Source organism: Pristiophorus japonicus, chromosome 1 (assembly GCF_044704955.1).
Source record: "Pristiophorus japonicus isolate sPriJap1 chromosome 1, sPriJap1.hap1, whole genome shotgun sequence".
Classification (NCBI taxonomy): Eukaryota; Metazoa; Chordata; class Chondrichthyes; family Pristiophoridae; genus Pristiophorus; species Pristiophorus japonicus.
Genome location: NC_091977.1, coordinates 7002350 through 7070659, shown reverse-complemented (window position 1 = coordinate 7070659; position 68310 = coordinate 7002350). Strand labels below are relative to the sequence as shown.

General features: G+C 48.9%; 2 protein-coding genes and 1 pseudogene across 5 annotated transcripts in view; all 3 read right to left on the bottom strand.

Annotated features, from left to right (window-relative positions):
- Positions 1-9049, bottom strand: part of ttc33 (tetratricopeptide repeat domain 33) — a 117423-nt gene extending 108374 nt beyond the window's left edge. The window contains exon 1 of one of the 3 annotated variants that reach the window (XM_070877223.1): positions 8953-9049. The gene's annotated coding sequence lies outside the window, so the exon portion shown is untranslated. Of the gene's footprint in view, positions 1-6826; positions 7239-8919 lie in introns of those variants that run through there. The other 2 variants (XM_070877229.1, XM_070877219.1) reach the window with 2 other exon arrangements.
- Positions 9050-26760: 17711 nt separating this feature from the next.
- LOC139279902 (U2 spliceosomal RNA) lies at positions 26761-26991 on the bottom strand (annotated as a pseudogene).
- A 20151-nt stretch (positions 26992-47142) lies between these two features.
- Positions 47143-67395, bottom strand: LOC139262041 (5'-AMP-activated protein kinase catalytic subunit alpha-1-like). Of its 2 annotated transcripts, none has more exons than XM_070877206.1 (6): positions 67255-67395; positions 61959-62046; positions 56926-57150; positions 51803-52307; positions 50248-50374; positions 47143-49813 (listed from the first exon to the last, which is right to left on the bottom strand). In XM_070877206.1, the coding sequence occupies exons 1-6, from the start codon at positions 67328-67330 to the stop codon at positions 49557-49559; spliced, it is 1278 nt and encodes a 425-aa protein (XP_070733307.1). In that variant the 5' UTR covers positions 67331-67395; the 3' UTR covers positions 47143-49556. The 2 variants fall into 2 exon arrangements, with proteins under 2 accessions (XP_070733307.1, XP_070733311.1); XM_070877210.1 differs by having other exon boundaries at positions 47143-49810.
- Positions 67396-68310: the final 915 nt, after the last annotated feature.

The following is a 68310-nucleotide window of genomic DNA, read 5'->3' as shown; positions in this document are numbered from 1 at the left end:
GCACAGCTTTCCCCAACACTGTCCCACTGTACAGCACGGGTTAGATACAGAGTAAAGTTCCCTCGACACTTTCCCATCAAACACTCCCAGGGCAGGTACAGCACGGGTTAGATACAGAGTAAAGCTCCCTCTACACTGTCCCATCAAACACTCCCAGCGCAGGTACAGCACGGGTTGGATACAGAGTAAAGCTCCCTCTACACTGTCCCATCAAACATTCCCAGCGCAGGTACAGCACGGGTTAGATACAGAGTAAAGCTCCCTTTACACTGTCCCATCAAACACTCCCAGGGCAGGTACAGCACGGGGTTAGATACAGAGTAAAGTTCCCTCTACACTGTCCCATCAAACACTCCCAGGGCAGGTACAGCACGGGGTTAGATACAGAGTAAAGTTCCCTCTACACTGTCCCATCAAACACTCCCAGCGCAGGTACAGCACGGGGTTAGATACAGAGTAAAGTTCCCTCTACACTGTCCCATCAAACACTCCCAGCGTGGGTACAGCACGAGCTAGATACTCCCCGCCGACCTCTGGCCCCCGCCGACCTCTGGTCCCCCCCCCGCCGACCTAGGCCCAGGCGTTTCCAGACTCGGGATGTCGGAAAGATGTTTTGAAGTCCGGAAATACACAGAATCTGGAGCGGCCTCGGTCCCAAGGTTCCGGATTTGAGACGCTGTACCTGTTTTATTTTATACATTAAATATATAATTCAGCACAAATTATATATAAAAGACCATTAAAGAAAAAGACTTGCATTTGTATAGAGCCTTTTACAACCTCAGGATGTCCCAAAGCGCTTTACAACCAATGCAGTACTTTTGGAGTGTAGTCACTGTTGCAATGTATGAAATGCAGCAGCTAATTTGGGCACAGCAAGCTCCCACACATAGCAATGTGGTAATGACCAGATAATCTGTTTTTAGTGATGTTAATTGAGGGATCTATTTCCATATCCTTTGATTCCCTTAGTATCCAAAAATCTATCTATCTCTGACTTGAATACACTCAAAGACTGAACCTCCACAGCCCTATGGGCTGGTGAATTCCAAAGATTCACCACCCTCTGAGCTAAGAAATTTCTCCTCATCTCTGTCCTAAATGGCCACCCCGGGGAAACATCCTCCCTGCATCTACCCTGTCAAGCCCTGGAAGAATTTTGTAAGTTTAAAATGAGATCACCTCCCATTCTTCTAAACTCTGAAGAATATAGGCCTAGTCTGCGCAATCTCTCCTCATAGGACAATCCCCCCATCCCATGAATCAGTCTGGTGAACCTTCGTTGGACTCCCTCTTTGGCAAGTATATCCTTCCTTAGGTAAGGAGACCAAAACTATACACAATACTCCAGGTGTGGTCTCACCAGGGCCCTATATAACTACAGTAAGACATCTTTACTCTTACACTCAAATCCTCTTGTAATAAAGGCCAACATACCATTTGCTTTCTTAACTGCTTGCAGTACCTGCCTGTTAACTTTCAGTAATTGGTGAACAAGGACACCCAGGTCCCTCTGAACACCAACATTTCACAATCTCTCACCATTTAAAAAATACTTTGCTTTTCTATTTTTCCTACCGAAGTGGATAACTTCACCTTTCTCCACATTATATACCCTTTGCCATGTTCTTGCCCACTCACTCAGCCTGTCTATATCCCCTTGAAGTCTCTTTGCATCCTCCTCACAACTTACATTCCCACCTAGCTTTGTATCATCAGCAAACTTGGATACATTACATTTGGTCCCCTCATCCAAATCATTGTTATAGATTGTGAATAGCTGGGGCCCCAGCACTGATCTTTGCGGTACCCCACCAGTTACAACCTGAAAATGACTCGTTTATTCCTATTCTGTTTGTTAACCAATCCTCAATCCATGCTCGTATATTACCCCCAATCTTTTTTGATAACCTCTTGTGGCACCTTATCGAATGCTTTCTGAAAATCCAAATACACCACACATCCACTGGTTCCCCCTTATCTATTCTGCTAGTTACAAACTCAAGAAGCTAACAGATTTGTCAAACATGATTTCCCTTTCATAAATCCATGTTGACGCTCCTCAATCCAATTATTATTTTCTCAGTGCCCTGTTACCACATCGTTAAAGTAGATTCTAGCATTTTCCCTACGAGCATTCTTCACATGTGCGCTGCCAGCTTGTCGTGGGAGCAGGATCGTTAAATAAAATATTTAAAGCCAGGAAGGGAGCGAGCTGGTGAGAAAAATCCCGGAAGGGAGTGGGCTCGTTAGTAAAAAGCAGAATGATCACGCTTCCGGTTGTTGGGAGTGCGCAGTACGCTTCTGCACAGCTTCCAGTTCGTTGGCAGCAGTCACTCTGTATTAAACATTATATAGTAATGTCATTAAGCGGGTTCTATAATTGCTGGATATTAATTATTTAGATATTACTGATTTAAAGATGTTAACGATAAAGATATTATTATTGATTTAGATAGAATTGATTAGAAAGAAACAGACAGTCTGCATGAATTTCTATGAATTTGTTAAGGGAAGGTTGTGTCTGACTAACTTGATTGAACTTTTCGAGGAGGGTCGATGTGGGCAGTGTGCATATGATGTAGTGTATATAGATTTTAGCAAGGCTTTTGATAAGGTCCCACATGGCAGACAGGTCACGAAGGTAAAAGCCCCTGGGATCCAGGGCAAAGTGGCAAGTTGGATCCAAAATTGGCTCAGAGGCAGGAAGCAAAGGGTAATGGTTGATGGGTGTTTTTGTGACTGGAAGGATGTTTCCAGTGGGGTTCCACAGGGCTTGCTTTTTGTGGTATATATCGATGATCTAGACTTGATATAGGGTATGATTAAGAAGTTTGCAGATGATACAAAAATTGGCTGTGTGGTTGATAATGAAGTAGACTGCAGGAAGATATCGATCTACTGGTCAGGTGGGCAGAACAGTGGCAAATGGAATTTAATCCGGAAAAATGTGAGGTAATGCATTTGGGGAGGGCTGACAAGGCAAGGGAATACACATTAAATGGTAGGATACTGAAAAGTGTGGAGGAACAAAGGGACCTTGGAGTGCAGGTCCACAGATCCCTGAAGGTAGCAGGCCAGGTAGATAAAGTGGTTAAGAAGGCCTTTATTAGCTGAGGCATAGAATACAAGAGCGGGGAGGAGGGGGTTATGCTTGAACTGTATAAAATACTAGTTAGGTCACAGCTGGAGTACTGTGTGCAGTTCTGGTCACATTAAAGAAAATTTGTGATTGCACTGGAGAGGGTAGAGAGGAGATTTACGGGGATGTTGCCTGGACTGGAGAATTTAGCTATGAGCAAAGATTGGATAGGCTGGGTTTGTTTTCTTTGAAACAGTGTAGGCTGAGGGGAGACCTTATTGAGGTATATAAAATGATGAGGGGCCTGGATAGAGTGGATAGGAAGGACCTATTTCCCTTAGAAGACGGGTCAACAACCAGGGGGCAGAAATTTAAAGTAATTGGCAGGAGGTTTAGAGGGGAATTATTTTCACCCAGAGGGTGGTGGGGGTCTGGAACTCACTGTCTGAAAGGGCGGTAAATGCAGAAACCCTCACCACATTTAAAAAGTACTTGGATGTGCACCTGAAGTGCTGTAACCTGCAGGGCTACGGACCCAGAGCTGGAAAGTGGGATTAGGCTGGATAGCACTTTGTCAGCCGGCGTGGACACGCTGGGCTGAAATGGCCTCCTTCCGTGCTGTAAATTTCTATAATTTAGATATTGCTTTACAGATAGTATTATTGATGTAGATATTATCGATGTAGATATTATCAATTCAGACATTTTTGATGTAGACATTACTGGTTTAAGATATTATTGATGGAGATATTATTAATGGAGATATGATTTACAGATATTACTGATGGAGATATGATTGATTTACAGATATTACTGATTTACAGATATTATTGATGGAGATATTATTGATTTACAGATATTACTGATGGAGATATGATTGATGGAGATATGATTGATGGAGATATGATTGATTTACGGAGATATGATTGATTTACAGATATTACTGATGGAGATATTATTGATTTAGATATTATTGATTTACAGATATTATTGATGGAGATATTATTGATGGAGATATTATTGATGGAGATATTATTGATGGAGATATGATTGATTTACGGAGATATGATTGATTAACAGATATTACTGATGGAGATATGATTGATTTACAGATATTACTGATGGAGATATGATTGATTTACAGATATTACTGATGGAGATATGATTTACGGAGATATGATTGATTTACAGATATTACTGATGGAGATATGATTGATTTACAGATATTACTGATGGAGATATGATTGATGGAGATATGATTGATGGAGATATGATTGATGGAGATATGATTGATGGAGATATGATTGATGGAGATATGATTGATTTACAGATATTACTGATGGAGATATGATTGATTTACAGATATTACTGATGGAGGTATTATTGATTTACAGATATTACTGAAGGAGGTATTATTGATGGAGATATGATTGATTTACAGATATTACTGATGGAGATATTATTGATTTACGGAGATATGATTGATTTACAGATATCACTGATGGAGATATTATTGATTTACGGAGATATGATTGATTTACAGATATTACTGATGGAGATATGATTGATGGAGATATGATTGATTTACGGATATTATTGATCGAGATATGATTGATGGAGATATGATTGATGGAGATATGATTGATGGAGATATGATTGATGGAGATATGATTGATTTACAGATATTATTTACGGATATGATTGATTTACGGATATTATTGATGGAGATATGATTGATGGAGATATGATTGATGGAGATATGATTGATATACAGATATTATTGATATACAGATATGATTGATTTACAGATATGATTGATTTACAGATATGATTGATTTACAGATATGATTGATTTACAGATATGATTGATGGAGATATGATTGATGGAGATATGATTGATTTACGGAGATATGATTGATTTACAGATATTACTGATGGAGATATTATTGATTTACAGATATGATTGATGGAGATATGATTGATTTACGGAAATATGATTGATTTACAGATATTACTGATGGAGATATGATTGATTTACAGATATTACTGATTTACAGATATTACTGATGGAGATATTATTGATTTACGGAGATATGATTGATTTACAGATATTACTGATGGAGATATGATTGATTGACGGAGATATGATTGATTTACGGATATTACTGATGGAGATATTATTGATTGACGGAGATATGATTGATTTACAGATATTACTGAAGGAGATAGGATTGATTTACAGATATTACTGACGGAGATATGATTGATTTACAGATATTACTGACGGAGATATTATTGATTGACGGAGATATGATTGATTTACAGATATTACTGATGGAGATATGATTGATTGACGGAGATATGATTGATTTACAGATATTACTGATGGAGATATTATTGATTAACGGAGATATGATTGATTTACAGATATTACTGATGGAGATATTATTGATTTACGGAGATATGATTGATTTACAGATATTACTGATGGAGATATGATTGATTTATGGAGATATGATTGATTTACAGATATTACTGATGGAGATATTATTGATTTACGGAGATATGATTGATTTACAGATATTACTGAAGGAGATATGATTGATTTATTGATATTACTGAAGGAGATATGATTGATTTACAGATATTACTGATGGAGATATTATTGATTGACGGAGATATGATTGATTTACAGATATTACTGATGGAGATATGATTGATTTACGGAGATATGATTGATTTACAGATATTACTGATGGAGATATGATTGATTTACAGATATTACTGATGGAGATATGATTGATTTACAGATATTACTAAAGGAGATATGATTGATTTACGGAGATATGATTGATTTACAGATATTACTGAAGGAGATATGATTGATTTACGGAGATATGATTGATTTGCAGATATTACTGATGGAGATATTATTGATTGACGGAGATATGATTGATTTACAGATATTACTGAAGGAGATATGAATGATTTATTGATATTACTGATGGAGATATGATTGATTTACAGATATTACTGAAGGAGATATGAATGATTTATTGATATTACTGATGGAGATATTATTGATTGACGGAGATATGATTGATTTACAGATATTACTGATGGAGATATGATTGATTTATTGATATTACTGATGGAGATATGATTGATTTACAGATATTACTGAAGGAGATATGAATGATTTATTGATATTACTGATGGAGATATTATTGATTGACGGAGATATGATTGATTTACAGATATTACTGATGGAGATATGATTGATTTATTGATATTACTGATGGAGATATGATTGATTTACAGATATTACTGATGGAGATATTATTGATTTATTGATATTACTGATGGAGATATGATTGATTTACAGATATTACTGATGGAGATATTATTGATTGACGGAGATATGATTGATTTACAGATATTACTGAAGGAGATATGATTGATTTACAGATATTACTGATGGAGATATTATTGATTGACGGAGATATGATTGATTTACAGATATTACTGAAGGAGATATGATTGATTTACAGATATTACTGATGGAGATATTATTGATTGACGGAGATATGATTGATTTACAGATATTACTGATGGAGATATTATTGATTGATGGAGATATGATTGATTTACAGATATTACTGATGGAGATATGATTGATTTACAGATATTACTGATGCAGCAATCACCGGTTCGGATATTGAGCCGCTCGGGCTGCGCCATTACCTGCTCGCTGTCCCCGCTCGCTCAGGAGCTCAGTGTCCGCACCGCCTCACCGACAGTCCCCGGCCCGGCCCGGCCCGGCCTACCACCGACAGTCCCCGGCCCGGCCCGGCCTACCACCGACAGTCCCCGGCCCGGCCCGGCCTACCACCGACAGTCCCCGGCCCGGCCCGGCCTACCACCGACAGTCCCCGGCCCGGCCCGGCCTACCACCGACAGTCCCCGGCCCGGCCCGGCCTACCACCGACAGTCCCCGGCCCGGCCCGGCCTACCACCGACAGTCCCCGGCCCGGCCCGGCCTACCACCGACAGTCCCCGGCCCGGCCCGGCCTACCACCGACAGTCCCCGGCCCGGCCTACCACCGACAGTCCCCGGCCCGGCCCGGCCCGGCCTACCACCGACAGTCCCCGGCCCGGCCTACCACCGACAGTCCCCGGCCCGACCCGGCCCGGCCTACCACCGACAGTCCCCGGCCCGGCCTACCACCGACAGTCCCCGGCCCGGCCTACCACCGACAGTCCCCGGCCCGGCCCGGCCCGGCCTACCACCGACAGTCCCCGGCCCGGCCTACCACCGACAGTCCCCGGCCCGGCCTACCACCGACAGTCCCCGGCCCGGCCCGGCCCGGCCCGGCCCGGCCTCTCCCCGCGGTTCGCAGGCCCTGGATCCCGGCCTCCCCTCCCGCCTCACGCACCCCAGGCCGGATTGCCGGATTGCCAGGCCGCGCTGCGCTGCCCGGGCCGGGTTGCCATGGCTCCCACTACCCCCGCCCCCCCCGAGCTGCCCATCACAGCGGGCGGGGCCAGCTCACTTCCCCTATACTTGCATTTATATAGCGCCTATCGCCACCTTTCGGCTGTCCCAAAGCGCTTTGTAGCCAATGAAGTATTTCTTGAGTGCAGTCACTGTTGTAGTGTGGGAAATACGACAGCCAATTTGTGCACAGCAAGATCCCACACACAGCAATGTGATAATGACCGGGTAATCTGTTTTGTTATGTTGATTGAGGGATAAATATTGGCCCCAGGACACCGGGTTAACTCGCCTGCTCTTCTTCGAAATAGTGCCGTGGGATTCTTTACATCCACTTGAGAGAGCAGACAAGCCTTGGGTTTAACGTCTCATCAGAAAGATTACCCCTCCAACAGTGCAGCACTCTCTCACTACTGCCCCTCCGACAGTGCAGCACTCCCTCAGTACTGTCCCTCTGACAGTGCAGCACTCCCTCAGTACTGCCCCTCCGACAGTACAGAGCTCCCTCAGTACTGCCCCTCCGACAGTGCAGAGCTCCCTCGGTACTGCCCCTCCGACAGTGCAGCACTCCCTCAGTACTGCCCCTCTGACAGTGCAGCACTCCCTCGGTACTGCCCCTCCGACAGTGCAGCACTCCCTCAGTACTGCCCCTCCGACAGTGCGGCGCTCCCTCACTACTGCCCCTCCGACAGTGCGGCGCTCCCTCAGTACTGCCCCTCCGACAGTGCGGCACTCCCTCAGTACTGCCCCTCCGACAGTGCAGCACTCCCTCAGTACTGCCCCTCCGACAGTGCGGCACTCCCTCAGTACTGCCCCTCCGACAGTGCGGCGCTCCCTCAACCCTGCACTGGGTGTGTCAGTCTGGATTTATGTGCTCAAGTCCCTGGAGTGGGATTCGAACCCACAACCTTCTGACTCAGAGCCGCGGGTGCTGCCCACTGAGCCACAGCTGACACTTTTTGTCATTTTTTATGGTCAATTTTTGGGGGATGGGGAGCCAACCTACAAATGCCCAGATTTTATTCATTGTGCAATCTGACACAATGGCATTCAAACAGACAACCTCGCTGGTTTGGTGGACAATTGCCATGATTTAGCGTATAATAAAAACAGAAAACGCTGGAAATACTCAGCAGGTAAGACAGCATCTGTGAAAAGATCTCAGATGCTGCCTGATCCTGCTGAGCATTTCCAGTATTTTCTATTTCTATTTCTGATTTCCAGTATCCGCAATAATTTGCTTTTGCTATATTATAGCAACAGGAGTGGGTTAGTCAGCCTCCCTGAGCCTGCTCCACCATTCAATCAGATCATGGCTGATCTGCACCGTATCTCCATTTACCTGTCTCTGATCCATATCCTTTGACACCCTTACCTAACAAAAATCTAGCGATCTCGGTCTTATCATTTCAATTGGCCCCCCAGCATCCATGCAGGGTTGCCATCTCTGGTTGGAGGTGTTTCTGGATGTTTGATCACATGATGTCTGCTCACATGACATCTCTCCCCATCACTGATCATGTGATGTCTGAGGACATAATGACATCTGCAAATATTGTTGCAAATACCTTGTAAAGGTGGGGTGCCCTATAATTGAATATCTGACTTCCTGCTTTGGTGCCAGCATTTATTATTCAGGAAAGTGAGCAGAAATCAGAGACAGGAGCAGGATTTACAGCGGGTACACCAGAGGTGGAAGGAACTTTGATTCCACCAGCAACTAATAGTAATTCCCTGAAATTGCACCGCTAACAGACTGATTTATCTCTTAACAAATAGAATGTACGGCACAGAAACAGGCCATTCAGCCCAACCAGTCCATGCCGGCAGTCCGAACCTCCTCGCGTCTTTCCTCATCTAACTCTATCAGCATAACCTTCTATTCCCTTCTCCCCCATATGCTGGTCCAGCCTCCCCTTAAATGCATCGATATTATTCACTTCAACCACTCCCTGTGGCAGCGAGTTCCACATTCTCACCACTCTCTGGGTAAAGAAGTTTCTTCTGAATTCCCTGTTGGATTTCTTGGTGACTATCTCATGTTGATGGCCTCTAGTTTGGCTCTTATGTTACGTGGATAGACTGGAGAAGCTGGGGTTGTTCTCCTTGGAGCAGGGAAGGTTGAGGAGATTCGATAGAGGTGTTCAAAATCATGAGAGATCTGTGTCATGTATGTAACCACAATGTAACACCACTGTATTACTGTATACACTCAACCTAGATGCACACCTTGACCACAAGGGGTGAACTTGTGGGAGACACCCCTTACCTGATCACACAGGTATAAAAAGGGAGGTCCCATGCAGGGTCATCGTCTTTGGAGTCCTGTGAATAAAGAATTACGGTCACAGAGTGACCTTGTCCCCAGAATGTACCTCGTGTGGTTTCATGCTGTAGAGTAAGGACTTTACATTGGCGACGAGAAACGGGAATTCACGACCCACGAGAATGGCCACCGATAGCACAGAGGAACGGTACTGTGTTGGGGAAGACTGGGATGATTTTGTCGAGAGGCTTCAGCAAAGCTTTGTTATGAAAGAATGGCTGGGGGATGCAACGGCCGACAAGCGAAGGACTCATCTTTTGACCAGCTGCGGACCAAAGACTTACGCGCTCATGAAGAACTTACTAGCACCCGAAAAACCAGCGGACAAAACCTTTGAGGAACTTAGCAAATTGATCGGGAAGCACCTCAAACCGGCTAGTAGCATACACTTGGCCCGACACAGATTCTACACCCACCGACATCGTGAAGGACAAAGCATACCGGACTTCGTAGCGGACCTCCGGCGTTTGGTCAGCCTCTGTAAGTTCACAGACGCCTGCAGGGGGGAGATGCTAAGGGACTTCTTTATCGAGGGCATCGGTCATGCAGGAATTTTCCGCAAATTAATTGAGACCAAGGATTTGACCTTGGAAGCGGCGGCGTTGATAGCTCATGGCGGGGGAGGAAGAGACGAAAATAATATACGCGCGCAATTCTGCCTCTAACGCGGCGATGGATCAGGGAGTCAACATCATCAATGCGACTCACAGCCCCACAGGCAGGCAGGGGCAGTCCGACACTCCCCAGGCAGCAATAGACCCCAGAGTAGGACTTCAACAGAGACAATGGCAGGCTGAATGGACATTCACGCCATCACAGCGGACAATGCGGCCCGGGCTGGGACCATTGACACCCACTAATAGGGTACTTAAGAGCAGTCAAAGGGACAGTCAGCGCGGAATGCCTGGCCATAGTCCCTTTGTTCCCAACAATGGAAACTTTAACTCATGCTGGAGTTGTGGGGGAAAACACTCCGCTAGAGCTTGCAGATTTCAACAGTTTGTCTGCAGGAACTGCAATCTCAGTGGCCATTTAGCTCGAATGTGCAGGAAGTCTGCAACCAGATTAATATATGAGGTGGATGGACCAGAAGAGGGTTCTTTGAGGCAGGATGACTTTTGGGGCAAATCGATGGACAGCGGGTCCATGTGGCGAATATTCACAGTTCATACACGAAAACGGCACCAATGATGATGAGGATTTTATTAAACGGTATCCCAGTATGCATGGAGCTGGACACTGGGGCCAGCAAGTCACTCATGGGAGTTCAGCAATTTGAGAAGCTATGGCCACTTAAAGCCAGTAGACCCAAATTAGCACGTATTGAGACACAATTACGGACTTACACTAAAGAAATCATTCCGGTGCTAGGCAGTGCAATGTTGGCTGTCACACACAATGGGTTAGTGAATCGGCTGCCGCTCTGGATTGTCCCGGGCAATGGTCCCACACTGTTGGGGAGGAGCTGGTTAGCCAAGATTAACTGGAAATGGGGGATGTTCACGCAATGTCATCTGCGGAATGAAGTTCGTGCTCACAAGTCCTACAACAATTCGATTCACTATTCCAACCTGGCGTCGGGACTTTCAAAGGCACTAAAGTAGTGATACATATCATCCCAGACGCCAGGCCAGTGCACCACAAAGCCAGAGCGGTGCCGTATGTGATGTGGGAAAAGATCGAGAGCGAATTGGACCGGCTGTTGAGAGAGGCCATCATCTCGCCTGTTGAATTCAGCGACTGGGCGAGCCCCATCGTTCCCGTCCTAAAAGCAGATGGCTCTGTCAGGATCTGTGGCGATTAAACGGCCACCATCAATCGGATGTCCCTTCAAGATCAATACCCACTCCCGAGAGCGGAGGACCCCTTCGCCACGCTGGCAGGCGGCAAGCTGTTCACCAAGTTGGACCTCACTTCAGCCTATATGACCCAGGAACTGGCCGACGAATCTAAACTATTGATCACCATCACCATGCACAAGGGACTGTTCGTTTATAACAGGTGCCCGTTTGGCATTCGATCAGCGGCCGCGATTTTTCAATGAAACATGGAAAGCCTGCTTAAATCCGTTCCTGGAATGATCGTATTCCAGGACGACATCCTCATCACGGGTCGAGACACCAAGGAACACCTCCACAACCTGGAGGAGGTGCTATGCCGACTGGACCGGGTAGGCCTGCGACTCAAGAAGTCTAAATGTGTGTTCTTAGCTCCTGAGGTTGAGTTTCTGGGCAGGAGGGTTGCTGCAGATGGGATTCGGCCCACCGAATCCAAAACAGAGGCGATTCGACGAGCACCCAGGCCCTGCAACACATCGGAGTTGCGTTCATTCCTGGGACTGTTGAACTATTTCGGGAATTTTCTGCCGAACTTGAGCACGTTGTTGGAGCCACTACATGTGCTCCTGTGTAAGGTTTGTGATTGGTTTTGGGGGGACTGTCAGGAACGGGCTTTTGATCGGGCGCGGAACCTACTTTGTTCAAACAAGTTGTTGACCCTGTACGACCCCTGTAAAAAATTGGTTCTGACATGTGATGCATCGTCCTATGGGGTTGGGTGCGTGTTGCAACAGGGTAATGCTGAGGGTCAACTACAACCTGTGGCTTATGCCTCCAGGTCGCTCTCTCAAGCAGAACGGGGATATGGGATGGTCGAGAAGGAAGCGCTTGCATGTGTCTATGGTGTAAAAAAAAATGCATCAGTACCTCTTTGGTAGGAAGTTTGAATTAGAGATGTCCCACAAGCCATTAACATCCCTGTTGTCAGACAGCAAGGCTATCAACGCGTCAGCCCGCATACAGCGATGGGCTCTCACGCTGGCTGCTTATGACTACTCCATCCGGCACCGGCCCGGCACTGAAAATTGCGCTGACGCGCTCAGCAGGCTTCCACTGGTCACCACTGAGGGGGCAGCGGAGCAAAGCGCTGAGATGGTCATGGCTGTCGATGCCTTTGACAGTGCAGGCTCCCCCATCACACCCCGCCAGATCAAAATCTGGACAAACAGAGATCCCCTCCTATCTCTGATTAAGAAATGTGACCTGACTGGGGATTGGACGGCCGCACACGGAGCATGCCCTGAGGAGGTCAGACCGTTCCACAGACGGATGGATGAGCTCTCCATCCAAGCCGACTGCCTACTATGGGGCAGCCGGATAGTCATGCCCCAGAAGGGCAGGGAGGCATTCATCAGGTAACTCCACAGCGAGTACCCAGGCATTGTGCTGATGAAGGCCATTGCCCAGTCACACATTTGGTGACCTGGAATTGATTCAGACCTGGAACACTGTGTTCGCAGGTGCATGATGTGTGTCCAGCTGGGTAATGCCCCCAGGGAGGCCCCGCTCAGCCCGTGGCCCTGGCCTACCAGGCCATGGTCATGCATTCATGTTGACTACGCAGGCCCGTTCATGGGAAAGATGTTCCTTATTGTGGTAGATGCATACTCGAGTGCATCATTCTGAATTCATGCATGTCATCCACCACCGTGGAAAGCCTACGTGCGATCTTTGCAACCCATGGCTTGCCGGACATCCTGGTTAGTGATAATGGCCCATGTTTCACAAGCTACGAATTCCGAGAGTTTATGTCGGGCAATGGCATCAACCACGTCAGGACTGCGCTGTTCAAGAAGGCCTCCAATGGCCAGGCGGAACGTGCGGTCCAAATCATTAAGCAAGGTATGCTCAGGATTCAAAGACCCTCCCTACAATGCTGCCTATCGCGTCTCATGCTGGCCTATAGATCCCGCCCGCACTCGCTCACGGGGGTCCCGCCCGTAGAGCTACTAATGAAACGGACACTCAAAACTCGGTTGTCCCTCATTCACCCAGTCCTGACCGACATAGTTGAGGGCAAGCGCAAGTCACAAAACGAGTACCATGACCGTAATTCGAGGGGGAGATATATAGAAATAAATGATCCTGTATTCGTCCTCAATCACGCCATGGGGCCCAAATGGCTCGAGGGCACTGTAATTGACAATAGGATCATCGTGGTAAAACTAAACAATGGCCAGATATGCCGTAAGCATCTGGACCAAGTAAAAAAAAGGTTCAGCATCGACACGGAGGAACCTGAAGAAGACCATGTGATGGAGCTCACAAAACCACCAGTGAATGAGCAACAAGAGCAATCAGAGGAATGCACAGTCCCTGCGGTCAGCCCGGACAGGCCGGAATCACCACAGGTGACAGACACTCACATCAGTGTCCAACAACCAGAGCCCCAACTGCGGCGCTCCACGAGGGAGTGTAGACCACCTGAAAGACTAAACCTATGATCCCAATAAGACTTTGTGGGGGGGGGGTGGGGGAGGTGATGTCATGTATGTAACCACAATGTAAGACCACTGTATTACTGTATACACTCAACCTAGATGCACACCTTGACCACAAGGGCTGAACTTGTGGGAGACACTCCTTACCTGATCACACAGAGATAAAAAGGGAGGTCCCACGCAGGGTCATGACTTGGAGTCCTGTGAATAAAGAGTTAAGATCACAGAGTGACCTTGTCCCCAGAATGTGGTTTCATACTGTAGAGTAAGGACTTTACAGGCTGGACAGAGTCGATAGAGAGAAACTGTTCCCATTGGCAGAAGGGTCGAGAACCAGAGGAAAGAAAGACTTGTATTTGTATAGCGTCTTTCAATGACCACCTGACATCTCAAAGCACTTTACAGCCAATGAAGTACTTTGGGAGTGTAGTCACTGTTGTAATGTACGAAACGCAGCAGCCAATTTGAATAGATTTAAAGTAATTGGTAGAAGGATTAGAGGGGAGTTAAGAATTATTTTCACTCAGAGGGTGGTGGGGTTCTGGAACTCACGGCCTGAAAGGGTGATAAATGCAGAAACCCTCACCACATTTAAAAAGTACTTGGATGTGCACCTGAAGTGCTGTAACCTGCAGGGCTACGGACCGAGAACTGGAAGGTGGGATTAGACTGGATAGTTCTTTGTCGGCCGGCGCGGACACGATGGGCCGAATGGCCTCCCATGCTGTAAATTTCTCTGATTCTGTAACTATTGTTTCTCATTCCAAGCATCATCCTGGTGAATCCGCAGCATGCTTTCCATGGCTTTAATGTCCTTTCTATACTGGGGTGCCCAAACAACACACTGTCCTCCAACTGTGGCCTATTCAAAGTTTTGTATAAATCCATCATTAATTGCTATGGCCAACTTAAGCACCAACACCCAGGCCAACACTCCAGTGCACTACTGAGGGAGCACCGACCGCACTGTCGGAGGGGCAGTACTGAGGGAGCGCCGCACTGTCGGAGGGGCAGTACTGAGGGAGCGCCGCACTGTCGGAGGGGCAGTACTGAGGGAGTGCTGCACTGTCGGAGGGGCACTACTGAGGGAGCACCGACCGCACTGTCGGAGGGGCAGTACTGAGGGAGCGCCGCACTGTCGGAGGGGCAGTACTGAGGGAGCGCCGCACTGTCGGAGGGGCAGTACTGAGGGAGTGCTGCACTGTCGGAGGGGCAGTACTGAGGGAGCGCCGCACTGTCGGAGGGGCAGTACTGAGGGAGCGCCGCACTGTCGGAGGGGCAGTACTGAGGGAGCGCCGCACTGTCGGAGGGGCAGTACTGAGGGAGCACCGACCGCACTGTCGGAGGGGCAGTACTGAGGGAGCGCCGCACTGTCGGAGGGGCAGTACTGAGGGAGCACCGACCGCACTGTCGGAGGGGCAGTACTGAGGGAGCGCCGCACTGTCGGAGGGGCAGTACTGAGGGAGCGCCGCACTGTCGGAGGGGCAGTACTGAGGGAGTGCTGCACTGTCGGAGGGGCAGTACTGAGGGAGCGCCGCACTGTCGGAGGGGCAGTACTGAGGGAGTGCTGCACTGTCGGAGGGGCAGTACTGAGGGAGCACCGACCGCACTGTCGGAGGGGCAGTACTGAGGGAGCGCCGCACTGTCGGAGGGGCAGTACTGAGGGAGCGCCGCACTGTCGGAGGGGCAGTACTGAGGGAGCGCCGCACTGTCGGAGGGGCAGTACTGAGGGAGCGCTGCACTGTCGGAGGTGCTGTCTTTTTCTGAGACGTTAAACCGAGGCCCCGTCTGCTCTCTCAGGTGAACGTAAAAGATCCCAATGCAATATTTTGAAGAAGAGCTGGGGGAGTTCTCCCCGGTGTCCTGGCCAATATTTATCCCTCAAACCAACATCTCTAAAAAAAAAACACAGATGATCTGGTCGTTACTTAATTGCTGTTTGTGGGAGCTTGCTATGCGCAGATTGGCTGTGGCGTTTCCCACATTACAACAGTGACTACACTTCAAAAAGTACTTCAGTGGCTGTAAAGGGCTTTGGGACGTCCTGAGGTTGTGAAAGGCGCTATTTAAATGCATGTTCTTTCAAGTCATTCTTTATTGCTTTACTCTTGTTCTCTTTGCCATTGTCCTTTTTTGGCGTCTTTCTCTGTCTGCGCTCATTATTGAAATGTTATTGTTCAGTTCAGTTTGGCTCTTGGGGGTAAATTTACTGAACAGCAGGGCTGGGAGAGAGCTGCAGGAGAGCCAAACAAAGCAGTAACAGCAATGGTGCTCTTGCATACAGTGTTTAGTGTTTCAACATCAGAGAATGGAAGTAGTTTCGACATTACTGTGGCCTTAACAAGTCAATGTTGCAATGATGTGTTCACTGGGTCTCAGCTCAAGGCATTTGGTTTAACTGGCTGCTCTATTGGCCAATCTCTGGACAGGAAGAGGGTCAGAGGTCAAGCAGCTGGCAGTCTTGTCTGGCTGTCTGTCCAGCTAGCAAATAATAGGTCAGTGGAACATATCTTTTAGACTGGTTGCAGCAAGGAAGGAGGCCATTCGGCCCATCAAGCCCGTGCCGGCTCTCTGCAAGAGCACTTCAGCCAGTCCCACTCCTCCGCCCTTTCCCCGTACACCTGCAACTTTCTTTTCCTTCAGCTACTTATCCAACTCCCTTTTGAAAGCCACGATTGACTCTGCCTCCACCACCCTCTCAGGCCGTGCATTCCAGATCCTAAACACTCGCTGCGTAAAATAGTTTTCCCACATGTCACCTTTGGTTCCTCTGCCAATCGCCTTAAATCTGTGTCCTCTGGTTCTCGACCCTTCCACCAATGGGAACAGTTTCTCTCGATCTACTCTGTCCAGACCCCTCATGATTTTGAACATCTCGATCAAATCTCCTCTCAACCTTCTCTGTTGTAAGGAGAACAACCCCAGCTTCTCCAGTCTATCCACGTAACTGGAGTCCCTCATCCCTGGAACCATTCTCGTAAATCTTTTCTGCACCCTCTCCAAGGCCTTCACATCCTTCCTAAAGTGCAGTGCTCAGAATTTGGGGCCAGTTAACATAAGAACATAAGAAATAGGAGCAGGAGCAGGCCATACGGCCCCTCGAGCCTGCTCCGCCATTTAATATGATCATGGCTGATCCCATCATGGACTCAGGTCCACTTCCCCGCCCACACCCCATAACCCCTTATCCCCTTATCGGTTAAGAAACTGTCTATCTCTGTTTTAAATTTATTCAATGTCCCAGCTTCCACAGCTCTCTGAGGCAGCAAATTCCACAGATTTACAACCCTCTGAGAGAAGAAATTCCTCCTCATCTCAATTTTAAATGAGCGGCCCTTTATTCTAAGATTATGCCCCCTAGTTCTAGTCTCCCCCATCAGAGGAAACATCCTCTCTGCATCCACCTTGTCAAGCCCCCTCATAATCTGATACGTTTCGATAAGATCACCTCTCATTCTTCTGAATTCCAATGAGTAGAGGCCCAACCTACTCAACCATTCCTCATAAGTCAACCCCCTCATCTCCGGAATCAACCTAGTGAACCTTCTGTGAACTGCCTCTAAAGCAAGTATATTCTTTTGTAAATATGGAAACCAAAACTGCACGCAGTATTCCAGGTGTGACCTCACCAATACCCTGTATAGCTGTAGCAAGACTTCTCTGCTTTTATACTCCATCCCCTTTGCAATAAAGGCCAAGATTCCATTGGCCTTCCTGATCACTTGCTGTACCTGCATACCAACCTTTTGTGTTTCATGCACAAGTACCCCAGGTCCCTCTGTACTGCAGCACTTTGCAATCTTTCTCCATTTAAATAATAACTTGCTTTTTGATTTTTTTACTGTCAAAGTGCATAACCTCACACTTTCCAACATTATACTCCATCTGCCAAATTTTTGCCCACTCACTTAGCCTGTTGATGTCCTTTTGCAGATTTTTTTGTGCCCTCCTCACACATTGCTTTTCTTCCCATCTTTTTATCGTTAGCAAACTTGGCTACATTACACTCGGTCCCTTCTTCCAAGTCGTTAATATAGATTGTAAATAGTTGGGGTCCCAGCACTGATCCCTGCGGCACCCCACTAGTTGCTGATTGCCAACCCGAGAATGAACCATTGATCCCGACTCTCTATTAGATCTGGTCAGGAAGATACAGGGAGAGAGTTGAGGGAGCGAGCAGGTCCACCTTTTAAGATAGAGCTGGTCAGAAAAAGTTATATTCAGCCCAATAACAGGAAACTGTGGAATATACGGTGTGGAGTGTTACTGAAGATAGCTACTGAAGTGAGCAGAGATTTACTATGAACCTTACTCTTTATGTTCACTTAATAATTGTAAAATAAGCCTTTTTGTTGATTTCCAGTCAGCTTTGTCTCACTTAAGTGTTAATCACTTCCCCCATTCCGGTGGTCAAAGACAAGGGTGAAAAGCTGAGTCCTGGAGTTAGGGATATGGTAAGATGGTGGATCGATGGGGTTTAGGAATATGGTGGGTGGGTTTGAGGGATATAGTGATAAGATGGTTAAGGTGAGGTTGAGACATAGAAACATAGAAAATAGGTGCAGGAGTAGGCCATTCGGCCCTTCAAGCCTGCACCGCCATTCAATGAGTTCATGACGGAACATGCAACTTCAGTACCCCATTCTTGCCTTCTCTTCATAACCCTTATCCCTTTAGCCATAAGGGCCACATCTAACTCCCTTTTGAATATGTCCAACGAACTGGACTCAACAACTTCCTGTGGTAGAGAATTCCACAGGTTCACAATTCTCTGGGTGAAAAAGTTTTTCCTCATCTCGGTCCTAAATGGCTTACCTCTTATCCTTAGACTGTGACCCCTGGTTCTGGACTTCCCCAACATTGGGAACATTCTTCCTGCATCTAACTTGTCTAAACCCATCAGAATTTTATATGCTTCTGAGATCCCCTCTCATCCTTCTAAATTCCAGTGAATATAAGCCTAGTCAATCCAGTCTTTCTTCATATGTCAGTCCTGCCATCCCAGGAATCAGTCTGGTGAACCTTCGCTGCACTGCCTCAATAGCAAGAATGTCCTTCCTCAGATTAGGAGACCAAAACTGCACACAATACCCAAGATGTGATCTCACCAAGGCTCTTTACAACTGCAGCTCCTATACTCAAATCCTCTCGCTATGAAGGCCTATATGCCATTTGCTTTCTTCACTGCCTGCTGTACCTGCATGCCTACCTTCAATGACTGATGTACCATGTCACCCAGACATATGGCAGTACAGTAGGTGGATGATGTTGAGGGATAGAGTGATAAGTTTTGAGGGATACAGTGAGAAGGTGGGTAGGTGAGGTTTGAGAAATGGGGAAAAGGTGGGTAGGTGAGGTTAGGGATATGGGGAGAGATTGGTCGGTGGGGTTGGGGGATATGGGGAGAAAGTGTGTAGGTGAGGTTAAGTGATTATGTTGAGAAGGTGGACAAGGTGAGGTTGGGGAGAGGGGGAGAGGTTGGTCGGTGGGGTTGGGGGATATGGGGAGAAGGTCTGTAGGTGAGGTTGAGTGATTGTGGTGAGAAGGTGGGTGGGGTTGATTTGAGGAATATGGTTAAAAGGTAGGTAGGTGGGGTTGGGGGATATGGTGAGAGGTTAGTCGGTGGGGGTTGGGGGATATGAGGAGATGTTAGTCAGTGGGATTGGGGGATGTGGGCCGATGTTGGTCGGTGGGGTTGGGGGATATGGGGAGAGGTTGGTCAATGGGTTGGGGGATATGGGGAAAAGGTGGGTAGGTGGGGTTGGGGATATGGGGAGAAGGTTTGAGAGATGTAGTGAGAAGGTGGGTGGGGGTGGTTTGAGGAATATAAGAACATAAGAAATAGGAACAGGAGTAGGCCATACGGCCCCTCGAGCCTGTGCTGCCATTTAATACGATCATGGCTGATCCGATCATGGACTCAGGTCCACTTCGCCACCCGCTCCCCATAACCCCTTATCCCCTTATCATTTAAGAAACTGGCTATTTCTCCCTGAAATTTATTTAATATACCAGCTTCCACAGCTCTCTGAGGCAGCGACTTCCACAGATTTACAACCCTTTGAGAGAAGAAATTTCTCTTCATCTCAGTTTTAAATGGGCGGCCCCTTATTCTAAGACCATGCCCCCTAGTTCTAGTCTCCCCTATCAGTGGAAACATCCTCTCTGCATCTACCTTGTCAAGCCCCCTCATAATCTTATACATTTCGATAAGATCACCTCTCATTCTTCTGTATTCCCATGAGTAGAGGCCCAACTTACTCAACCTTTCCTCATAAGTCAACCCCCTCATCCTCGGAATCAACCTAGTGAACCTTCTCTGAATTGCCTCCAAAACAAGTATATCCTTTCATAAATATGGAAACCAAAACTGCACGCAGTATTCCAGGTGTGGCCTCACCAATACCCTGTATAACTGTAGCAAGACTTCCCTGCTTTTATACTCCATCCCCTTTGCAATGAAGGCCAGGATACCACTGGCCTTCCTGATCACTTGCTGTACCTGCATACTATCTGTTATGTATGTAAACCTGTAATTACCATGTCTAACCACCAGAGGGCTTATCCCCTGGAGTCACAAGGGATCCCACAATCCCTCGGGAGCACCCGTATATAAGGAGGCTTCAAAGGCTGGAGAGGCACTCTGAGATCTGTAATAAAGGACTATGGTCACACTTACTTTGAGCTTGCAGTATCTAATCTGACTCTTTATCCAAGACATAACAACTGATGACGAGATACAGATAATGAACCCCAAAGCAACACTGCAGAGAACTGTGGGCATCCCGGAGAAATTTTCGGAGGGAGATGATTGGGAAACCTTCATGGAGCGACTTGACCAAAACTTCGTGGCCAACGAGCTGGAAGGAGAAGGGAACGCTGCCAAATGAAGGGCGATCCTCCTCACCGTTTCGGGGCATTAACGTATGGCCTCATGAAAAACCTGTTCGCTCCAGCAAAACCCACAGACAGGTCGTACGATGAGTTGTACACACTGGTCCGGGAGCATCTAAACCCGAAGGAAAACGTTCTACATGTACAAGAGGTCTGAAGGCCAGGAAGTGGTGAGCTATGTCGCCGAGCTAAGGCGCATTGCAGGACATTGCGAATATGAAGGACACTTGGAGCATATGCTCAGGGACTTCTTTGTACTTGGCATTGGCCATGAAGTAATACTTAACAAACTTTTGACTGTAGAAACCCCAACCTTGAGTAAAGCCAAAGCGACAGCCCAGGCGTTTATCTCCACCAGTGACAATACCAAACAAATTTCCCAGCACACTAGTGCTGTTGCAAGTACTGTGAACAAAGTAACGATTTCGAATCGAAATGTACATGGCACGACTTACACACCTGTAGCTGCATGTACACAGATGACTGAGTCCGCCATCAAGGGTGGTGAATACAAGGCTATTAACACCTTTGATGGCACTGCAGGAGTGATTAGCGATTCCATTCATGCCGCTTCAAAGGATACGTTTGCAAGGGCTGTGGAACAATGGGACACCTCCAACATATGTGCAGGCAAGCTGCAAACCCTGCTAATCCTGCAAACCACCATGTTGCAGAGGAGGGCAGATCCACGGTGGATCACGACGAACCAGAGCCTCAGACCGAGGAGGCAGAGGTATATGGGGTGCACATATTTATCACAAAGTGTCCCTCGATAATGGTGAAGGTTGAATTAAATGGACTCCCGGTGTCCATGGAGCTGGACACGGGCACAAGCCAGTCCATAATGGGTAAAAAGACTTTTGATAAGTTATGGTGCAACAAGGCTTCAAGGCCAGTCCTGACTCCCATTCGTACCAAACTTAGAACGTATACAAAGGAACTGATACCCGTAATTGCCAGTGTTACCGTAAAGGTCTCCTACGATGGAGCGGTGCATGAGTTACCACTCTGGGTGGTACCAGGCGATGGCCCCACGTTGTTTGGCAGGAGCTAGCTGGGAAAGATACGCTGGAACTGGGACGACATCTGAGCGCTTTCGTCTGTCAACGACACTTCATGTGCCCAGGTCCTAAGCAAGTCGCTGTTCGAACCAGGCATCTGGAAGTTCCAAGGAGCAAAAGTACAGATCCATTTGATTCCGGAGGCACGATCCATTCATCACAAGGCGAGGGGGGTACCTTACATGATGAGAGGGTGGAGATCGAGCTGGACAGGCTGCAATGAGAGGCCATCATTTCGCCGATCAAATTCAATGAATGGGCCAGTCCGATTGTTCCAGTCCTCAAGAGAGACGGCACCATCAGAATCTGTGGTGATTACAAAGTAACTATCAATCGTTTCTCACTGCAGGATCAATACCCACTACCAAAGGCAGACAACCTATTTGCGACGCTGGCGGGAGGGAAAACGTTCACGAAGCTGGACTTGACCTCGGCCTACATGACGCAGGAGCTGGAGGAATCTTCGAAAGGCCTCACCTGCATCAACACGCACAAAGGTTTCTTCATTTACAACAGATGCCCGTTGGGATTCGATCAGCCGCGGCGATATTCCAGAGGAACATGGAAAGCTTGCTGAAGGTCCCACGCACCGTGGCCTTCCAGGACGACATCTTGGTTACAGGTCGGGACACCGTCGAGCATCTGCAGAACCTGGAGGAGGTTCTTAGTCGGCTTAATCGTGTGGGGCTCAGGCTAAAACGCTCGAAGTGCGTTTTCCTGGTGCCTGAAGTGGAGTTCCTGGGGAGAAGAATCGCGGCGGACAGCTTCAGGCCCACCGATTCGAAGACGGAGGCAATCAAGAACGCACCAAGACCACAGAACGTGACAGAGCTGCGGTCGTTTCTAGGACTCCTGAACTATTTTGGTAACTTCTTACCGGGTCTTAGCACATTGTTAGAACCCCTGCACTCTTTACTGCATAAAGGAGATGAATGGGTATGGGGTAAAAGCCAAGAAAATGCCTTTGAGAAAGCTAGGAAGCTGTTATGTTCAAACAAATTGCTTGTGTTGTACGATCCATGTAAATGTTTGGTACTAGCATATGATGCATCATCGTACGGGGCCGGGTGTGTATTGCAACAAGCTAATGAATTTGGGAAATTGCAACCGGTTGCTTATGCATCCAGAAGTCTGTCTCAGGCTGAGAGAGCCTGCAGTATAATCGAAAAAGAAGCGTTAGCGTGTGTTAACGGAATAAAGAAAATGCATCAATATCTGTTCGGGCTCAAATTTGAATTGGAAACCGACCATACGCCACTTATATCCCCCTCTTTACTGAAAGTAAGGAGATAAATACGAATGCATCGGCCCGCATCCAGAGATGGGCGCTCAAGTTTTCCGCATACAACTACGCCATCCGCCACAGGCCAGGCACAGAAAACTGTGCCGATACTCTCAGTAGGCTGCCATTGCCCACCACAGGGTGGAGATGGCACAGCCCGCAGATTTAGTTATGGTAATGGAAGTATTCGAGAGTGAGCAATCACCTGTTACCGCCCGACAGATTAGAACCTGGATGAGCCAGGGCCCCTTACTGTCCTTAGTAAAAAACTGTCTGCTCCACGGGAGTTGGTCTAGTGTCCCGTTCGAGATGTAGGAAGAAATAAAGCCGTACCAGCGGTGCAGAGATGAAATGTCTATACAGGCAGACTGCCTCCTATGGGGTAATCGGGTAGTTGTGCCAAAAAGGGCAAGGACACTTTCATTAGTGATCTCCACAGTATCCACCCAGGCATTGTAATGATGAAAGGGATAGCCAAATCTCACGTGTGGTGGCCCGGTATCGATGCGGACTTAGAGTCTTGTGTGCACAAATGTAATACATGTTCCCAGTTAAGCAATGCACCCAGGGAGGTGCCACTAAGTTTATGGTCTTGGCCCTCCAAACCGTGGTCCAGGGTCCATGTCGACTATGCAGGCCCATTCTTGGGAAAAATGTTTTTAGTGGTTGTGGATGCGTGCTCCAAATGGATTGAATGTGTAATAATGTCGGCAAGCACGTCTGCTGCCACTATTGAAAGCCTGCGGGCCATGTTTGCCATGCACGGCCTGCCTGATGTCCTTGTAAGCGATAATGGGCCGTGCTTTACCAATGCCGAATTCAAGGAATTCATGACCCGCAATGGGCTCAAACATGTCACACCTGCCCCGTTTAAGCCAGATTCCAACGGTGAGGCAAAACGAGCAGTTCAAACAATCAAGCAGAGCTTGAAAAGGGTAACTGAAGGCTCACTGCAGACTAGCTTATCCCGAGTTCTGTTTAGTTACCACACAAGACCCCACTCGCTCACTGGGGTCCCTCCTGCTGAACTGCTCATGAAAAGGGCACTTAAGACAAGGCTCTCGTTAGTCCACCCTGATCTACACGAACAAGTAGAGAGCAGGCGGCTTCAACAGAATACATATCATGATCACGCAAATGTGTCATGTGAAATTGAAGTAAATGATCCTGTGTTTGTGTTGAACTATGGACAAGGTCCCAAGTGGATTGCTGTCACTGTTTTGGCCAAAGAGGGGAGTAGGGTGTTTGTGGTCAAACTCGCAAATGTACTCACATGCAGAAAACATTTGGACCAAACCAAACTCAGATTTACGGACTATCCAGAACAACCCACAATAGACTCTACCTTTTTCGACCCTACAACACACACACCAGTGGCAACCGACCCAGCGGTTGACCACGAAGCAGAACCCATCACCCCCAGCAACCCAGCAGGACTCACCACACCCAGCAGTCCAGCAGGACTCACCACCCCCAGCTGCCCTGCACGGCCAGCTGCACAGCAGCCCAGCGAGGGCCCAACAAATGACTCACCAACACCAGCATTTGCACCGAGACAGTCAACCAGGGAAAGGAAGGCCCCAGATCGACTCACATTGTAAATAGTTACACTATTGACTTTGGGGGGCGGAGTGTTGTTATGTATGTAAACCTGTAATTACCATGTCTAACCACCAGAGGCCTTATCCCACAACCCCTTGGGTGCACCGATATATAAGGAGGCCTCAAAGGCTGGAGAGGCACTCTGAGATCTGTAATAAAGGATTACGGTCACACTTATTTGAGCTTGCAGTATCTAGTCTGACTCTTTATCCAAGTGTTAAATCCAAGGAAGAGGCATATAAATTAGCCAGAAAAAGCAGCAAACCTGAGGACTGGGAGAAATTTAGAATTCAGCAGAGGAGGACAAAGGGTTTAATTAGGAGGGGGGAAATAGAGTATGAGAACATAAAGACTGACTGCAAAAGCTTCTATAGATATGTGAAGAGAAAAAGATTAGTGAAGACAAACGTAGGTCCCTTGCAGTCGGATTCGGGTGAATTTATAACGGGGAACAAAGAAATGGCAGATCAATTGAACAAATACTTTGGTTCTGTCTTCACGAAGGAAGACACAAATAACCTTCCGGAGGTACTAGGGGACCGAGGGTCTTGTGAGAAGGAGGAACTGAAGGATATCCTTATTAGGCGAGAAATTGTGTTCGGGAAATTGATGGGATTAAAGGCCGATAAATCCCCGGGGCCTGATAGTCTGCATCCCAGAGTACTTCAGGAAGTGGTCCTAGAAATAGTGGATGCATTGGTGATCATTTTCCAACAGTCTATCGATTCTGGATCAGTTCCTATGGACTGGAGAGTAGCTAATGTAACACCACTTTTTAAAAAAGGAGGGAGAGAGAAAACACGATCTTATAGACCGGTTAGCCTGACATCATAGTGGGGAAAATGTTGGAATCAATTATTAAAGATGAAATAGCTGCGCATTTGGAAAGCAGTGACAGGATCGGTCCAAGTCAACATGGATTTATGAAAGGGAAATCATGCTTGACAAATCTTGTGGAATTTTTTCAGGATGTAACTAGTAGAGTGGACAAGGGAGAACCAGTGGATATGGTGTATTTGGACTTTCAAAAGGCCTTTGACAAGGTCCCACACAAAAGATTGGTGTGCAAAATTAAAGCACATGTTATTGGGGGTAATGTACTGACGTGGATAGAGAACTGGTTGGCAGACAGGAAGCAGAGAGTCGGGATAAACGGGTCCTTTTCAAAATAGCAGGCAATGACTAGTGGGGTGCCGCAGGGCTCAGTGCTGGGACTCCAGCTCTTTACAATACACATTAATGATTTAGATGAAGGAATTGAGTGTAATATCTCCAAGTTTGCAGATGACACTAAACTGGGTGGCTGTGTGAGCTGTGAGGAGGACGCTAAGAGGCTGCAGGGTGACTTGGACAGGTTAGGTGAGTGGGAAAATACATAGCAGATGCAGTATAATGTGGATAAATGTGAGGTTATCCACTTTGGGGACAAAAACACGAAGGCAGAATATTATCTTGAATGGTGGCAGATTAGGAAAAGGGGAGGTGCAACGAGACCTGGGTGTCATGGTTCATCAGTCATTGAAAGTTGGCATGCAGGTACAGCAGGTGGTGAAGAAGGCAAATGGTATGTTGGCCTTCATAGCTAGGGGATTTGAGTATAGGAGCAGGGAGGTCTTTTTTTTTTTTTAATAAATTCGTAGCCAATCGTTTCCAATTCTTTGTCAAGTCACAAACGCCAGAGGTCACCCTGCACCAGTCAAGGATCACTCTGCGCCAATGCTCTTAGCCAAAAGGCCTAGAGCCACTGCACCGTTCCTGGAAGTACTGCAATACCAGGTTCGTGCCATGGAGGTGGATGGGTCAGGTCCCCCACACACCTCCGTGGAGGTGGATGGGTCAAGCCATCCCACCCACCTCCTGTTTACAAAAATGTAAGCATATACCTTCCTGACCAGGGAGAAACCACCCGGAGGTCATGGTGGCTGGTCAGGTTAGTTATGCAGATCTTAGCCAAAAGGCCGAGAAGTATAGGAGCAGGGAGGTCTTACTGCAGTTGTACAGGGCCTTGGTGAGGCCTCACCTGGAATACTGTGTTCAGTTTTGGTCTCCTTATCTGAGGAAGGACATTCTTGTTATTGAGAGTGCGGCGAAGATTCACCAGATGGCTGGACTGACATATGAGGAGAGACTGGATCAACTGGGCCTTTATACACTGGAGTTTAGAAGGATGAGAGGGGATCTCATAGAAACATATAAGATTCTGATGGGACTGGACAGGTTAGATGCGGGAAGAATGTTCCCGATGTTGGGGAAGTCCAGAACCAGGGGACACAGTCTTAGGATAAGGGGTAGGCCATTTAGGACTGAGATGAGGAGGAATGTCTTAACTCAGAGAGTTGTTAACCTGTGGAATGCCCTACCGCAGAGAGTTGTTGATGCCAGTTCATTGGATATATTCAAGGGGGAGTTGGATATGGCCCTTACGGCTAAAGGGATCAAGGGGTATGGAGAGAAATCAGGAAATGGGTACTAAGGGAATGATCAGCCATGATCTTATTGAATGGTGGTGCAGGCTCGAAGGGCTGAATGGCCTACTCCTGCACCTATTTTCTATGTTTCTATATTTCTATGACATAACACTATCCTTTTGTGTTTCATACACAAGTACCCCCAGGTCCCGCTGTACTGCGGCACTTTGCAATCTTTCTCCATTTAAATAATAACTTGATCTTTGAATTTTTCTGCCGCAGACTTTCCAACATTATACTCCATCTGTCAAATTTTTGACCACTCACTTAGCCTGTCTATGTCCTTTTGCAGATTTTTTGTGTCCTCCTCACACATTGCTTTTCCTCCCATCTTTGTATCATCAGCAAACTTGGCTACGTTACACTCAGTCCCTTCTTCCAAGTCGTTAATATAGATTGTAAATAGTTGGGGTCCCAGCACTGATCCCTGTGGCATCCCACTAGTTACTGGTTGCCAACCAGTGAATGAAGTATTTGTCCCGACTCTCTGTTCTCTGTTCGTTAGCCAATCCTCTATCCATGCTACTATATTATCCCCAACCCCGTGAACTTTTATCTTGTGCCGTAACATTTTATGTGGCACCTTATCAAATGCCTTCTGGACGTCCAAATACATCTACTGGTTCCCCTTTATCCACCCTGTTCGTTACATCCTCAAAGAACTCCAGCAAATTTGTCAAACATGCCTTCCCCTTCATAAATCCATGCTGACTCTGCCTGACCGAATTATACTTTTCCAAATGTCCTGCAAATATGGTTAAAAGGTAGGTAGGTGAGGTTGAGGGATATGGTGAGAAAGTTTGAGAGATGTAGTGAGAAGGTTGGTGGGGGGTGGTTTGAGGAATATGGTTAAAAGATAGGTAGGTGAGGTTGAGCGATATGGTGAGAAGGTGGGTGGGGATGGTTTGGGAAATGGGGAGGTGGTGGGTGGCTGGGATTGACCCTGATGACTTGTTACTGACTGTTTCGTTCTTATTCCAACCTCGCACAGTCAGATGCCAGGTTTCAGAATTATATGTTGAATTTTGTAGCTGAAAATAAATATTTTGTTTGAAGTACAACATGGTTGCCGGGGCTGCTGCAATTCATCGCTCAGTCCCAGGTTGAAGAAATACAAAGAGCATTCTACAAACATATCAGTAAAACGAAGATTGTTAAACGTCAGGTGGCATCTGTGAGTTATAGGAAAAAAGCTGATGAAATACCAGGTATTACGGCCCTCTGACAGCCATTTTATATTTGGCTACCATTTTAAACACATACATGTATATATATATTCAGCAGGTGCCTAATGCCCTACAACAATATTCAATGGCATTACCATCGCTGAATCCCCCACCATCAACATCCTGGGGGTCACCATTGACCAGAAACTTAACTGGACCAGCCACATAAATACTGTGGCAACAAGAGCAGGTCAGAGGCTGGGTATTCTACAGTGACTGTCTCACCTCCTGACTCCCCAAAACCATTCCACCATCTTATCATCATAGGCAGTCCCTCGAAGCGAGGATCACTTGCTTCCACGCCAAAAAGGGATGAGTTCACAGGTGTTTCAATTAAGGACTTAATATTCCAGATCCCGAACTACATCCTGAAGGGTGGAAGATGCCTGCATGTGGATATTTTTAACGTGTGGTGGCCATTGCACACCAGCCACCACACGGGCTTGACAGAGCTAGGCCTTGGTCCAGCGGCAAGGATTACCCAAAACGACTGGAGACCAGCTCTGCTGCACGGACCTAGTGCGCACACATATCGCAGTGTGGGCTGGGCCCGTGCTGCCCCTGGGCCCTTGCCCCTTCTGGGCCCCAGACTCACGCCTCTCCTGGGCCCCGGCCACTTCCATCTACAAACTCTTGCGTTTCTTCGCCCCTCCTGCTGTGCCTGCCCGCACTGCAATCAGCGACCTGGCTTCGCAGCCGTCGCCCTCCTGCAGTGGTATGCCGCTGCACGCTGCTCCCTCTGATGGCCCCGGCCTGCTGACGGTCTTGCAGGCCCGGCACGTGCCAATTTCCAGGCCTGGCCGCAGCATGTTGCTCCCTATAAGGCACCATCTACAAGGCATAAGTCAGGAGTGTGATGGAATACTCTCCACTTGCCTGGATGAGTGCAGCTCCAACAACACTCAAGAAGCTCGACACCATCCAGGACAAAGCAGCCCATTTGATCAGCACCCCATCCACCACCTTGAAACATTCATTCCCTCCACCACCTTAAACACTCACTCCCTCCACCACCGGCGCCCCCTGGCTGCAGTGTGCACCATCTACAAGATGCACTGCAGCAACTCGCCAAGGCTTCTTCGGCAGCACCTCCCAAACCCGCGACCTCTACCACCTAGAAGGACAAGGGCAGCAGGAGCATGGGAACACCACCACCTCCACGTTCCCCTCCCAGTCACACACCACCCTGACTTGGAAATATATCGGCCGTTCCTTCATCGTCGCTGGGTCAAAATCCTGGAACTCCTTCCCTAACAGCACTGTGGGAGCACCTTCACCACACGGACTGCAACGGTTCAAGAAGGCGGCTCACCACCACCTTCTCGAGGGGCAATTAGGGATGGGCAATAAATGTTGGCTTTGCCAGCGACGCCTACATCCCAGGAACAAATTTTAAAAAATATAGATATAGGTAGTTAAAGGAAAGGAGGATAAATGGATCTGGGAAGAGCGTGGATTCATGGGATTAGGGTACTGTGGAGGATATACATGCACTAGTTGGGCTGAACAGCATGTGGTTGTGTAATTCTAAGCTCCCTTCCCTGTGTCCAGCTGAAGCTCTGTTAACCGTCCCAGTCAGCAACATGGTCTGTTACTCCGCCCACCACTGTAAACTAGAGGTGATCCAAAATCCACGTCCTAACTCGCACCAAATCCCGCTCACCCATCATATAAGTCTTAAAAAATAGGAGCAGGAGTAGACCATTTGGTTCCTCGAGCCTGCTCCGCCATTCAATAAGATCATGGCTGATCTGATCTTGGCCTCAACTCCACTTCCCTGCCCGCTCCCTATCGTTCAAAAATCTGTCTATCTCTACCTTAAATATATTCAATGACCCAGCCTCCACAACTCTCTGGGGCAGAGAATTCCTAAGATTCATGAGCCTCTGAGAGAAAAAATTCCTCCTCATCTCTGTTTATTCTGAAACTATGCCCCCTAGTTCTAGATTCCCCCACGAGGGAAAATCCCCCTCAGAATCTTATACGTTTCAATAAGATCATTTCTCATTCTTATAAACTCCAATGCGTATAGGCCAAACCTGCTCAACCTTTCTTCATAAGTCAACCCCTTTCATCTCAGGAATTAACCTCGTGAACCTTCTCTGAACTGCCTCCTTAAATAAGGAGACCAAAACTGCATGCAGTACTCCAGGTGTGGTCTCACCAATGCCCTGTACAGTTGTAGCAGGACTTCTCTGCTTTTATACTCCATCCCCTTTGCAATAAAGGCCAACATTCCATTTGCCTTCCTGATTACTTGCTGAACCTGCAGACTAACTTTTTGTGTTTCATGTACTCTGTACCGCAGCATTTTGCAATCTCTCTCCATTTAAATAATAATTTGCTTTTTTATTCTTTCTACCAAAGTGGATAACCTCACATTTTCCCACATTATGCTCCATCTGCCAAATTTTTGCCCACTCACTTAGCCGGTCTATATCCCTTTGCAGATTTTTTTATCCTCCTCACAATTTGCTTTTCCTCCCATCTTTGTATCATCAGCAAACTTGGTTACATTACACTCAGTCCCTTCATCCAAGTCATTAATATAGATTGCAAATAGTTGAAGTCCCAGCACTGATCCCTGTGGCACCCCAGTAGTTACCATTTGCCAAACTGAAAATGAACCATTTATCCTGAGTCTCTGATTTCTGTTAGTAGCCAATCCTCTATCAGTGCAAATATATTACCCCCAACACTATGAGCTCTTATCTTGTGCAGTAACCTTTTATTTGACACCATATCGAATGTCTCTGGAAATCCAAATACACCACATAGAATCATAGAAATTTATAGCAAGGAAGGAGACCATTTCGGCCCATCATGTCCGCTCAGGCCAAGAGCTATCCAGCCTAATCCCACTTTCCAGCTCTTGGCTGTAGCCCTGTAGGTTACGGCACTTTAAGTGCACATCCAAGTATCTTTTAAATATGGTAAGGGTTTCTGCCTCTACCACCCTTTCATGCAATGAGTTCCAGACCCCACCACCCTCTGGGTGAAAACATTTCCCCTCATATCTCCTCTAAACCTACCCCAATCACTTTAAATCTATGCCCCCTGGTTGATGACCCCTCTGCCAAGGGAAACAGGTCCTTCCAGGCCCCTCATAATTTTATACACCTCAATCAGGTCTCCCCTCAGCCTCTTCTGTTCCAAAGAAAACAGACCCAGCCTATCCAATCTTTGTTCATAGCCAAAATTCTCCAGTCCAGGCAACATTCTTGTAAATCTCCACTGTACCATCTCTAGTGCAATCACATCTTTCCCATAATGTGGTGACCAGAACTGCACGCAGTACTCCAGCTGCGGCCTAACCAGTGTTTTATACAGTTCAAGCATAATCTCCTTACTCTTGTATTTCATGCCTCGACTAATAAAGGCAAGTATTCCATATGCCTTCTTAACCACCTCATCTACCTGTCCTGCTACTTTCAGGGATCTGTGGACCTGCACTCCCAGGTCCCTTTGTTCCTCGACATTTCTCAGTGCGATGTCATGTATTCAACCAGCATTGTAACTCATGTATAATCTGACCTAAGTTGTACACTGTGAGAACAATGACCACTAGGTGGGAGACACTCCTAACCTGGACCTTCAGGTATAAAAGGGGAAGCTCCACCCACCTTCATCACTTGAGTGCTAAGGAATAAAGGACAGGTCACAGACTGACCTTCTCTCAAGCATGGGCCTTGTGTGCATTTATACTGTGTAGTAAGGACGTATCATGACCTACCATTTAATGTGTATTCCTTTGCCTTGTTAGACCTTCCCACACTTATTACCTCACACTTATCCGGATTGAATTCCATTTGCCACTGTTCTGCCCACCTGACCTGTACATTGATACCTTCCTGCAGTCTGCAGCTTTCTTCTTCATTATCAACCACACAGCCGATTTTAGTATCATCTGCAAACTTCTTAACCATCCCCCCAACATTTAAGTCCATGTCATATATATATATATAGCACAAAAAGCAAGGGACCTGGCACTGAGCCCTGCAGAACCCCACTGGATACAGCCTTCCTGTCACAGAAACACCCATCAACCATTACCCTTTGCTTCCGGCCTACGAGTCAATTTTGGATCCAATTTGCCACTTTGCCCTGGATCCCATGGACTATTACTTTCGTGACCAGTCTGCCATGTGGGACCTTATCAAAAGCTTTGCTAAAATCCACATACACTACATCATACGCACTGCCCTCATCGACCCTCCTGGTTACCTCCTCGAAAAATTCAATCAAGTTAGTCAGACACGACCTTCCCTAACAAATCCATGCTGACTGTCCCTGATTAATCCATGTCTTTCTAAATGAAGATTTATCCTGTCCCTCAGGATTTTTTCCAATAATTTTCCCACCACCGAGGTTAGGCTGACTGGCCTGTAATTACTCGGTCTATCTCATTCTCCCTTTTTAAACAAAGGTACCACATTAGCAGTCCTCCAGTCCTCTGGCACCACACCTGTAGCCAGAGAGGTTTGGAAAATGGTCAGAGCCTCTGCTATTTCCTCTTAACAGCCTGGGAGACATTTCACCCGGGCCTGGGGATTTATCCATGTTCAAAGCTGATAAGCCCCTTAATACTTCCTCTCTCACTATGTTTATCTCGTCTAATATTTCACACTCCTCCTCCCTCATTGCAAAGTCTGCATCGGCCCTCTCCTTTGTGAAAACAGATGCAAAGTATTCATTACGAATCCTATCCACGTTTTCCACCTCCACACACAGATTTCCTTTGTGGTCTCTAATAGGCCCCACTCTTTCTCTAGTTATCCTCTTGCTTTAATGTATTTATAAAATATCTTTAGGTTTTCCCTGATTTTACTTGCCAACATTCTTTCATGCTCTCTCTTTGCTTTCCTTTTTAATTGCATCCCTGCGCTTCTTATACTCCTCTAGAGTTTCTGCGGTGTTGAGTTCTCGGTATCTGTTATAAGATTCCATTTTTTATCTTTATCCTACCCTGTATGTCCCTTGACATCCAGGGGCTCTAGGTTTGTTAACCGCCCCCCTTTTTTTTTTAAAGGAACATACTTGCTCTGAACCCTCAGGATCTCTTTGAATGCCTCTACTGGAATCATCCACTGGTTCCCCCTTATCCACCCTGCTCGTTACATCCTCAAAGAACTCCAGCACATTTGTCAAACGTGATTTCCCTTTCAGAAAACCATGCTGACTCTGCTTAATTGAATTATGCTTTTCTAAATGTCCCGCTACTGCTTCCTTAATAATGGACTCCAGCATTTTCCCAATGATAGATGTTAGGCTAACTGGTCTATAGTTTCCTGCTTTTTGTCTGCCTCCTTTCTTAAATAGGGGTGTTCCATTTGCAGTTTTCCAATCCGCTGGGACCTCTCCAGAATCCAGAGAATTTTGTTAGATTACAACCAATGCATCCACTATCTCTGCAGCCACTTCTTTTAAGACCCTAGAATGCAGGCCATCAGGTCCAGGGGACTTGTCCACTTTTAATTTGCCTAGTACTTTTTCTCAAGTGATAATAATTGTTTTACGTTCTCTCCCCCCCTGTGCTCGCTGACCTACATGGGCTCCTGGTTAAGCAACACCTCGATTTCTCATTGTTTTTAAACCCTTCCATGGCCTTGCCCCTCCCAATCTTATTCAGCCCCATAATGCACCCCCAACCCCCCCCCCGCCAAACGAGATGTCTGCACTCCTCTAATTCTGCCCTCTTGACCATCCCTGATTATAATCGCTCAACCATTGGTGGCCGTGCCTTCTATTACCTAGGCCTCAAGCTCTGGAACTCTCTGCCTAAACCTCTCCGCCTCTCTTTCCTCCTTCAAGATGCTCCTTAAAAAAAACTGCCTCTTTGACCAAGCTTTTGGTCACCTGCCCTAATTTCTCCTTATGTGGCTCGGTGTCCAATTTTTTTGTCTCCTGTGAAGCGCCTTGGGACATTTCACTTTGTTAAAGGCGCTATATAAATACACGTTGTTGTTGTGTGATCTACACCAGGTGTCAGGTACACACTTGCTGGCAGAGTTTCATGCTGAGATCAGCCTGAAGGAAGGGTCCGAACAGGAGGGGAGAATTCATTAATCCCAACCTGTATTAATCCAGGGCAGAGGAACTCAAGAGACAGGGAACTTCTGGACCAGTTAGCCTGACATCACCAGCAGGGAAGATGTTAGAATCTATTATGAGGCCCGTGATAACAGGGCACTTAGAAAATCACAATATGATTCAGCAGAGTCAACATGGTTTTACGAATTGGAAATCGTGTTAAGAGTTTTTTTGAGGTTGTCACTAACAGGGTAGGCAAAGGGGAACCAGTGGATGTGGTGTATTTGGATTTGCAGAAATCCTTTGATAAGGTGCCACACAAGAGGTTACAACACAAGATTAGGGCCCATGGGGTTGGGGGTAATATATTACCATGGATTGAGGATTGGTTAATGGACAGAAAACAAATAGTGGAAATAGCTGGAACATTTGGAACCTCACCCCCACTCTGAAAACCGACATGCCCCCTGGTGCGGGTTAGTGCACCAGAAGGAAATCAACGAGATTTTATCTGGTCCCTTGTCATCATCATAGGCAGTCCCTTGGAATTGAGGAAGACTTGCTTCCACTCTAAAAATGAGTTCTTAGGTGGCTGAACAGTCCAATACGAGAACCACAGTCCCTGTCACAGGTGGGACAGACAGTGGTTGAAGGAAAGGGAGGGTGGGACTGGTTTGCCGCACGCTCCTTCCGCTGCCTGCGCTTGGCTTCTGCATTTGTTTTCTCCAAAAATATACTTTACTCGGATAAAATTTTCACAATACATTGGAAAATAGTTCAGTATCTTGCGGTCAGCAATTCCATACAATTCGTTTGGATGCTGAAAGCAGTTCCATACAATGCACTAACGTGCATTTCATTTCAATGTACAGTTTAGTACATTCCATGAATCACGTTACATATAGTACTGTGCAAGTAAGGGTATTACATGGAGCAGATGGGAACAGGTTTACATTACATTCCAGGATACATTGCAATACCGATCACAAATCACGTTACATGTAGCACTGTGCAGATGAAGGCAGTACACGGAACGGATGGGGATACATTTACATTTATTTACAAGTTACTCAACAATGCATGGCACAATACGTATTTTTCAGTACATGGTGCTCTATGTATACAAGTACAGCCCGAGGGGGATCTGGTTCCATCCCCTGGGTTTATCGTGGTGGAAGGGCTTTAAACTGTGGCCCTTCCCCACCGTGCCTTTGTGGCGACTGCACCAATTTTAAGTGCGCCCCTCAGCACGTATTCCTGGATCTTGGATTGCACCAGTCTGCAACACGCAGACGTGGACATCTCCTTGCTCTGGAAGACCAGCAAGTTTCGGGAAGACCAAAGTGCGTCTTTCACCGAGTTGATGGCCCTCCAGCAGCAGATGATGTCTGTCTCGGTGTGTGTCCCTGGGAACAGCCCGTAGAGCACAGAGTCCTGTGTTACGGAGCTGCTTGGGATGAACCTCGACAGCAACCACTGCATCTCCTTCCAGACCTGCCTTGCAAAGGGGCAATCCTGAAGGAGATGGATGACAGTCCACACCACAGCCAACTCGGGGGCACCGTGCCGTGTCTCTGAAACCCCGGCTGTGTATGAAGGATCTGACGGGTAGGGCCCTCCTCACCGCCAACCAAGCTACGTCTTGGTGCTTGTGTGAAAGCTCTGGCGATGAGACATTCTGCCAAACGAGTTCCATAGTCTGCTCGGGGAACCGTCTGACAGGATCCATCATCGCCTTCTTTTGTAGGTCATCCAGGACCTTACGTGCTGACCACTGCTTTATTGCCTTGTGGTCAAAGGTGTTTTTCTTGAAAAACTTTTCCACGAAGGACAGGTACTGAGGCATGGTCCACCTGCCCGAAGCGTTCCGCAGCAGCCTGGCCAGACCCATCCTTCGCAACACCGGGGACAGGTAGAACCTCAGCACGTAGTGACACTTGGTGTTTGTGTACCGGGAGTCTGTGCACAGCTTGATGCAGCCGCACACAAAGGTGGCCATCAGGATGAGGGCCACGTTCGGAACATCCTTTCCTCCACTGTCCAGAGATTTGTACATCGTGTCTCTGCGGACACGGTTCATTTTGGACCTCCAGACAAAGTGGAAGACGGCCCGGGTGACTGCCGCAGCACCGGAGCGTGAGATAGGCCAGATCTGCACCATGAACAACACCGAGAGCACCTCACTCCTGATGACCAGGTTCTTTCCTGCGATGGAGAGGGAGCACAGCTTCCACTATCCCAGTTTTTGTTTGGCTTTGGCAATACGCTCCTTCCAGTTTTTGACACATACCCGGTCCGCTCGAATCATATTCCCAACACCTTCAGGTAATCTGACTTAACGGTGAAGGGAATAAAGGATCGGTCGGTCCAGTTGCCAAAGAACAGGGCCTCACTTTTGCTGCGATTTACCTTCGCCCCCGAGGCCAAATCAAACTGGTCACAGATTGTGAGCAATCCGCAGACCAACTGCGGATCTGAGCAAAAGACAGCGACGTCGTCCATGTACAGGGAGGTCTTGACCTGAGCACCTCCGCTGCCTGGGATCGTCACCCCTCTAATGCTCGCATCCTTCCTGATGGACTCGCAAAGGGCTCGATACAGCACACAAACAAGACAGAGGAGAGGGGACAGCGTTGCCTGACTCCAGATCTGATCAGAAAGCTTTCAGTTTCCTACCCGTTGATTAGAACTGTGCTACTGATGTCTGTGCAGAGCAGTTGGATCCAATTGTGGATACCCTTCCCAAACCCCATCTTGGAGAGCACCCCGATCAGGTACGTGTGCGATATCCTGTCAAAGGCCTTCTCCTGGTCTAAGCTGATTAAACAGGTGTCCACCCTCCTGTCCCGCACGTAGGCGATCGTATCCCTGAGTAGAGCGAGGCTATCAGAGATCTTCCTGCCGGAGACAGCGCAGGTCTGATCCGGGTGGATCACCAGCTCAAGAGCAGACTTGACCCTGTTGGCGATGACCTTTGACAGGATCTTGTAGTCCACATTGAACAGCGGAATGGGCCGCCAGTTTTTGATTTCCTCCCTCTCCCCCTTCTGCCTTTGTCAGCTCATCCAGAGTTAGCAGGTGGTCCAGACTCTCCCGCTCGCTGTCGTCTAAGACCTCTGAGGAAAGACTGGGAGGCCGCGCGGTCTGTGGGCTTGACGTCGTACAGCCTGGTATAGAAGGATTTGCTGATCCTCAGCATGTCGGCTGCGAAGACGTCACAGAACCGTCTTCTTCCTTTAGGCTGGTGATCACAGAGCTCCCCCTGTGTACTTTTTGGAAGAAGAAACGCGAACACATCTCATCCTGCTCGACGGAGCAGAAAATGATTTTGGAGGACTCTGAGGCAAAGAGCGAGGCTTGCTGGCCCTTCACCTCTTGGAGTTCCTCCACGACATCGACCCCCATCGACTGCAGCAGGAGCAGGTTTTGCATACTCTTCTGGAGTTGGGACAATTCCCTCTGTCTCCCTCTCGCCTCCTGAACACCTTTGAGGATGAAGAACCTCGTGATGTTTTCTTGATTTGTTTCCCACCAGTGCATCGGGGAATCGCAGAGGGGTTTTACGGTTCTCCAACCTTTGTAATCCCTCTTGAGTTCCTCAACGTTTTCCAGGGTCAACAGTTTCACATTGAGCTTCTATATCCCTCTGCCAACTTTCTGGTCTTCCTGTTGGCGACAGTCGGCCAGTAGGAGGCAGTGGTCAGAGAAGAACACCGGCGTGACGTCGGTGGATCTGACCTTGAGCGTGTGGGACACAAACAGGAAGTCTATTCTGGAACGGACGGACCCGTCTGGTCTCGACCAGGTGTATCTGCGCGGTGCTCCATCTGCAGGGTTGCTGAAGACGTCGCACAGCTTGGCATCTTTTACCACGTCCATCAGGAGTTTGGATGTGGTGTCCAGTTTGCTGTCAGCTCTGCTGGATCGTCCAGCCACATCGATGATGCAGTTGAAGTCACCGCCCAGAACGACCGGTCTGGATGTCGCCAGCAGCAGTGGGAGCTGCTGGAGGAGGGCCAGTCGCTCGCTTCTGAGAGGTGAGGCATACACGTTAATTAGCCTTAGAGGAACATTTTTATACATTACATCTGCTACAAGGAGGCGGCCGCCCACCACCTCCTTAACTTCGGTGATGGTGAAGTTGCCCCCCCGCAGCAGAATGCCCAGGCCGGAGGAACGGCAATCGTTGCCTCGTGACCAGACGGATGGTCCATGGGTCCACCATCGTGACCACTGCCGGTAACTGCTGAAGTCAAAAGAACAGCAGATCTGCCTTTACCTTGGCAAGGTACCCCAAGGTAGAAACACATCGCGTAGTCGCTTGGTTTCTGCATGCTCTCGGCGACAAGACTCAAGGTGCTCAGCGCCCTCCCGGATGCACTTCTTCCACTTGGGGTAGTCTTTGGCCAGGGACTCCCAGGTGTCGGTGGGAATGTTGCATCAAACAGTAGTAGTAAGGTTGGGGACAGCATCAAACAAGAAATTAGGGATGTGTGCAATAAAGGTACAGCAGTTATCATGGGCGACTTTAATCTACATATAGATTGGGCTAACCAAACTGGTAGCAATACGGTGGAGGAGGATTTCCTGGAGTGCATTAGGGATGGTTTTCAAGACCGTTATGTCGAGGAACCAACTAGAGGGCTGGCCATCCTAGACTGGGTGATGTGTAATGAGAAAGGACTAATTAACAATCTTGTTGTGCGAGGCCCCTTGGGGAAGAGTGACCGTAATATGGTAGAATTCTTTATTAAGATGGAGAGTGACACAGTTAATTCAGAGACTAGAGTCCTGAACTTAAAGAAAGGCAACTTCTATGGTATGAGACGTGAATTGGCTAGAATAGACTGGCAAATGATACTTAAAGGGTTGATGGTGGATAGGCAATGGCAAACATTTAAAGATCACATGGATGAACTTCAACAATTGTACATCCCTGTCTGGAGTAAAAATAAAACGGGGAAGGTGGCTAACAAGGGAAATTAATGAGAGTGTTAAATCCAAGGAAGAGGCATGTAAATTGGCCAGAAAAAGCAGCAAACATGAGGACTGGGAGAAATTTAGAATTTAGCAGAGGAGGACAAAGGGTTTAATTAGGAGGGGGAAAATAGAGTATGAGAGGAAGCTTGCCAGGAACATTAAAACTGATTGCAAAAGCTTTTCTAGATATGTGAATAGAAAAAGATTAGTGAAGACAAACGTAGGTCCCTTGCAGTCAGATTCAGGTGAATTTATAATGGGGAACAAAGAAATGGAAGACCAGTTGAAAAAATACTTTGGTTCTGTCTTCACGAAGGAAGACACAAATAACCTTCCGGAAGTACTAGGGGACCGAGGGTCTAGTGAGAGGAGGAACTGAAGGAAATCCTTATTAGGCGAGAAATTGTGTTAGGGAAATTGATGGGATTGAAGGCCAATAAATCCCCGGGGCCTGATAGTCTGCATCCCAGAGTACTTAAGGAAGTGGCCCTAGAAATAGTGGATGCATTGGTGATCATTTTCCAACAGTCTATCAACTCTGGATCAGTTTCTATGGATTGGAGAGTACCTAATGTAACACCACTTTTTAAAAAGGAGGGAAAAAGAAAACGGGTAATTATAGACCGGTTACCCTGAAATCAGTAGTGGGGAAAATGTTGGAATCAATTATTAAAGATGAAATAGTAGCAAATTTGGAAAGCAGTGACAGGATCGGTCCAAGTCAGCATGGAATTATGAAAGGAAAATCACGCTTAACAAATCTGGAATTTTTTGAGGTTGTAACTAGTAGATTGGACAAGGGAGAACCAGTGGATGTGGTGTATTTGGACTTTCAAAAGGCTTTTGACAAGGTCCCACACAAGAGGTTGGTGTGCACATGGTATTGAGGGTAATGTACTGACATGGATAAAGAACTGGTTGGCAGATAGGAAGCAAAGAGTAGGAATAAACGGGTCCTTTTCAGAATGGCAAGCAGTGACTAGTGGGGTATTGCAAGGTTCAGTGCTGGGACCCCAGCTATTTATTTAGACAAAGGAATTGAATGTAATATCTCCAAGTTTGCAAATGACACTAAGCTGGGTGGCAGTGTGAGCTGCGAGGAGGATACTAAGAGGCTGCAGGGTGACTTGGACAGGTTAGGTGATGCAGTATAATGTCGATAAATGTGAGGTTATCCACTTTGGTGGCAAAAACAGGAAGGCAGAATATTATCTGAATGGCGGTAGATTAGGAAAAGGGGAAGTGCAACGAGACCTGGGTGTCATGGTACATCAGTCAACGAAAGTTGGCATGCAGGTACAGGAGGCGGTGAATGTTGGCCTTCATAGCGAGAAGATTTGAGTATAGGAGCAGGAGGTCTTACTGCAGTTGTACAGGGCCTTGGTGAGGCCACACCTGGAGTATTGTGTACAGTTTTGGTCTCCTAACCTGAGGAAGGACATTCTTGCTATTGAGGGAGTGCAGCGAAGGTTCACCAGACTGATTCCAGGGATGGCAGGCCTGACATATGAAGAAAGACTGGATCAACTAGGCTTATATTCACTGGAATTTAGAAGAATGAGAGGGGATCTCATAGAAACATTTTAAATTCTGACGGGATTGGATAGTTTAGATACAGGAAGAATGTTCCCGATATTGGGGAATCCAGAACCAGGATGAAGCGGGAATTAAAGAGTTAAACACGTTTTAGATTAGGAAGGTAAAAATACAATTTGCTGATGTGGTGAAATTAGCAGGTGCAACTGTAGGACAATGGTGCAATTCCTGTTATTCAGAAGTGGCTTCCTACTGTTATTCAGAACTAAGAAATAGATTCCTGTTAGTGGCAGGAGGCAGGATACAGGATACATATGTTCATACCCAAGGAGGATGTGAAACAATCAGCAAAGTTAAAATTGAACAACCTGTAATGAAGCGAAAAAAATTGTCACGCGGTAGAAAGACTAACCAATGATAATGTAAATGATGACTTTGCAAAGAATTCTGTATAAAAGAAGCAGCTCCTGAAGTGTTTGACGAGAATGATTGGGAAGGCATCCAGTTAAGGAACTGGTGTAGGCCGTTTCACCCTTGATCAACAATTAAACAATTATTTTCTCCACAACAGGCCTGTTGAGTGTCTTCGTCATGCACATCACAGGAGTCACAGTCTAAGGATAAGGGGTAAGACATTTAGGACCGAGATGAGGAAAAACTTCTTCACTCAGAGAATTGTGAACCTGTGGAATCCTCTACCACAGAAAGTTGTTGATGCCAGTTCGTTAGATATATATGCAAAAGGAAGTTAGATGTGGCCCTTACAGCTAAAGGGACCAAGGGGTATGGAGAGAAAACAGGAATGGGGTACTGAAGTTGCATGATTAGCCATGATCATATTGAATCCTGGTGCAGGCTTAAAGGACTGAATGGCCGATTCCTCCATCTATTTTTACACATTTCTGTGTGACAGATTAGGAAAAGGGGAGGTGCAACCAGACCTGGGTGTCATAGTACATCAGTCATTGAAAGTTGGCATGCAGGTACAGCAGGTGGTGAAGAAGGCAAATGGTATGGTGGCTTTCATAGCTAGGGGATTTGAGTATAGGAGCAGGGAGGTCTTACTGCAGTTGTACAGGGCCTTGGTGAGGCCATATATTGAATATTGTGTAGTTTTGGTCTCCTAATCTAAGGAAGGACGACTAGGCTTATATTCACAGGAATTTAGAAGAATTAGAGGGGATCTCATAGAAATATATAAAATTCTGATTGGATTGGACAGGTGAGATGCAGGAAGAATGTTCCCAATGTTGGGGAAGTCCAGAAGCAGGGGTCACAGTCTAAGGATAAGGGGTAAACACAGAAATATCGAAAATAGGTGCAGGAGTAGGCCATTGGGCCCTTCGAGCCTGCACCACCATTCAATAAGATCATGGCTGATCATTCACCTCAGTATCTCTTTCCTGCTTTCTCTCCATACCCCTTGATCCCATTAGCCGTAAGGGCCATATCTAACTCCCTCTTGAATATATCCAATGAACTGGCATCAACAACTCCCTGCGGCAGGGAATTACATAGGTTAACAACTCTCTGAGTGAAGAAGTTTCTCCTCATCTCGTTCCTAAATGGCTTACCCCTTATCCTTAGACTGTGACCCCTGGTTCTGGACTTCCCCAACATCGGGAACATTCTTCCTGCATCTAACCTGTCTAACCCCGTCAGAATCTTATATGTTTCTATGCAATCCCCTCTCATCCTTCTAAACTCCAGTGTATAAAGGCCCAGTTGATCCAGTCGCTCCTCATATGTCAGTCCAGCCATCCCGGGAATCAGTCTGGTGAACCTTCGCTGCACTCCCTCAATAGCAAGAATGTCCTTCCTCAGATTAGGAAACCAAAACTGAACACAATATTCCAGGTGAGGCCTCACCAAGGCCCTGTACAACTGCAGTAAGACCTCCCTGCTCCTACACTCAAATCCCCTAGCTATGAAGGCCAACATACCATTTGCCTTCTTTACCGCCTGCTGTATCTGCATGCCAACTTTCAATGACTGATGTACCATGACTCCCAGGTCTGGTTACACCTCCCCTTTTCCTAATCTGCCACCATTCAGATAATATTCTGCCTTCGTGTTTTTGTCCCCAAAGTGGATAACCTCACATTTATCCACATTATACTGCATCTGCCATGCATTTGCCCACTCACCTAACCTGTCCAAGTCACCCTGCAGCCTCTTAGCGTCGTCACAGTTCACACCACCACCCAGCTTAGTGACACCTGCAAACTTGGAGATATTACATTCAATTCCATCATCTAAATCATTAATGTATATTGTAAATAGCTGGGGTCCCAGCACTGAGCCCTGCGGCACCCCACTCGTCAGTGCCTGCCATTCTTTATCCACGTCAGTACATTACCCCCAATACCATGTGCTTTAATATTGCACACCAATCTCTTGTGTGGGACCTTGTCAAAAGCCTTTTGAAAGTCCAAATACACCACATCCACTGGTTCTCCCTTGTCCACTCTGCTAGTTACATCCCCAAAAAATTCCAGAAGATTTGTCAAGCATGATTTCCCTTTCATAAATCCATGCTGACTTGGACTGATCCTGACACTGTTTTCCAAATGTGCTGTTATTTCATCTTTAATAATTGATTCCAACATTTTCCCCACTACTGATGTCAGGCTAACCGGTCTATAATTACCCGTTTTCTCTCTCCCTCCTTTCTTAAAAGGTGGTGTTGCATTAGCTACCCTCCAGTCCATAGGAACTGGTCCAGTCGATAGACTGTTGGAAAATGATCACCAATGCATCCACTATTTCTAGGGCCACTTCCTTAAGTACTCTGGGATGCAGACTATCAGGCCCCTGGGATTAATCGGCCTTCAATCCCATCAATTTCCCTAACACAATTTCCCGCCTAATAAGAATATCCTTCAGTTCCTTCTTCTCACTGACCCTCGGTCCCCCAGTACTTCCGGAAGGTTATTTGTGTCTCCCTTAGTGAAGTCAGAACCAAAGTATTTGTTCAACTGGTCTGCCATTTCTTTGTTCCCCATTATAAATTCACCTGAATCTGACTGCAAGGGACCTACGTTTGTCTTCACTAATCTTTTTCTATTCACATATCTAGAAAAGCTTTTGCAATCAGTTTTAATGTTCCTGGCAAGCTTCCTCTCATACTCTATTTCCCCCCTCCTAATTAAACCCTTTGTCCTCCTCTGCTAAATTCTAAATTTCTCCCAGTCCTCATGTTTGCTGCTTTTTCTGGCCAATTTATATGCCTCTTCCTTGGATTTAACACATTAATTTCCCTTGTTAGCCACCTTCCCCGTTTTATTTTTACTCCAGACAGGGATGTACAATTGTTGAAGTTCATCCACGTGATCTTTAAATGTTTGCCATTGCCTATCCACCGTCAACCCTTTAAGTATCATTTGCCAGTCTATTCTAGCCAATTCACGTCTCATACCATAGAAGTTGCCTTTCCTTAAGTTCAGGACCCTCGTCTCTGAATTAACTGTGTCACTCTCCATCTTAATAAAGAATTCTACCATATTATGGTCACTCTTCCCCAAGGGGCCTCGCACAACACGATTGCTAATTAGTCCTTTCTCATTACACATCACCCAGTCTAGGATGGGCAGCCCTCTAGTTGGAACCTCAACATATTGGTCCAGAAAACCATCCGTAATACACTCTAGGAAATCCTCCTCCACTGTATTGCTACCAGTTTGGTTAGCCCAATCAATATGTAGATTAAAGTCGCCCATGATAACTGCTGTACCTTTATTGCACGCATCCCTAATTTCTTATTTGATGCTGTCCCCAACCTCACTACTACTGTTTGGTGGTCTGTACATAACTCCCTCTAGTGTTTTCTGCCCTTTGGTATTCCGCAGCTCCACCCATACAAATCCCACATCATCCAAGCTAATGTCCTTCCTTAATATTGCGTTAATTTTCTCCTTAACCAGCAACGCTACCCCACCTCCTTTTCCTTTCAGTCTATCCTTCCTGAATGTTGAATACCCCTGGATGTTGAGTTCCCAGCCTTGGTCACCCTGGAGCCATGTCTCAGTGATGCCAATTATATCATATTCATAAATTGCTGCCTGTGCAGTTAATTCATCCACCTTATTACGAATACTCCTCGCATTGAGGCACAGAGCCTTCAGGCTTGTCTTTTGAACACGCTTTGCCCTTTTAGAATTTTGCTGCAATGTGGCCCTTTTTGATTTTTGCCTTGTGTTTCTCTGCCCTCCACTTTTACTTTTCTTCTTTCTATCTTTTGCTTCTGCCCCCATTCTACTTCCCTCTGTCTCCCTGCATGGGTTCCCATCCCCCTGCCATATTGGTTTAACCCCTCCCCAACAGCACTAGCAAACACTCCCCCCTAGGACATTGGTTCCAGTCCTGCCCAGGTGCAGACCGGTTTGTACTGGTCCCACCTCCCCCAGAACCAGTTCTAATGTCCCAGGAATTTGAATCCCTCCCTTCTGCATTACTCCTCAAGCCACGTATTCATCTGAGCTATCCTGCAATTACTACTCTGACTAGCACGTGGCACTGGTAGCAATCCTGAGATTACTACCTTTGAGGTCCTACTTTGTAATTTAACTCTTAGCTCCCTAAATTCACCTTGTCGGACCTCATCCCGTTTTTTACCAATATTGTTGGTACCTATATGCATCACGACAACTGGCTGTTCACCCTCCCCCTTCAAAATGTCCTGCAACCGCTACGAGACCTCCTTGACCCTTGCACCAGGTAAGCCATTTAGGACCGAGATAAGAAAAACTTCTTCACTCAGAGAATTATCAAACGTGGAATTCCCTACCACAGAAAGTTGTTGAGGCCAGTTCGTTAGATATATTCAAAAGGGAGTTAGATGTGGCCCTTTAGGCTAACGGGATCAAAGGGTATGGAGAGAAAGCAGGAATGGGGTACTGAAGTTTCATGATCTGGATCTAACCCGTGCTTTACTTGCCCTGGGTGTGTTTGATGGGACAGTGTAGACGGAACTTTACTCTGTATCTAACCCCCTGTACCTGCCCTGGGAGTGTTTGATGGGACAGTGTAGAGGGAGCTTCACTCTGTATCTAACCCCCTGTACCTGCCCTGGGAGTGTTTGATGGGACAGTGTAGAGGGAGCTTTACTCTGTATCTAACCCCCTGTACCTGCCCTGGGAGTGTTTGATGGGACAGTGTAGAGGGAGCTTTACTCTGTATCTAACCCTGTGCTGTACCTGCCCTGGGAGTGTTTGATGGGACAGTGTAGAGGGAACTTTATTCTGTATCTAACCCCTGCTGTACCTGCCCTGGGAGTGTTTGATGGGACAGTGTAGAGGGAGCTTTACTCTGTATCTAACCCATGCTGTACCTGCCCTGGGAGTGTTTGATGGGACAGTGTAGAGGGAGCTTTACTCTGTATCTAACTCATGCTGTACCTGCCCTGGGAGTGTTTGATGGGACAGTGTAGAGGGAGCTTTACTCTGTATCTAACTCATGCTGTACCTGCCCTGGGAGTGTTTGATGGGACAGTGTAGAGGGAGCTTTACTGTGTTTCAAACCATGCTGTACCTGCCCTGGGAGTGTTTGATGGGACAGTGTAGAGGGAGCTTTACTCTGTATCTAACCCCCTGTACCTGCCCTGGGAGTGTTTGATGGGACAGTGTAGAGGGAGCTTCACTCTGTATCTAACCCATGCTGTACCTGCCCTGGGAGTGTTTGATGGGACAGTGTAGAGGGAGCTTTACTCTGTATCTAACCCATGCTGTACCTGCCCTGGGAGTGCATGATGGGACAGTGTAGAGGGAGCTTTACTGTGTTTCAAACCATGCTGTACCTGCCCTGGGAGAGGTCACTGAAGCTGCAAAACAGGCCGACACAACAAACACTGGAAATGAAAAAACACAGGACACGGTTAGCTGGATTGACTGTAAAATCAATATCAGTTTATTTTCTTACAAAATTAGTTGCTTTTGTTAATTTTAATCTTTTAAGAATGCCGTGACACGGCAAAAGGTTTATTATAATATTCAGTTCTGAATTAGAGATCAGAGTGTGGACAAAGCCAAAAAATAAAAACTACAAAATTAGGTGTATGCAGAATACAAATAAAACATTCTAATAGTTTTCAGCCAGTCCCCAATATTCGCTGTCCCTCCACAGGTGCTGCTGCAGTTTCCTCGCTCGTCCATCCATTCGTGGAGAAGTTATGGCCCAGCTTTTGGTTCGAGAGGGCGGGGAGCGGTGGGCGGCGATAGAGAGCTTCCTGTCACTAGTGCTGCCAGTAATTCCCAATTGGCTTGACGCTATCACCATTCCGTTCACCACTCGCTGCTCCTGTCCTAGGATACACTTCCACAGGAGCTGCATCCCGCTGCTAACTCACCTGTGAACTGAGCAACAGTGGGATGCTCGACTATCTGGGGCTTCACAGTTGAGCTGGATTCCATCCTTACCGCCATGGAATGTACAGCATGGGTTGGATACAGAGTAAAGCTCCCTCTACACTGTCCCATCAAACACTCCCAGGGCAGGTACAGCACGGGGTTAGATACAGGGTAAAGCTCCCTCTACACTGTCCCATCAAACAATCCCAGAGCAGGTACAGCACGGGGTTAGATACAGGGTAAAGCTCCCTCTACACTGTCCCATCAAACACTCCCAGGGCAGGTACAGCACGGGTTAGATACAGAGTAAAGCTCCCTCTACACTGTCCCATCAAACACTCCCAGGGCAGGTACAGCACGGGGTGAGATACAGAGTAAAGCTCCCTCTACACTGTCCCATCAAACACTCCCAGAGCAGGTACAGCACGGGGTTAGATACAGGGTAAAGCTCCCTCTACACTGTCCCATCAAACACTCCCAGGGCAGGTACAGCACGGGTTAGATACAGGGTAAAGCTCCCTCTACACTGTCCCATCAAACAATCCCAGAGCAGGTACAGCACGGGTCAGATACAGAGTAAAGCTCCCTCTACACTGTCCCATCAAACACTCCCAGAGCAGGTACAGCACGGGGTTAGATACAGAGTGAATCTCCCTCTACATTGTCCCATCAAGCTCTCCCAGTGCAGGTACAACAGTAGTTAGATACAGAGTAAAGCTCCCTCTACACCTCCCTATCCCTGCTATCTCGCCCTGTTACAGTTCTGATTTCTCCATCTCCTACACAACCATCCTTTTGGTGAGAAAGGTGACATAAAAATTTCCAATTATTGGGCCTGTGTTTGTGCATTGACTGCTGTGATCCGCCGCGAGGCTGCCCCAAACTCATTGTATTTAGAATCCCGCAGAAAGAGGTTTTCATCCCTCGATCTGGGGTCCATTCGAACATTGCCCCAGCCCTCAAGTCATTGATTTTCCTCCCTCCTCCTAAGTCGCAAGGAACAGTCAGTGCAGTACCCAGGCTCCGCAGTTACCCTCGTGCCCGATGGACAGTGGGCATCGCGACAGGTGATGGCCCATGATCCAGAATGTGCCCATGGAAGCACCCTGGCAGCCAGTGCGATCGGAGATAACCCGTCCAATCCAGAGCTCGGGCATATAACCACGTCAGAGGCACTAGATGTGAATTCGGGAGCCTCCAAGCTGCACACACTACCCTCGAACAGGGGGAGAGAAACGAGATGAAGCATAGGTTTGCAGAATTAAGCCTTTGAAACTGTGCCATGATCTGTGGACAAAAACCCCAGGGGAACCATTAAGCAGCAGAAACTAAGCACCAAACATGGAAGTGAACATCGGGCAATACCATAAGGCCTGCTCCAGAGTAGTGGTGTTGGGCGGGTGGTCTGAGGACCCTTGCACGTTCGTGCCTTTCTAACCCTCTACCCCTCCCCCCACACACACGCTCTCAGGGCAGCCCACCGATCCTGCACAGCCCTCGCTGAATTCACTTGGCAAGTTGGATCTGAATCAGTTGCGATCGATGGGCAGATGCTGGCTAACTAGTCGGATCAGCCAGTAGCAGGGGACCGGGGGTGGTGGGGGCAAGCACTGGAGTCCAGTCCGACACACGGCGCTGTCGCTGTTATAAGGAGACTGCTTGCAGCAAAGCAATGGATTCACATCAGCTAACCACCAGCTGCAATCGCGGTGCAGATGGGGGACAGGGCCAGCGAGCGAGACAGAGGAGGGAAGATGGGTTAGTAACTCTGGACCAAGGGGTTTACCAACCCTTGCCACGGCCGCTGGTAGCTGGGCGCTCGAAGTGAGATACAGGTTCAGAGCAAGATGTTTCGAAGCGTTAATCTGTTGTTCCACGCTGCCTTGTGCGTTGCTTGTGAAAGTCGGTCAGGCTGTAATGCAGAGACAGGGGAAGAGGCGAGCGGCGTCCGTTATCGGGCTAGCAGCTTGATCAGGTTGGCGCACATCTCGAAGAACTCGATGACGTGACTGCCAGGCCTCGGGCTCAGCTCGGAGGGCACGCCGGACTCCCCCAGCGAGGTGGCGGACCACGACATTGCTCCGTCGGCAGGCTTCCCCGAGGACTCTGTGTCCGAGTCGTTCCTCGAGCCGGACCGGTGGTAGCTGCTGATGGAGCCGGAGCGGCGTGGTGTGGTGCAGCCAGACTTGGGCTCCGTGCTTTCATCTGCTGTGAAAAAACATCGGCATCATAGTGACCGAGGGCCAATAGGTCTCACACCCCACCTGCACAGAGCTCGCCCCAGCTCCCCGCCCCCGGTCACAGGCCCCGCCCCCGAACACCGGCCCCGCCCCCAGTCACCGCCCCTGGTCACTGGCCCCGCCACCCATCGCCAGCCCCGCCCCCCGTCACCAGCCCCCTCCTCACACCCATCACCACCTCTGCCGCCAACCATCCGTCCCCGCCCCCAAAAGCTCAACTCCTCCAACCCTCCCAACTCACCATAGCCCTCCATCTCACCCATTGACCAGATTCCCTAAACCGCATCTCTGCCGATAAGTTGAGGGGTGTGGGTGGGGGGGGGGGGGGGGGGGGGGAAGGGGGAAAATGGGTGGCTCACGCCCCGGGCCTCAGAGAGAGTCGAGGCACTCGCACACACCCACCTTCGATGTTGCGGAAATCCACCAAATACGTCCGGCTGTCCACCTGGTACAACTGGAGACTCATCTTGGAAAAGGTCCCCGTGGTCGTATTCTTCCTGCGGACCCGCAAGTAGTAGGGGTTTACCACCTGGGGGGGAGCGAGAGATGGGTTAGAGCCGTGCCAGTGAGAGAGAACAGGGCAAGTAGGAAGAGGGCAAAAGGCGGACAGCAAGAGAAAAAGGTAGAGATACAGCGGAAATAGAAGGGTAAGAGACTGAGGGGATAGAAGGAGGGACGGGGAGGGAGGAAAGAGCGGGCCGAGAAGAGGGTGGAAAAGGGAAGCGAGATCGCTATGAAAATATCTTATAGCGAGTACCACAGCTCCCTCTCCCCGTACACCAGCTATCCGGCAACCCCCGTACCCCAGATCTCCCCACCCCCCCGTACCCCAGATCTCCCCACCCCCCCGTACCCCAGATCTCCCCACGCCCCCATACACCAGATCCCCCCACGCCCCAGCTCTCCCACACCCCAGGTCCATCATCCCCTGTACCCGAGCAACCCCCACCCCTGTACCCCAGCTCCCCTCCATACCCCAACTCCCCCCACACCCCCGTACCCAGTCTCTCCCGCACCCCAGCTCCATCACCGCCCTGTACCCCAGCTCTCCCGCACCCCAGCTCCATCGCCCCGGGTACCCCAGCTCTCCCGCACCCCAGCTGCCCTCCCGTACCCCAGCTCCATCACCCCCCCGTACCCCAGCTCCTCCCACACCCCAGGTCCATCATCCCCTGTACCCGAGCACCCCCCACCCCTGTACCCCAGCTCCCCTCCATACCCCAACTCCCCCCACCCCCGTCGTAACCCAGCTCCCTCCACCACCCTGTACCCCAGCTCCCCCCACCCCTCGAATCCCAGCTCCCCCTGAACCCCAGCAACCCCCACCCCAGCCCCCTATACCCCAGCTCTCCTCCCCCCCGTACTCCAGCTCCCCCGTACCCCATCTCCCCTCCCCCTCGTACGCCACACCCCAACTCCCCACCCACCGTACCCCAGCTCCCTCCCCCTCACCCCAGCTAATCCCTCACCTCCCCGTATCCCAGCTGCCCTCCCTCCCACCCCGTACCCCAGCTCCCTCCCCCTCACCCCGTACCCCAGCTCCCTCCCCCTCACCCCGTACCCCAGCTAATCCCTCACCTCCCCGTACCCCAGCTCCCTCCCCCTCACCCCGTACCCCAGCTCCCTCCCCCTCACCCCGTACCCCAGCTCCCTCCCCCTCACCCCAGCTTCCCTCCCTCCCACCTCGTACCCCAGCTCCCTCCCCCTCACCCCGTACCCCAGCTAATCCCTCACCTCCCCGTACCCCAGCTCCCTCCCCCTCACCCCGTACCCCAGCTCCCTCCCCCTCACCCCAGCTAATCCCTCACCTCCCCGTACCCCAGCTCCCTCCCCCCTCACCCCGTACCCCAGCTGCCCTCCCCCTCACCCCGTACCCCAGCTCCCCCCACCCCCCCGAACCCCAGCTCCCTCCCCCTCACCCCGTACCCCAGCTAATCCCCCACCAGTCGAGCCTCACCTTCCACTCGAACCCCAGCTGTTTCATGGCGCGGCAGACCTCGGCCATGATGTCGTTGGGCCGGCTCTGACTGCGGATGCCCAGATGCCACTTGGCTCTGCGCACCCCGGGGTGCTTGGACTTCTGGGGGTTCAGCTCGTCCAGGGTGTGCCGGGGCCTGGGGGAGGGCGCAGACTCCGCCAGCAGGAAGGGCACCCGCTCAGGGTGCACCCTGGAGACAAAGTGCTGCTCATCCAGGAAGGAGGCGCTGTCAGGCGGGCTGGAGGCCAGGTAGAAATCTTTGGCCTCGTTCATGATGCGGCGGTTGTCGATGATGAGATGGTACGCCACAGCAAGCGGGTCCTGGTGGTTGCGGCTGTACAGGCAGTTCAGCACCTCCTCCTCGGTGCACTCGAACTTCTCGCACACCTCCTTCAGTGCCTCGTCATCGATCATGCTGGTGCTGTAAGCCGGGTCCTCTGGGAACAAGTATTTGGGCAGATCCAGCTTGAACCACTCGTGTTCCCTGAAAGAAAGTGCAGCATTCCTTTACTGGGATAATACCAGCACTATTTAAAAAAGGAGGCAGACAAAAAGCAGGAAACGATAGACCAGTTAGTCGTTGGGGAAAATGCTGGAGTCCATTATTAAGGAAGCAGTAGCAGGACATTTGGTAAAGCATGATTCAATCAAGCAGAGTCAGCATGGATTTATGAAAGGGAAATCATGTTTGACAAATTTGCTGGAGTTCTTTGAGGATGTAATGAGCAGGGTGGATAAGGGGGAACCAGTGGATGTGGTGTATTTGGATTTCCAGAACATAAAAGGTTACTGCACAAGATTAGAGCTGACGGGGTTATATTTGCATGGCTAGAGGCTTGGCTAACAAACAGAAAACAGAGAGTCGGAATAAATGGGTAATTTTCAGGTTGACAGTGGGGTGCCGCAGGGATCGGTGCTGGGGCCTCAACTATTTACAATCTATATTAATGACCTGGATGAAGGGACTGAGTGTAATGTAGCCAAGTTTGCTGATAATACTGAGATAGATGGGAAAGCAAGTTGTGAGGAGGACGCAAAGAGATATAGATAGGCTAAGTGAGTGGTCAAAAATTTGACAGATGAAATATAATGTGGGAAAATGCAAGGTTTTCCACTTTGGTAGGAAAAATAAAGCAGCAAATTATTTAAATGTAGAGAGACTACAAAATGCTGCAGTACAGAGGGAGCTGGGGGTCCTTGTATATAAAAAGCAAAAAGTTAGCAGGCAAAATACAGCAAGTAATTAGGAAGGCAAATGGAATGTTGGCTTTTTAATTGCACGGTGGACGGACTATAAAAGTAGGGAAGTCCTGCTATAACTGTTGGTGCGATCACATCTGGAGTACTGATTACAGTTTTGGTCTCCGTATTTAAGGAGGGATATACTTGCATTGGAGGCAGTTCAGAGAAGGTTCACTAGGTTGATTCTGGAGATGAAGGGGTTGTCTTATGAAGAAAGCTTGAGCAAGTTGGGCCTGTACTCATTGCAGTTTAGAAGAATGAGAGGTGATCTTATCGAAACATATTAGATTCTGAACAGGGTAGATGCAGAGAGTATGTTTCTCCTCGTGGGGGAATCTAGAACTAGTCTCATGTGATCTTTAAATGTTTGCCATTGCCAATCCACCATCAACCCTTTAAGTATCATTTGCCAGTCTATTCTAACCAATTCACGCCTCATACCATCGAAGTTACCTTTCCTCAAGTTCAGGACCCTAGTCTCTGAAATAACTGTGTCACTCTCCATCTTAATAAAGAATTCTACCATATTTTGGTCACTCTTCCCCAAGGGGCATCGCACAACAAGATTGCTAATTAGTCCTATTTCATTACACATCACCCAGTCTAGGATGACCAGCCCTCTAGTTAGTTCCTCGATATATTGGTCTAGAAAACCATCCCTAATGCACTCCAGGAAATCCTCCACCATATTGCTACTAGTTTGGTTAGCCCAATCTATATGTAGATTAAAGTCACCCATAATAACTGATGTACCTTTATTGCACACATCCCTAATTTCTTGTTTGATGCTGTCCCCAACCTCACTACTACTGTTTGGTGGTCTGTACACAACTCCCTCTCACGTTTTCTGCCCTTTGGTATTCCACAGCTCCACCCATACCGATTCCACATCATCCAGGCTAATGTCCTTCCTTAATATTGCGTTAATTTTCTCTTTAACCAGCCACACTACCCCACCTCCTTTTTTTTTCCGTCTATCCTTCCTGGATGTTGAATACCTCTGGATGGTGAGTTCCCAGCCTTGGTCACCCTGGAGCCATGTCTTCGTGATGCCAATTACATCATATTCAGAGGGCAGACATGCTGTACAGTACAGAAACAGGCCATTCGGCCCAACTAGTCAATGCCCTGTTTGTGCTCCACATGAGCCTCCTTCTACTCGTCTTCATCTCACCCCATCAGCATAACGTTTCTCCCTCATGTGCTTGTCCAGCCTCCCCTTATGCTATTACATAAGAAATAGGAGCAGGGGTAAGCTATTTGGCCCCTCGAGCCTGCTCCGCCATTTAATATGATCATGGCTGATCCGATTATGGACTCAGCTCCACTTCCCTGCCCGCTCCCCATAACCCTTTACTCCCTTATCGCTCAAAAAACTGTCTATCTCCGCCTTAAATATATTCAATGACCCAGCCTCCACAGCTCTCTGAGGCAGCGAATTCCACAGATTTACAACCCTCAGAGAAGAAATTTCTCCTCCATCTCCGTTTTAAATGTATGACCCCTTATTCTGAAACTATGTACTAGAACTTCAACATTTGTACATCCCTGTCTGGAGTAAAAATAAAACGGGGAAGGTGGCTCAACCGTGGCCAACAAGGGAAATTAGGGATAGTGTTAAATCCAAAGAAGAGGCATATAAATTGGCCAGAAAAAGCAGCAAACCTGAGGATTGGGAGAAATTTAGAATTCAGCAGAGGAGGACAAAGGGTTTAAATTAGGAGGGGGAAAATAGAGTATGAGAGGAAGCTTGCCGGGAACATAAAAACTGACTGCAAAAGCTTCTATAGATATGTGAAGAGAAAAAGATTTGTGAAGACAAACGTAGGTCCCTTGCAGTCAGATTCAGGTGAATTTATAATGGGGAACAAAGAAATGGCAGACCAGTTGAACAAATACTTTGATTCTGTCTTCACGAAGGAAGACACAAATAACCTTCCGGAAGTACTAGGGGATCGAGGGTCTAGTGAGAAGGAGGAACTGAAGGATATCCTAATTAGGCGGGAAATTATGTTAGGGAAATTGATGTGATTGAAGGCTGATAAATCCACAGGGCCTGATAGTCTGCATCCCAGGAAGAGGCCCTAGAAATAGTGGATACATTGGTGATCATTTTCCAACAGTCCATCAACTCTGGATCAGTTCCTATGGACTGGAGAGTAGCTAATGTAACACCACTTTTTAAAAAAGGAGGGAAGAGAGAAAACGGTAATTATAGTCCGGTTAGCCTGACATCAGTAGTGAGGAAAATGTTGGAATCATTTATTAATGATGAAATCGCAGCGCATTTGGAAAGCAGTGACATGATCAGTCCAAGTCAGCATGGATTTATGAAAGGAAAATCATGCTTGACAAATCTTCTGAAATTTTTTTGAGGATGTAACTAGAGTGGACAAGGGAGAACCAGTGGATGTGGTGTATTTGGATTTTCAAAAGGCTTTTAACAAGGTCCCACACAAGAGATTAGTGTGCAAAATCAAAGCACATGGTATTGGGGGTAATGTACTGACGTGGATAGAGAACTAGTTGGCAGCAGGAAGCAGAGAGTCGGGATAAACGGGTCCTTTTTAGAATGGCAGGCAGTGACTAGTGGGGTGCTGCAGGGCTCAGTGCTGGGACCCCAGCTATTTACAATATACATTAATGATTTAGTTGAAGGAATTGAGTGTAATATCTCCAAGTTGGCAGATGACACTAAACTGGGTGGCGGTGTGAGCTGTGAGGAGGACACTAAGAGGCTGCAGGGTGACTTGGACAGGTTAGGTGAGTGGGCAAATTGCATGGCAGATGCAGTATAATGTGGATAAATGGGGGCAAAAACACGAAGGCAGAATATTAACTGAATGGCAGCAGATTAGGAAAAGGGGAGGTGTAACGAGACCTGGGAGTCATGGTTCATCAGTCATTGAAAGTTGGCATGCAGGTACAGCAGGCGGTAAAGGCGGCAAATGGTATGTTGGCCTTCATAGCTAGAGGATTTGAGTATAGGAGCAGGGAGATCTTACTGCAGCTGTACAGGGCCTTGGTGAGGCCTCACCTGGAATATTATGTTCAGTTTTGGTCTCCTAATCTGAGGAAGGACGTTCTTGCTACTGAGGGAGTGCAGCGAAGGTTCACCAGACTGATTTCTGGGATGGCTGGACTGACATATGAGGAGATACTGGATCGACTGGGCCTTTATAAACTGGAGTTTAGAAGGATGAGAGGGGATCTCATAGAAACATGTAAGATTCTGACGGGACTGGACAGGTTAGATACGGGAAGAATGTTCCCGATGTTGGGGAAGTCCAGAACCAGGGGACACAGTCTTAGGATAAGGGGTAGCCCATTTAGGACTGAGATGAGGAGAAACTTCTTCACTCAGAGTTGTTAACCTGTGGAATTCCCTGCCGCAGAGAGTTGTTGATGCCAGTTCATTGGTTATATTCAAGAGGGAGTTAGATATGGCCCTTACGGCTAGAGGGGTATGGAGAGAAGCAGGAACGGGGTACTGAGGGAATGATCAGCCATGATCTTATGGAATGGTGGTGCAGGCTCGAAGGGCCGAATGGCCTACTCCTGCACCTATTTTCTATGTTTCTCAGGTGAACGTAAAAGATCGCACGGCACTATTTCGAAGAAGAGCAGGGGAGTCATCCCCGGTGACATGGCCAATATTTATCCCTCAATCAACATAAACAAAAAAAAAATAGTTTATCTGGTCATTATCATCTTGCTGTTTGAGGGAACTTGCTGTGCTGCAAATTAGCTGCCGCGTTTCCCACATGACACAACAGTGACTGCACTCCAAACCTAATTAACTGGCTGCAAAGCCGGGGAGATAGCGTGTTGTACGGACCCGCGCGCGCGCGCGCACTGACCGGATGTCCTTGATGGTGGTTCTCTTGATGGGATCGACCTGCAGCATGTGTTTGAGGAGGCTGATGACGGATGGGTTGAGGTACTGCGGCGTGTAGAAGATGCCGTCGCAGATCTTCTTGAAGAGCATGGGCACGTGGTCATCGTCGAAGGGCAGCGTGCCGCACAGCAGGGCATAGAGTATCACTCCGCAGCTCCAGATATCCACTTCCGGACCCGCATACAGCCTGAGGGGAGACACCACACACACAGCTCACACGCTGGTCAGGACCATACACCCCACCCCACACACACTCTCACACACACACAGCTCACACGCTGGTCAGGACCATACACCCCACCCCACACACACACACTCTCACACACACACTCTCACACTGGTCAGGACCATACACCCCACCCCACACACACACACTCTCACACACACACTCTCACACTGGTCAGGACCATACACCCCACCCCACACACACACACACACACAGCTCACACGCTGGTCAGGACCATACACCCCACCCCACACACACACTCACTTTCACACACACACAGCTCACACGCTGGTCAGGACCATACACCCCACCCCGCACACACACACACTCAGCTCACACACTGGTCAGGACCATACACCCCACCCCACACACACACACTCAGCTCACACGCTGGTTAGGACCATACACCCCACCCCACACACACTCTCAGCTCACACGCTGGTCAGGACCATACACCCCACCCCACACACACACACACAGCTCACACGCTGGTCAGGACCATACACCCCACCCCACACACACACACAGCTCACACGCTGGTCAGGACCATACACCCCACCTCTCTCACACACACACACACACACACACACACACTCCCTCTCACACACACACACACTCCCTCTCACACACACACACACTCCCTCTCACACACACACACACTCCCTCTCACACACACACACACTCCCTCTCACACACACACACACTCCCTCTCACACACACACACACTCCCTCTCACACACACACACACTCCCTCTCACACACACACACACTCCCTCTCACACACACACACACTCCCTCTCACACACACACACACTCCCTCTCACACACACACACACTCCCTCTCACACACACACACACTCCCTCTCACACACACACACACTCCCTCTCACACACACACACACTCCCTCTCACACACACACACACTCCCTCTCACACACACACACACTCCCTCTCACACACACACACACTCCCTCCCTCTCACACACACACACACTCCCTCTCACACACACACACACTCCCTCTCACACACACACACTCCCTCTCACACACACACACACTCCCTCTCACACACACACACACTCCCTCTCACACACACACACACTCCCTCTCACACACACACACTCTCCCTCTCACACACACACACTCTCCCTCTCACACACACACACTCTCCCTCTCACACACACACACTCTCCCTCTCACACACACACTCTCCCTCTCACACACACACTCTCCCTCTCACACACACACTCTCCCTCTCACACACACACTCTCCCTCTCACACACACACTCTCCCTCTCACACACACACTCTCCCTCTCACACACACACTCTCCCTCTCACACACACACTCTCCCTCTCACACACACACTCTCCCTCTCACACACACACTCTCCCTCTCACACACACACTCTCCCTCTCACACACACACTCTCCCTCTCACACACACACTCTCCCTCTCACACACACACTCTCCCTCTCACACACACACTCTCCCTCTCACACACACACTCTCCCTCTCACACACACACTCTCCCTCTCACACACACACTCTCCCTCTCACACACACACTCTCCCTCTCACACACACACTCTCCCTCTCACACACACACTCTCCCTCTCACACACACACACTCCCTCTCACACACACACACTCCCTCTCACACACACACACTCCCTCTCACACACACACACTCCCTCTCACACACACACACTCCCTCTCACACACACACACTCCCTCTCACACACACACACTCCCTCTCACACACACACTCCCTCTCACACACACACTCCCTCACACACCACACACTCCTGGCGGCATTGTGCTGTCAGCCCAGCCTGTGCGCACATGGGCTGTCTGGGATCACCAGCTTACTGCACGCAGAAACCACAAGAGGGACTCACAAGAAAGAGGAGCAAGGAGGCGGCCATTTGGCCCCTCGAGCCTGCAACAAGATCATGATCTTCAACATCAACTCCACTTTTCCCCACATCCCTCGATTCCCCTCGACTCCAAATATCTATCCATCACAGCCTTGAATATACTCAGGAGACTCAGCACCTACAGCCCTCTGGGGCAGAGAATTCCAAAGATTCACCATCCTCTCAGTGAAGAAATTCCTCCTCATCTCAGTCCTAAATGGCCCACCCCTTATTCTGAGATCATGTCCCCTGGTTCTAGACTCACCAGCCAGGGGGAAACAACCTCTCAACATCTACCCTGTCAACCCCTGGAAGAATTTTGTATGTTTCAATGAGATCAGCTCTCATTTTTCTAAACTGCTGAGAGTATAGATAACTTCTACTCAACCTCTCCTCATAGGACAGCCCTCTCATCCCAGGAATCAGTCTGGTGAACCTTTGTTGAACCCCCCCACTAAGGCAAGTATATCCTTCCTTAGATAAGGAGACCAAAACTGTGCACAGTACTCCAGGTGTGGCCTCACCTAGGCCCTGTGTACAATTACAGCAAGACTTCCTTCGGGCTAAACTTTCCTATCATTTTCGGCGGGTTCTCGGCGATTTGCTCGGCGATGCAGCTCTTTTTCCACCCGGCGAAGGTTTCCCCATTATTTTTTCTTTTAGTGGTATCGCCCAAATCTCAGAACGCCCGCCGGGACCAAACCACTGACGCAAAACGCGGAGAAAATCGCCAGGGCGGAAGTTTGGCCCTCAACGGAGGCCCGTCCAGATCGCCGAGGGAACCGCCCTGTAAAAGCTGCTTAACCAGGGTGATAGGTGAGCACTCCGCAAAGGAAGGAAAGTTCTTTATTTTTTTTTAATTTTTACATGGCGATTAGGTGTAAAAGTGTCTTGGGACTGCTTTTTACCTTTTTTTGTGAAATTAAAAAAAAAAAGTTGTCCCCCCCCTCCCTAGGCCCAACGTAGCCTCAGACTAAATTTTTTTTAAAAACGCCCGTATTACTTAAGTTTCTCCTTAACCGCCGAGAATAAATGTGCAAGGCCCATTTTCTCACCGGGCGATTAGTTTTAATTAGCTTTAACATAAAAGTGGAAATTTGCGCCAGCGTTGCTTACCAATCGGGCGTTGAGGGGCCCTCGGGAAAGTCTAGTCCTTAGTCTTGAACTCCAACCCCCTTGCAATAAAGGCAAACATATCATTTGCCTTCCTTGCTGGACCTGCATGTACACGGAGGGCTGCAGTGGGTTTTAATCACGGTTTTTCATCTCTGGGAACTGGGTTTAAACACAGGATCAGGCTGCTGGCTCCAAGGTGAAGTTAGATTGGGGCAGCGGACAGTGCCCAGCAGACAAGGGCCCCCCCCAACTAGCACTAAATGACCAACCTCACTGACCGGAGCGCTGGAGCAGGGAAAGGAGACATCAGCTTGGGACAGGGCAACTTACAAACAGCGGCCACACTCACTGTTGGATTGGGCACCGATGATGTGCAGGAGGTTGCCCAATGTCTGCCCCCCTCTCCGGCCTGGTCCCAACAAGAGACAGAATCTTCAAAACAAGTCCAGACTTGTCTTTAAAAAAATAAAAAAAAATAGTAATTCTGGGGAACGACATTTCAGAGCACAGTCCAGGTGTCGTTAGAAATTTACAACACAGAAGGAGGCCATTCGGCCCATTGTGTCCGCGCCGGCTGACCAAGAGCCTAATCCCACTTTCCAGCTCTTGGTCCGTAGCCCTGTAGGTTGCGGCACTTCAGGTGCACATCCAAGTACTTTTTAAATGTGGCGAGGGTTTCTGCCTCTACCGCCCTTTCAGTCAGTGAGTTCCAGAACCCCCCCCCACCCCACCACCAATTCCGACCCCCACCAGCATCATCATCATCATCATCATAGGCGGTCCCTCGAACGAGGATGACTTGCTTCTCCGAGTTCACAGCTGTTTCAGTGAAGGACCCGATGTTCCAGATCCTGAACTACATCCTGAAGGGTGGAAGATGCCTGTGGGTGGATTTTTTTAACATGGGGTGGCCGTTGCACACCAGCCACCACACGGGCTTGACAGAGCTAGGTCTTGGTCCAGTGGCAAGGGTTAACCAGGACGACTGGAGACCAGCTCTGCTGCATGGACCCAGTGCGCGCACACATATCGCACAGTGTGGGCTGGGCCCTCGCCGCCCCTGGGCCCTCGCCTCTTCTGGGCCCATGACCGAGCATAAAAGTAGGGAACTTCCGCCACAACCGTACCGGGCACTGGCGAGGCCACAGCCGGAGCACTGCGCACAGCCCAGGTCTCCACATTCACGAAAGGACACACCCATCCCGGTGGCGGTTCAGAGAAGGCTCACGAGGCCGATTCCCGAGATGAAGGGGCCGACCCACGAAGAAAGGTTGAGCAGGTCGGGCCCCCGCCCACCGGAGTCCAGAAGAACGAGAGGCGCGATCCCACTGAAACGCACAAGATCCTGAGGCGGGCTCAACAGGGTAGATGCAGAGAGGATGCCCCCCCCCACCCCCACGGGGGAATCCAGAACCAGGGGGCACAGTTTCAGAACTAGGAGTCGCCCTTTCAAGATGAAAATGAGGAGGAATCTCCTCTCCCAGAGGGCCGGGAATCTGCGGAACTCCCCGCCCCCAGAGAGCCGTGGAGGCTGGGCCACTGAACACATTCAAGGCGGAGACAGACAGATTCCCGGACGACGCCTGGCGCTGGTTATCACCTCATCACTGTGGGACCTTTGAACACCCCTACCCTCTCCCACTCTGGGCTGGGCCGCACACACACACACAGGGGGTTTGGAAGGCCGTTCCCACGTGGTTTTCACACGTTTACAGGAAGTGCGTGCTGACATTACCTTCCGGAAATGACCTCAGGGGCGGCATAGTTGGGGGAGCCACAGCTGGTTCTCAGGAACTCTCCGTCAGACATCATGTTCGAGAGACCTGGTCACAGAGGGAATCGGGGAAAGGGGAGAGTTAGAGCCAGATCATAATCCACCAACAGGGGAAGGTGACGGGGCGCCGGGGGTGACAGAGCACAAGAACATAACAATTAGGAGCAGGGGTTAGACATACGGCCTCTCGAGTCTGCTCCGCCATTCAATGAGATCACTGCGGCCCCTCCATCCACATCCCCCGTCACCGTGTCCCCTCCATTAACATCCCCCGTCACTTCGCCCCCCCCCCCTTACACACACCGGATGAGAGTCTCCCGCTGGATGTCAGCCCAAGCCGGAGCTCCAATATGCAGCTTGCCAGGACTGTCTGGAGCCCGATTCGAACCCTTGCACCTCCTGACCCAGAAACGGGAATGTTCGGGCTGAGCCAAAAGCTGGCTCCATCGATTCCTGGCGCATTAGTTCTAGGTATCGTCTGTTACTCATTTCGTAGCAAACTCGCCTCCGAGACAGAAGGTTGTGGGTTCAAGTCCAACTCCAGAGGTTGGAGCACAAAAATCTAGACTGACACTTCACTGCAGTGCTGAGGGAGCGCTGGACTGTCGGAGGGGCAGTACTGAGGGAGCGCTGCACTGTCGGAGGGGCAGTACTGAGGGAGCGCTGCACTGTCGGAGGGGCAGTACTGAGGAAGTGCTGCACTGTCGGAGGGGCAGTACTGAGGGAGCGCTGCACTGTCGGAGGGGAGTACTTCATTGGCTATATCTTGTCATTATCACATTGCTGTTTGTGGGAGGTTGGGTGCGGCAAAATGGCCGATGCATTTCATACATTACAACAGCGACTACATTTCAAAAAGTACTTCATTGGCTATAAAGTGCTTTGGGACGTCCGGTGGTCATGAAAGACGGTATAGACATAGAAACATAGAAAATAGGTGCAAGAGTAGGCCATTCGGCCCTTCGAGTCTGCACTGCCATTCAATGAGTTCATGGCTGAACATGCAACTTCAGTACCCCATTCCTGCTTTCTCGCCATACCCCTTGATCCCCCGAGTAGTAAGGACTACATCTAACTCCTTTTTGAATATATTTAGTGAATTGGCCTCAACAACTTTCTGTGGTAGAGAATTCCACAGGTTCACCACTCTCTGGGTAAAGAAGTTTCTCCTCATCTCGGTCCTAATGCAAGTCTTTCTTGTTTAGCTGGGTGGGTGTCTATAGCAGACAGACTATAGCCGAGGGCTGTCGAGAGATTGTTTGGGGGGAGGGGTGTGGTGATTGACCTCAGAGCCCACCCTCCTCTGTGAACACACTTTTACAGCCATGGCACAGCACAGACACAACACCGGGAAGCCCGAAGGTGCTGCAGGGTGGATTGGCATTCTTAAAAGGACATCATCTGGGTTCAACTCATGTTCTCTGGATTACTAGTCCAGCCACATAACCAGTACTAGTACTGTATCTGATGTCGGGGGATATCGGGGAACATGGAATCTACATCCAGCAAGCAGCCTGCAACCTCCGGGAGAGGAAGGGCCCATGAATGTTTAGAAATTAAATCACAACGAGATGCTCATAACATAAGAAATAGGAGCAGGAGTAGGCCCCTCGAGCCTGTTCCACCATTCAATAAGATCATAACTGATCCGATCATGGACTCAGTTCCACTTCCCTGCCCGCTCCCCATAACCCTTTACTCCATTATCGCTCAAAAATCTGTCTATCTCTGTCTTAAATATATTCAATGTACCAGCCTCCATAGCTCTCTGGGGCAGAGAATTACACAGTTTACAACCCTCAGAGAAGAAATTCCTCCTTATCTCAGTTTTAAATGGACTGCCCCTTATTCTGAGACTATGCCCCCTAGTTTTAGTTTCCCTGAGTGGAAACAACCTCTCTGCACCCACCTTGTCGAGGCCCCTAATTGTCTTATATGTTTCAATAAGGTCACCTCTCATTCTTGTGTATAGACCTAACCTACTCAACCTATCTTCACAAGTCAGCCCCCTCATCTCCGGGATCAACCTAGTGAACCTTCTCTGAACAGCCTCCAATGCAAGTATATCCTTTCGTAAATACAGAGACCAAAAATTGCACGCAGTACTCCAGGTGTGGCCTCACCACTACCCTGCTCAGAACACTTCCTGCAATATTCGGTGTCAGCCTGGCTCAGACACTCTCGTCCCCGAGTCACAGAGACTTCAATCCTGCTCGTTGCATGAAAAACCTCCCATAACACCATTAAAAAGCACAGCAACATCCAACAGACCAGACCAATCATTCTTTTTAAGTGATTTTGGTTGAGGGATAAATATTAACTAGTACACCCGTAGACAACTCCTCTGTGCTTCTTCGATATAGTGCCGTGGGATCTTTTACATCCACCCGAGTGTGCAGACGTAGCCTCGGTTTAATGTCTCATTCGAAAGACGGCCCCTCCGACAGTGCAGCACTCCCTCAATGCTGTCCCTCTGACAATGCAGCGCTCTCCCAGTATTGCCTTTCCGATAGTGCAGCACTCCCTCAGTACTGCCCCTCCAATAGTGCGGGGCTCCCTCAGTACTGCTCCTCCGACAGTGCAGCACTCCCTCACTACTGCCCCACCGACAGTACAGCCATCCCTCAGTACTGCCCCACCGACAGTACAGCCATCCCTCAGTACTGCCCCACCGACACAGAAACATATCATAGAAAATAGTGACAGGAGTAGGCCATTCGGCCCTTCAAGCCTGCACCACCATTCAATATGATCATGGCTGATCACTTTTGCAACTTTAGTACTGCATTCCAGCTTTCTCGCCATACCCCTTGATCCCTTTAGCCGTAAGGGCCAGATCTAACTCCCTTTTGAATATATCCAATGAACTGGCATCAACAACTCTGTGGTAGAGAATTCCACAGGTTCACAATTCTCTGAGTGAAGAAGTTTTTCCTCATCTCGGTCCAAAATGGCTTACCTCTTATCCTTAGACTGTGACCCCTGGTTCTGGACTTCCCAACATCGGGAACATCTAACCTGTCCAATCCCGTCAGACTTTTGCATGTTTCTATGAGATCCCCTCTCATTCTTCTAAAGTCCAGTGAATATAAGCCGAGTCGATTCAGTCTTTCTTCATATGTCATCCCGAGAATCAGTCTGGTGAACCTTCGCTGCACACCCTCAATAGCAAGAATGTCCTTCCTCAGATTAGGAGACCAAAACTGGACCCAATATTCAAGGTAAGGCCTCACCAAGGCCCTGTACAACTGCAGTAAGACCTCCCTGCTCCTATACTCAAATCCTCTCGCTATGAAGGTCAACATGCCATTTGCCTTCCTCACCGCCTGCTGTACCTGCATGCCAACTTTCAATGACTGATGTACCATGACACCCAGGTCTCGCTGCACCTTTTCCTAATCTGTCACCATTCAGATATTCTGCCTTCCTGTTTTTGCCACCAAAGTGGATAATCTCACATTTATCAACATTTTTCATGCATTTGCCCACTCACCTAACCTGTCCAAGTCACTCTGCAGCCTCTTAGCATCCTTCTCACAGCTCACACTGCCACCCAGCTTAGTGTCATCTGCAAACTTGGAGATATTACATTCAATTCCTTCATCTAAATCATTAATGTATATTGTAAATAGCTGGGGTCCCAGCACTGAACCTTGTGGTATCTCACTAGTCACTGCCTGCCATTCTGAAAAGGACCGGTTTATTCCTACTCTTTGCTTCCTGTCTGCCAACCAGTTCTCTATCCACGTCAATACATTACACCCAATACCATGTGCTTTGATTTTGCACACTAATCTCGTGTGTGGGACCTTGTCAAAAGCTTTTTGAAAGTCCAAATACACCACATCCACTGGCTCCCCCTTGTCCACTCTACTAGTTACATCCTCAAAAAATTCGAGAAGATTTGTCAAGCACGATTTCCCTTTCATAAATCCATGCTGACTTGGACCGATCCTGTCACTGCTTTCCAAATGCGCTGCTATTACATCTTTAATAATTCATTCCAACATTTTCCCCACTACCAATGTCAGGCTAACCGGTTTATAATTTCCTTTTTTCTCTCTCCCTCCTTTTTTAAAAAGTGGTGTTACATGAGCTACCCTCCAATCCATGGGAACTGCTCCAGAGTCTATAGAATGTTGGAAAATAACCACCAATGCATCCACTATTTCTAGGGCCACTTTTTTAAGTACTCTTGGATGCAGACTATCAGGCCCTGGGGATTTATCGGCCTTCAGTCCCATCAATTTCCGGACTAATAAGTCAGTACTGCCATCCCTCAGTACTGCCCCCCGACAGTGCAGAGCTCCCTCAGTACTGACCCCAGACAGTGCAGTGCTCCCTCAGTACTGACCCCCGACAGTACAGTGCTCCCTCAGTACTGCCCCCCGACAGTGCAGAGCTCCCTAAGTACTGCCCTCCAACAGTGCAGAGCTCCCTCAGTACTGCCCCTCCGACAGTGCGGTGCTCCCTCAGTACTGCCCCCCGACAGTGCAGAGCTCCCTAAGTACTGCCTTCCAACAGTGCAGCGCTCCCTCAGTACTGCCCTCCAACAGTGCAGAGCTCCCTAAGTACTGCCCCCCGACAGTGCAGAGCTCCCTCAGTACTGCCCCCCAACAGTGCGGCGCTCCCTCAGTACTGCCCCCCGACAGTGCAGAGCTCCCTCAGTACTGCCCCCCGACAGTGCAGAGCTCCCTAAGTACTGCCCCCCGACAGTGCAGTGCTCCCTCAGTACTGCCCCCCGACAGTGCAGAGCTCCCTAAGTACTGCCCCCCGACAGTGCAGAGCTCCCTAAGTACTGCCCGACAGTGCAGCGCTCCCTAAGTACTGCCCGACAGTGCAGCGCTCCCTCAGTACTGCCCCCCGACAGTGCAGAGCTCCCTCAGTACTGCCCCCCGACAGTGCAGCGCTCCCTCAGTACTGCCCCCCGACAGTGCAGAGCTCCCTCAGTACTGCCCCTCCGACAGTGCAGTGCTCCCTCAGTACTGCCCCCCGACAGTGCAGTGCTCCCTCAGTACTGCCCCCGGACAGTGCAGTGCTCCCTCAGTACTGCCCCCCGACAGTGCAGCGCTCCCTAAGTACTGCCCCCCGACAGTGCAGTGCTCCCTCAGTACTGCCCCCCGACAGTGCAGTGCTCCCTCAGTACTGCCCCCGGACAGTGCAGTGCTCCCTCAGTACTGCCCCTTTGACTCAACGACAACTGTTGGGGGGTTTATGCAGAGGTTAACGCAAGGGCATGTCGACAAGGGCTGCTTACCAAAGTCTGCGATTTTGGCATTCATCTGTGCGTCCAGCAGTACGTTTTCTGGTTTCAGGTCGCGGTGTACCACCATGTGCCGGTGGCAGTAATCTACTGCTGAGATGATCTGCTGGAAGAGGCGCCGACTCTCCTTCTCATCAAGCTGCAGGCGGTACAACACGTCTTTTAGCTTAAAGGTTTAACGCTACTCCCTCTGACAGATTTCCCCCCTCTCCTGGAGCCGTTGACACAGGTTGAGGTAGAATCCCGCCTGCACAATCCCTCCCACAGGCCCCCCCCCTCCACCGGTCACACAGGCCCCCCCCCCCCCCCAACTCACCCGGTCACACAGGCCCCCCCCCCCCCCCCCAACTCACCCGGTCACACAGGCACCCCCCCCCCCCCCAACTCACCCGGTCACACAGGCGCCCCCCCCCCCCCCCAACTCACCCGGTCACACAGGCGCCCCCCCCCCCCCCCCCAACTCACCCGGTCATACAGGCCCCCCCCCCCCAACTCACCCGGTCACACAGGCGCCCCCCCCCCCCCCAACTCACCCGGTCACACAGGCGCCCCCCCCCCAACTCACCCGGTCACACAGGCCCCCCCCCCCCCAACTCACCCGGTCACACAGGCGCCCCCCCCCCCCCCCCAACTCACCCGGTCACACAGGCGCCCCCCCCCCCCCCCCCAACTCACCCGGTCACACAGGCGCCCCCCCCCCCCAACTCACCCGGTCACACAGGCCCCCCCCCCCCCCCCCAACTCACCCGGTCACACAGGCCCCCCCCCCCCCCCCCCAACTCACCCGGTCACACAGGCACCCCCCCCCCCCCCCAACTCACCCGGTCACACAGGCCCCCCCCCCCCCCCCAACTCACCCGGTCACACAGGCCCCCCCCCCCCAACTCACCCGGTCACACAGGCGCCCCCCCCCCCCCCAACTCACCCGGTCACACAGGCACCCCCCCCCCCCCCCAACTCACCCGGTCACACAGGCCCCCCCCCCCCCCCCCCCCCAACTCACCCGGTCACACAGGCCCCCCCCCCCCCCCCCCCAACTCACCCGGTCAC

Coding starts and splice junctions, on each gene's coding strand:
- LOC139262041 (XM_070877206.1), bottom strand. CDS start 67,330: ATGGTGGTACACCGCGACCTGAAACCAGAAAACGTACTGCTGGACGCA. Junction 62,047..67,254: donor TGCCAAAATCGCAGACTTTG/GTAAGCAGCCCT, acceptor CTCTGTGACCAG/GTCTCTCGAACATGATGTCT. Junction 49,814..50,247: donor GGATTTCCGCAACATCGAAG/GTGGGTGTGTGC, acceptor GTTTTTTCACAG/CAGATGAAAGCACGGAGCCC.